General features: G+C 49.6%; 2 protein-coding genes and 2 long non-coding RNA genes across 6 annotated transcripts in view; 2 read left to right on the top strand and 2 right to left on the bottom strand.

Moving 5' to 3' along the window:
• The window catches only part of LOC109274299 (uncharacterized), a 13,253-nt gene extending 3,182 nt beyond the window's left edge, over positions 1-10,071 (bottom strand). Inside the window, exons 1-4 of one of the 3 annotated variants that reach the window (XR_008420849.1) lie at positions 7,206-10,071; positions 6,122-6,538; positions 5,596-5,796; positions 4,110-4,713 (exon numbers count right to left, since the gene is read on the bottom strand). This is a non-coding gene — a long non-coding RNA (uncharacterized LOC109274299). Of the gene's footprint in view, positions 1-4,109; positions 4,714-5,595; positions 5,797-6,121 lie in introns of those variants that run through there. The other 2 variants (XR_008420850.1, XR_002083532.2) reach the window with 2 other exon arrangements.
• A 34,426-nt stretch (positions 10,072-44,497) lies between these two features.
• On the top strand, positions 44,498-55,733 carry LOC109274301 (elongation factor 1-alpha, somatic form-like). The gene is made up of 7 exons (XM_019461770.2): positions 44,498-44,772; positions 47,780-47,959; positions 48,058-48,354; positions 51,733-51,883; positions 51,970-52,226; positions 53,739-53,973; positions 55,523-55,733. Exons 1-7 carry the CDS (start codon positions 44,629-44,631, stop codon positions 55,642-55,644), a joined length of 1,386 nt encoding a protein of 461 aa, XP_019317315.2. The 5' UTR covers positions 44,498-44,628; the 3' UTR covers positions 55,645-55,733.
• LOC109274302 (uncharacterized) lies at positions 46,568-58,228 on the bottom strand. Its single transcript, XR_008420848.1, has 5 exons — positions 58,026-58,228; positions 55,447-55,576; positions 53,785-53,867; positions 53,492-53,548; positions 46,568-47,590 (listed from the first exon to the last, which is right to left on the bottom strand). It is a non-coding gene; the product is annotated as an uncharacterized LOC109274302 (long non-coding RNA).
• An 836-nt stretch (positions 58,229-59,064) lies between these two features.
• Positions 59,065-63,115, top strand: RPL11 (ribosomal protein L11). The gene is made up of 5 exons (XM_019461768.2): positions 59,065-59,305; positions 60,976-61,082; positions 61,315-61,446; positions 62,496-62,606; positions 63,037-63,115. The coding sequence occupies exons 1-5, from the start codon at positions 59,080-59,082 to the stop codon at positions 63,064-63,066; spliced, it is 606 nt and encodes a 201-aa protein (XP_019317313.2). The 5' UTR covers positions 59,065-59,079; the 3' UTR covers positions 63,067-63,115.
• The last annotated feature ends 6,644 nt before the right edge of the window (positions 63,116-69,759 follow it).

Here is a 69,759-nt window from a genome sequence, read left to right as displayed (position 1 = left end):
TCGGACTTGGGCTCAGGTCATGATCTCGCGGGCTGTGAGTTCGAGCCCCGCATCCGGCTCTCTGCTGACAGCTCGGAGCCTGGAGCCTGCTTCCGATTCTGTGTCTCCCTCTGTCTCTGCCCCACCCCCGCTCATGCTCTGTCTCTCTCTCTGTCGAAAATAAATAAACATTAAAAAAATTTTTTTAAAGAGACAAATTATCATATTAAAAAGAGTCCTTATTAGTGGTGCTGCCGAAGTCAACACAGAGTGGGGAGAAGGTGGCCTGAGGGACCTGCAGCCTAGCCAGCAGCGGAGCTGAGGAAGACGGGAAGAAGAGCTGAGCCTTAAATGATGAGTGTGAACAAAGTAGCAATAGGAACCTCCTCCCGCCCCCCGCCAGGAGAGGACGCATCGTGAGCAGCAGCGCTGGATGCTCCAGGGACCTGCAAGGGAAGGGAAGATTCAGCCGGAGGCACAGTGGCAGATGAGGCAGGGATGGAACTCGGGTCCTGCCAGCCACGCTAAGCTGTCGGGTCACGATGCTGTAGACAAGCAGAGGGTTGTAAGCAGCGGAGGGACAGAGCAGATGTTGAGTTTTGCAAACCGCCCTGGTTGAGGTATGGCAGATGGATTGGAAGGGTGGAGCCTGAAGACGGGGAGATCACACAGGAGGCTGTTGCAGTGCTGCTGTGGGTAGTGAAAGGGAGGAAAGGTTTCCTGCGCCTTGGGGGTGTTAAGTAAGAAAAATACTCCTAAAGGGCCTAGCACAGCGCCCGGCGCATAGTAGGTGCTCACAGCTCGCAGTAAATGTAGCTAAACGCTGAGGGTCTGGACTAGGGCAGCGGTGGTAGGAATGGAGTAGGGGATTGGCTTGAGAAACACTGAGAAAGGCAAAGCTGCAGGAATCATCGACTGGCTGGCTGCAGGGGTGAGAAAAGAGGGGTCCGAGAATCCCTTCAATATTTACGAAGCACCCACCATGCCTGGGAGGCTGCTTTTAGCTGATGATCCAGCTTCCCGCATCCACCAACTTTTTGTGGAGCACCTACTATGTGCAAGGCACCTTCCTAGGTGCTGATGCTATAAAACCAAGCAGAGCTGGCCCCTGGTCCCCTGGAGCTCACCGATAAGACTTCATTAACAGTGGAAGGACCCGAGGCCTCTAGGGCCTCTGGAGCTGCCTTCTGGCAGATTCTCTTGGTGATCGCCAGGCTTTTCAAACCTCACACCCCCCAAACCGGAGTCCCACACCTGCCCTTCCCGCCTGCGCGTTTCCCCACCCCAGGAAGTGACACTACCACCCACCAGGTGCTCAGGCCAGATGCCTGGGTGGCCCTCCTAGTGCCTTCTCTCTCTCTCCCCTCTACCCCACCTCCAGCCCAACCCATCTGTAGCTCCCGTGAAATGGATTTCCAAAACCCACTTTGAGTCCCTTGAGTTCTCTCCCCATCTTAGTCCAGGCCACCGGGACTGCCATGGGATGCCATTTCCACTGCGTGGCCGGTCTCCTTGCTGCTTGAGCCTCCCCTCATTATTCCCCACAACAGGCAAGAGCAAGCTTCCTTCTTTTTTCAAGTAATCTCTGCGCCCAATGTGGGGCTCGAACTCACAGCCCCAAGATCAAGAGTTGCGTGCTCTACCGACTGAGCCAACCAGCTGCCCCAAGTACAAGCTTCTTAAAAGGCAAACCACATCTCCTGATGCCACTGCTGAAAACTTCGCTTTAGTAGCTTCCCACTGACCTGGAATCAAATCCATGAACCTAAGAAGCCCCCCAAGCCAGCACAGGCCTGGCCCTGCCCTCTTCCCAGCCCCTCCTACAAGTCCACACCCCTTCCCTCTCTGCCCAGCACTGGTCTTCCAGCTTCCAGATCCACCAAGCTCCTTTCTACCTCTGGGCCTTTGCACATGCTGGTCTCTCTCCTGGAGATGCCCTTCCCCCCATTCTTTGCTGTGCTCATTCCTGCTCACTGTCCAGTCCCAGCTTCAGGGCCCCCTCCTTCCAGAGGTCTCCCTGACCATTTCAGTCTCGCCCGTTCCTCCTCATCTCTGTACTGTTTGTTTCTCTTGGAGCACTTTTCCCGGTTTGCAATTATTTTATTTGTCAACTTTTGTTATCTGTCTCCCTGCTCCTTGGACTAGGATCCTTGAAGGCAGTGTCCTCTGTCCTGGCCCTGGTGTTCCGAGGGGCACCTGCCCACCCCCCTAACTAACTTTCACTGAACACTGAGTTCCAAGGGTCCAGCCATCTCGCCAATCCCCCACAGCACCCCCCAAACTCCCCTTTTGTTCAAACAGGTGGAACTCTCTCCTCTCCCCCGCCTCAGCGGAATAACTTGTGGGTTATCTTGTCATCTATCAATCTCTAATAAACCGAGTTATTTTTAGAACAGGTGAAAGCAACGATCTCACATCTCTGAGAAGATTTTCCACTCCCATCTGACTTTCTACTACAATTTGGTTTCCTGTGGTGGTTGCGGAGGCTGTTAAGCTAGCAGGCTTTGTTATTCTGGGGTGCAGAGAAGGGCCTACAGAGAAAACCTAGCCTCCCCTCACACCCCTCGACCCTGCACCCTGCATGGAGAGAGGAACCCGGTGCCTGGGGCAATCCCCTGGCAGAGGACTCTGGGAAGCCTGAAGGAAGCCTGACACTCACTGTGTGTCATTTGCCTCGTCACTTTCCCTTTCTGAGCCTCAGTTACTCCTCTGAAAAAGGAGGGTGTGGGAGGGTTAATCACTAAAGACCTCTGACTGGTAAGATTTGGATAGAACCATGAGCCAGTGGGGTTTTTTTTTCCGTCCCTGGACATCAATTAGATGACATCAGTTCTTTCTATGAATGAAATGTAGTCAGTGCCTCTTACAGCACATATGCAAATATATGTAAATTAATACAAAATAAAGGACCCCCAAAAGCTTCTGTTCATAGAACTGAGGTCTGGTCAGACCTGGGGTGGAGGGGGAAACTTAGCTCATGCTTTCACCCTCCTTGAATGCCTCCCCCCATCCCCCACCCTACAGAGAAGGACCTGAGAAGGACCCCGGGAAGGAAGGTGACTGGCCTAGAGTCATGCAGCCAAACACTGACAAAGTGTTTCAGCAGCCAGGTCTCTACCCTGGCATTTTTCTCACCGGCCCTTCCTTCTGTTCAGCCCAGGCCTGGGGCTAGAACCTAGCTCTAAGGGAAGGGAGGTGCAACCTGTGGCCAGGACAAGGTGCACTGGAATAAACTTCATAATGAAGTTCTACCAAAACACCCTGTATGCAGATCGGGGAGAAGTCCTTTTGGTTATGTGATCAGGGTGAAGAGGTCCTTTGAGTCACATGTTGAAAAACTGGGATGTAGGGAGATGATTCCCTGTAGAGGGGACCGTGTACCCCAAGGAGCAGATGCCGAAAACAGGAAAGCACCGTCATGCTCCGGCGTTCCTGCTTATAAAGACAAGCCTCCATGGTGTCCCCTGCCAACCAGAATGCGACCCCCCCCCCCCCGTCTCTTTTAGATGGAAATTCTGGAACCTCCCCTGCCTGTAGGATAGTGCACATGTAGGGAGATAGTGAGGAACGAGCCTGGATAGCTACCTGGGGACCAACATGTCCAAAGTCTGAAATGGTAAGCTAGGGAATCATCTGGACTTTGTTCTGAGAGCAATAGGGAGCCACTGAAGGTTTTAGAGCAGTGAGAGAAGTCATCAGATTCATATTTAGGATGACCCGATTGGTGCTGGCAGCAGAGAAATCAGTTCGAAGACTGGGGACAATAGTCCCAGTGGTAAAGGGAAAGGCCTGAACCGGGCCAGGGAAGCAAGAGTAATGCAGGGATACTTGTCTGAATGGTGTAGTCTGAGCCTGTTTTGGATAGGGAGGCAAGGGAGAGGACTGAGAACAGTGAGTCTGCTTAATCCGGAGAGGAAGGGAGCTGAGGCCTCTCCTTTCCATCCTTCTCATGACTGGCTATTTCCCCAAGCTGGTGCCCAGGCAGGCAGGGAAGGGGGTGCCCAGGTCAGTGGGGCTGCTGCCTGCCAGGAATCCAGGACAGAGGGCAGCTTGACTTTGTTCTCTGGGGACTTTTATTCTATTTCTCTAACTTGTTAAGGAAAGACCTGGGAGCCTTAGGGGACCACAAGTCAAGTATTTCCCAAACATTTATTTAGTACTCACTAGGGCAAAGTATTAGTGTGGGGGACAGACATGCCGAGGCCAGATTTCCTAAATCTCAAACTGTGACGTGAGATGTGCATAGGATTTTTTTTTCCCCCAGATTTGACATTTATCTATATGACAAGCACTTTAAGGACATCTGTTATAGGCTGGGTTAGGTCCCCACAAAAGTTATGTTGAAGCCTCGACTCTCAGCACCCCAGAATGTGACCTTATTTGGGAAGAAGGTTGCTGCAGATGTAATTACTTAAGATGAGGTCGTATTGGAGCGGGGTTGGCCCTTAGTCCAATCTGACCGGTGTCCTCCTAAGAAGAGGAGAGAACCACACAAGGGGAACACTGTTGTTGACAGAGGCAGAGATGGGAGTGATAGAGCTGACCACCACGGAATGCCACAGACTCATGGCCACCAGAAGCTAGTGGAGGCAAGGAAGGTTTCTACCCAGAGTCTTCGACAAGGTGACCCTGATGGTACCTCGATTTCAATCCTCGAACCTCCAGAACAGAGAGTGAATAAGTCCGCGTTGTCTTAACCCCGGCTTTGCTTTGTGGTACCTTGTCACAATGGCCCTAGGAAACGAATAACACACTGAAATCAATCACATTTAACTTCGGCCACTGCCCCCACTGATCACCACTTGAAAGGTGGGGGCCTTTCTAGAACAGACACGCCCATGCCACTCCTTTGTTCAAAACGTGTCCACAGCTCCCCAGTGCCCTGGGCAACGCTTGGAGGGACTCCTTGCCTGGGCCCCACATGCTCCCAGCCTCTCATCTCTGCCCTTTGTCCTCTGCTATCAGCATTTCCTCGGGCCCTTCCTCTTATTACCCCCCCCCACCCCCGCCGCCACCACCACCTGTTCCCCCTTCCCTGTCTTCGGTAGAGCGGTTAAGAGCAGAGTGCCTGGGGGCGCCTGGGTGGCTCGGTCGGTTAAGCGTCCGACTTCAGCCAGGTCACGATCTCGCGGTCTGTGAGTTCGAGCCCCGCGTCAGGCTCTGGGCTGATGGCTCGGAGCCTGGAGCCTGTTTCCGATTCTGTGTCTCCCTCTCTCTCTGCCCCTCCCCCGTTCATGCTCTGTCTCTCTCTGTCCCAAAAATAAAATAAAAAACGTTGAAAAAAAAAAAATTTAAAAAAAAAAAAAAAAAAAAAAAAGAGCAGAGTGCCTGGTTTTGAATCCCGGCTCCCCCACCGCCCAGCGTCCAGCAGTGGCACCTTGGGCAACTTTTTGTCTCAACGCCTCAACTTTCTCACGTGTAAAACGGGAATACTAGCCGTTCCTATTTCAGAGAATGGAAAGGCACCTTGAAAGGGCTTAGTCTTTTGATCTGGCACACGGAGGAGCAGTCATATTACCTCCCTCATGCTTGGTGTGCTGTCTCCCAGAAGGCCTCTCTGCCCACCGCCCCCCCCCACCCCCCACCCCAGGGGATTGTGTCACCCACGTATTGTACCTGTCTCGTCATATTTCTGTTTTCACCAGGTTGTGCACTTCTCTGGGCAGGGAAGAGGCCATCCTGCATCCCTGCATCTGAGCATGCAGCAGGAGCGCAATAAATGCTTGCTGCGGTAACTACCGAGCAGAGCGAATTGGCCAAGGGGATCTGGGAGGTAGGGCGTGGGGACAGCTTTCATAGGACAGTCGGCCCATCTGTCTGGAAGTGAAAGTTGTATTGTTAGTTCTGAGAGCATGAGAAAGAAAGCGAGAACCAGAGAGAAAAAGGCAGTGGGCAGAGGGCAGAGCCCGCGCCCCGCTCCGGCACCCCGACCTTGCCCACCAACCCCAGCACATCCTGCCCCTCCCCCGTTGTGCCCCTCCAAATGCTCACCCACGCACACCTACCCCATCCCCAGCCAGCGGCTTCCTCTGACACACATTTTCCATTGCTGGGCGGGGCGGAGCCCTTCCAGGTGAAAACAATCTCCGGGGTTTCCTTTTCAGGGTCCTTCCCCCAACGTTCCCGTCCCTGCCGAACCTACCTGTCAGCAGCCCCTGACTTCAATGGCACAACATCGGCCTGGGGCCAGAACATCCAAGGCTACGTGAGGTGCCGCCTGGTGTCTCAGATCGGGTTCAGAATGGTGACTCAGGATGCTGGCTCCGCTGCACTCGAGCTGTGTGACTCCAGGCAGGCCCCTTCCCCCCTCCGAGCCCCCTTTTCTGTAAAAAGGGGTGGTGATGGCAGTCCTCCGGAACTGTGGTGGGTTTTCCGTGGGACGATGGGAAGAGCACGAGAAAGCTCTACCAATCTGATTGTCCGTGGGGACAGCGCAGGCGTGCCGTGGCAACAGGGAAGGTCCCCTTCCCCAGGCCCAGGGCCGTGCCAGGCACTAAGGGGTTGAGAGCGTCTGGCTTCCAGTGTTGCTGAGTATGGATGGGGAAGTGGGGCCTAGAGTCTGGCGGAAAGAACGGGGAAATGGGAGTGAGACCTGAGCTCACCCCCGCCCCCCATGACTCTGTGACTTGGCATGTCCTCTCTAGACCTCGGTTTCCCAGACTTAGCATCGCGGGACTAACTCTGATGCCTGTCTAGGTCTTCCAGATCTGAAATCTCAGACCTCCTAGAACCCTCCACCACCACATTCACCTCCCTCGCGTAGACGAAGCGTCTGCCTGCCTCCCTGGGTTTGAAGGAAGATCGCAGTCTTACTCGTTGCACACTGAGCATCCAGCACAGGACCAGGTGCAGAGTCAGTGGTGAGGGATGGGGGGGGGCGGGGGGGGACAGGACTGGAGGGAAGTGAGTGAATGGGGAGAGGGGGGAATGAGGGAATTGGGAGATGGATGCTGGAGGAGTGGACAGTGGACGGATGGATGGTTGGATGATGATTCTACCGGCAGGTGGACAGCTGATGAAAGTGAATTGGTGGGTGTTGAATACTCAGCTACTGATCATGGTTTTTAGCATCACACACACCCCGGGCTTGCCAGGGACCTCCCCTACTCGCAGCCAACGTTCCATGGCTCTGGTTTCTCCTCCAAAGCACGGACGTGGGTCTAAGAATCCTCCCAGGACTCTCTCCACACGAGAGCCTGGATAAGCTGCCCATCACAAGGCCTTACCGGGCTGCCCGGGTGGCTCAGTCGGTTAAGCATCTGACTTGGGCTCAGGTCATGATCTCACAGTTCGTGGGTTCGAGTCCCGCGTCGGGCCCTGTGCTGACAGCTCGGAGCCTGGAGCCTGCTTCGGATTCTGTGTCTCCCTCTCTCTCTGCCTCTCCCCGACTCACGCTCTGTCTCTGTCTCTCAAAAATAAATAAATATTAAAAAAAAAAAAAAAAGAAGAAGAAGGCCTTACCTTTATCATCCCATCGAAATTTCCCCCGCATCGGTGTGAAAATGACAGTGACTTATTCACTGTGACCCTACATACGCAGGAGTGGGTGTTTCTGGATGATACAGCGTTTTGCCTAGGGAGGAACCGCTGAGTGTGGTAGAGGCGAAGACGCCGAGTTGACCTGCTGGCTACCGTCTGGTGAGCCTAGTCTGTTACCTCTGCAGACCTCCCGTCCAACGCAGGCCGTGCCTTCCAGCCATTAACGGCTCCCCCGGCAAGAGACTCTTACAACTCCCCAGTCGTCCCCAGTTCTCTCCTGCCAGCCTATCTTCACGCCCTCCCAGGCACCCTAGACCCAACAGGGGTCAGAACCCAGTTTGGTGGGTTACCCTCCCCCACTCTGTCCCATGGATTCAACCGATGTAGAAACATTACGGGATTTGGGGTCAGAGGTGAAGTTCACCTCAGGTGAAGTTTTAACTTTTTAGCCCTCGGCCAGGTCTTCACTCTGGGGAGCAGGGGTCGGCCCAGAGACGGAACAGGGCAGCGGGAAGAGACAAGCTTTGGAGCTACGGAGACGTGGGTTCACATCATGCCCCCATCGGGGAGTGGGACCTCGGACAAGTGACTTAACTCCTGAGTCTCTGCTTCCTCATCTGTACAGTGGGGGGAAACAGCCCCCTGTGGCTCCTGAGCACCTGAAACGGGGACCGGCCGAGCGGAGACGTGCCGTGCATGTAAAACACGCACTGGACTGTTTAAGACTTAGGGGAAAAAATGTTACAATTCTTAAGGACTTTTGTATCACTTTTAAGTGATATTATACATTGATAATACCTTGAAATATTGGGTTAGATAAAATATGTTATTAAGAATTTTTTTTTACCTTTGAGGAGGTCCCTCTGCTATGCAGCCTTCCCAGCCTCCCTCAGAGTTTGAGGGTTTCTCTTGCCTCAGGGTTTGAACACGCTTCTATAACGGCTTCTTAGCAAATATTGTGGTTGTCTGTTTAGGCGTCTGTCTCCCCATCTAGTCCATGAACTCCTTGGGGTCAGGAGCTCTAGCTCGGTTATCTCTGCTCCCGGCTGCCCGTACGGGGCCTGGCACACAGCAGATACTCAGCCAAAGTTACTCAAGTGGATACGTATGTACATGTGAAAGCAGGGTGAAGTTTTGCTATTCTACCTGGAGTCCTTGACGAATACAACAGGATACAGGTCACACTGAAACCATGAGCAGGGCCTTGGCAGGAAACAGACGGTACACTCAAGTTGAGAAGTTTGAAGAGGGTTTAATCAAGAGACTATTACCAAAGTCGCAGGCAGGATTCAGGGAGACCGGGAGGGATGGTGCAGTATCCCAGGGCTGGCCACAGCGGGGGGCCGTTACCACCCATGGCCTGAAGGGTGAAGAGGGAGAAGCGACCCGGACTCAGGGCCAGAGATGTATGCACGGGGTCGCCTACCAGGAGCCAGAGCCTTTGGGTGAGGGACACAGCCAACCCGTGCGACCCTGTAGCAAGGGGCTGGGGGAATCACTATGCCCCATTCTCCACCTGCCCTCTGCCTTCCTGCCCCACCCAACCAGAACCAGAGGGCAAAAGAGGCCATTGATGGCACCCCAGAGTTCACCTGCCAGGGCACAGAACAGGATGGAGAAGGGCAGAGGGGAGTTCTAGAGGGGCAAACAGAGAAACGCAGCACTGTGGAGAACATTATACCCCTGGGATCTTTGAGGGCCTCTGGACATCTTTATAGAGGGCAAGACACGGTCACCACCAACCACAATCGTTAGGTAAACAACTAACGTGTGCCGGGTGCTGTGCTAACCCATTTTCCAGGCTCAGAGAGTGCAAGGAACTTGCCCGAGGGTACACAATAGGAAATGGTGTAGCCGGGAATGGAACGCGGGTCGGCCCCCAAACTCAGGTTCTCATCACCTCTTCTCAACTACACATCAGGCACTGTGCTGAGTACTCTGTCTGCATTATCTCTAATCCATCAAAATTCTGCAGGGTCATGTCCTTTTCCTGTCTCAGAGAGGTCGAGTGATTTCTCCAGGGCCACACAGCTCGTGGGGGATGGGAGTGAGGCAGAGAGGCAGGGTTGGTGAGTTTGCCATTAATTAGAGCAGGTGAGTGGCAGATTGCATGGTGGCAGCCTCAGGGATTATTTTAGCCCCAACGGGTAGAGCCACCTCTCACCAGGTGCCTCCTAGAGTCACTCCCCAGCTGCAACCACAGGATTTAGATTTGCAGAGCTGGGCAGGGCCCTCAGCATCCTCTAGGCTGACTCTCGCCTGTGACTCTAAAACTAATAATAATTACGGCAGCGGCAGCCATGGCTTCCAGAGCCCCTGATATGTTCATTCGTTGTCTTTCTCTACACGGTCACTAAATCTGACCATGACTTTCCCTGCGGGCTGTATGCTGTCTGGAGGCAGGTACCGTGGGCTGTTCAGCTTGCAGAGCAAGAACTGAGGCTGAGAAGGAAAGGGCTTGTCCACGGCGACGCAGCAAAGCAGACCCTATGCAGCCAGACCTGCCCCCGGGGCAGCGTATGCCCCTAAGAAGAGCGCCGGTTTTGGAGCGGGACAGGCTGGGTTCGGCCTGGCTCTGCACCTGCCGGATGCACTGACCTTGGGCAAATCACTCTTGGGTGTCTTCATCTCATCTGTAACACAGGGGTGGCAGTATGCACGCACGCGGCGTGGTGAGGATGAAGTGAGTTGTTGTACATAAAGCCCTGACAACGGAGGCTAGAACACAACAGGCGTTATCACCCCCTCCTAGTTCACCGAGTTTTCCCACCCCGTCTGGGGAGGCTCTTAAAGTCGTGCTCTTGGGTGACCCTGGCTTTGGTAACCGACTGAGCAGCGGCCGTGCCCTGCGTGGTACGCACTCTTGCTTGCCTCCTCCGGCGCTCACCATGCCCCCATTCCCACTTTGCAGGCAAGGAAACTGAGGCCCAGAGAGAGCTAATGACCTGCGCAGGCCTTCACACCTCAGAAATCGCAGCCAGGACGGCCACACCCAAGTCGAAGCCCGTAACCCCCCCTCTGCCAACTGCAGGAAACCCAGATTGTTATGATTATTGGTATTGTTGTCCAAAACAATACTCTAGACGGGCGACAATACAACAATCATGGAGGGTGCTTATTTCCATGGGCTCCACAGTCATCCCGCCGCCCCCGTGGAGGGGGCCTGGAGCTTTAAGAAGAGGCTCCTCGAGCAGGATGAACAAACAAGCAGTGAAAAGCTCACAGCTGGGCCCCAGGTGCTGGGAGAGAGAGTGGGGCAGGAAGCGGGCAGGCCATTTCTTTCTTTCCTCTTCTTTCTTATTTGTTTGAGAAGCAACTTTACTTTCTAAATCGGTCATTGTCACCCGTTGGCCCCCGCCCCACCTGGGCCAGGGCCTCTGGTGACAGGGGCTCAAGAGGAAGCTCTAGGGGGCAGGAGGGACGAGGGCATTAGGTGTGGCAGAGCCAGGGGGGCCCAGCTGGACTTGGGGGGGACGGGGAGCTCTTCCCCGGCAGGGGCCTCGTGGATTCCCTGCAAGTGACCTGGCAGGCAGTGCCTGGCTGCGGTGTGACCCGAGTCCTTCAGGTTCAGCTGCCAGGCGCCCCTCATAAACAGGGAGGTATCAGGGCAATAGTTAAGGGGCATGGCCCTGGCATCAGACCCGTGTGGCTTCCAAGCTCTGTGACCTCACCTCTCCGAGCCTCTGTTTTCTCACCTGTAAAATGGGAGGGGTTGTTGTGACAATTAAGCATAATTAAATAACATGACCAATGTAAACCACGAAGCACATTTACTAGCATTTAGCATATTCACTAGCTGGAGATTTACTTGAGAAGCCGACAGCTATCGGGGACTTAACAACGTGCCAGGCACTTGTCAAGCATCCTAAACGTTTCATTCACTTCATCAGCACCGTAACACTCTTTCCACTTAACAGATGAGAAAACTGAGGCACCGGAGAGGCCGAGCGTGTTGCGCACACAGGGGCGGATCCACATTTTGCAGGATGTGAGTAGAGCGTATACCACACTGGGGAACCCCGGTAAGAAAAATAATAGGAAATTATGAATACAAAATGATGCACAAGGCCTCGCAAGGGAGCGACCCAAGGCTTAAACTTCATGAGCCTGACCTTCAGTCTCCCTCTAAGCTCTAGACCACACAGCTAGCAAGTGGCGGAGCCCAGGTGGCCAGGCTCCGGAACACGCAGTGCTATAAAGGCAGTATTAATAGTAGACGAGACAGGAGGCCTCTACCAAATGTCATACAAGGTGCCAGCAAATAAGAGGCAAGACTTTCACTGTGCTTGCTGTGTGCCACACGCTTCTAATTTAACCCTCCAACAACACAGCGAGGTGGGCAACATTATTACCATCCCCATTTTACAGACGAGGAAACTGAGGCTCAGGGAGGACCAGTGCCTTGCCTGAGGGCACAGATCTAAGAAGGGACAGGACAAGACTCGAACCCAGGCAGCCGGACTGCAAGGGCTCTTTGTTTAGCCACTGTGAGAACTGTTACCTCGCTCATCATTGGGGATCAGCCCCTCCAGCCGTCACCTTTCAGCTCCCTCGGCAAGTCCTGCCATCTTTTACCTGACAGCAGATTGGGGCGGGGACAAGACACCCTGGCTTTGGAGTCAGAAGTGCCCGCACACTAGTCCTCACCCTGTTGCTTCCTAGCCGGGAGCCCCTGAGGCAGACTTTTCCCATCTCTGAACCTCAGTTCTCTCTTCTGTGAAATGGGATTGTATGATTTATAGGGCGGGAGAGTCTGGATGCACGATTACTTGGTACGCTTTGTAATGTGCTATCAGTAAACCAGGTCTTATCTGTGCGTACTTCTAGGTCTCCTGGCTGCCGTGGATAATACTTCACAGGGTAGTCTGGAAGACCAGAGACAGGCAGATGAAGGGCCTGGTCCGCACTAGGTGTTCGGCACTGGGAGAGATTGCCGCCCTGTAGGCAGAGGAGAGGTCATTTGTGACGAGAGGACTTTGGAATGGAGAAAGAGCACAGGACCAGGTGTCGGGCAACCTGCGTTCTAGATGGCTCTCCGCGACCAGCTCGTTGTGTGGCCTTGGACCAGTCACTTCCCTCTTTCTGGGCTGTTTCCCTATTTGTAAGTTACATGCGTCATCCCCCCAATGCATGAATGAAATAGTCTCTAAGGGCCTTAAGAGATCGGATTTCTGCATAAGAGCACAGGACTGTCTTCTGGGGTCCTCTGAGGGCTCTTCCTGTGGAGGCTCCCCACTTCCCTTGGGGTGCTCTTCATGACTACCCTTGAGGCAGAGAGGAGGGTTTGCAGTGAACTCTCACAGCTCATCGGCTCCAACAGAACCACGGTGTTGTGGCTTAGCATGTGGGCCCTGCAGCCAGACGGTCTCGATCTAACAATCAGTTTCCTCATCTGTAAAATGGGGATGAAGATAACAGACTTCCTTGTCCCCATTTTACAAATAAGGAGAGGTAGGTTCCAGGAGGCGCCACACTTGCTGGAGGTCACGGCTCCCACCTCATGTTTGTTCTACTGTCCCTGCCCCACACTCTCAGAGGCGTGACGTTCCCTGTGCGGGAATCCTGGCTCCCTCTCTCCCTCCCGGACGGTTGGGTCACACTTTTTCCCCTCTGCCTGACCCCCTATCTCTCCTCTCTCCTCCATCCAGTGGGGTCAGGCCCCTGGGCCAGGCCCGGTGCCCCCACTTACAAGCAAGTGACTCTGAGCAAGCCTGGGCCCCCCCGCCCCCATCCACGTAACAGGGACAACGCCCCCTACCTCATGCGTGGAAATAGATACCCGGCCTAGTACCCGACCCACTATGAGCACTCGTGAAATGTCAGCTGTTTCCATCCTTCACCAGCGTCCTTCAGACCCAGGTCAAATTCTGCCTTCTTGGGGCACTGCCCTCGTGCCTCCACAGGACCGAGTTTCTCTGGGCTCCCACAGCCCAGTCCCTATGGTGCTTATGATCTTACAGCCTAACTATTAGCTGTGTCTGTCCCACACTACCTCAGACTCTTGCGTTCTAGCCTTCTTGCCATCTGCTGTGTCTGGCATAGGGACCGGTATACAGCAGGTGTTCCATTAAAGACTGACTGACTGAATGAACGGTATCTCAGTGATGCTGAATTTATCAGCTGTACTTTCCGCCCTCCCAGGACGGCAGGAATCTGCGTGCCATTATTACCACCGTATCTTCCACCAGCACCTTACGTGGCTCCCATTTATTGAGCCCTTACCAGGTGCCAGGCACCGAGGTAAGCATTTCTCAGCGCCAGTTCACTCATGCCCCTCAGCCACGGCTGGGGGGAGTGTTCTGTTGGAATCCTCATTTCCCAAATAGGGAAACAGGCTCTGCTGGGGGCAGGGGGTAGCACCTGTATTGGCTGAATGGGGGGGGGAGGGCCTTTCCGCTTGGGTGGGTGGAGCCCAGAACAGTAGGAGCCTGTCGCCCCTTCCAGAATTTGCCTCTGCCCGTTCCTTCCTTGCAGAACTTCTCTCCTGCCTTGAAGACCCAGAACCCCTCTCATACACCTCAGTCTCCTTCCCAAGTTCTGTTCAACATCGGTGTTCCCCAGGGTTCTGCCCTCAAGCTTCAGGCTGAACGGAGGCAGGGATGTAGTTCGTCGTGCCCATCTGGCGTATCCCCAGTCCTTCTCATTTCCTGTCCATGGGGGCCGGCGGGATGTCCATCACAGGGCCCTACAAGCTGGGAAGGGCAAGGAGGCCAACCACAGTGCCACATTCTCCTTGGTACAGTGACTGGGCGGGGGCTGGACGGGTGATGCCCACTGGGTCAATCAGAGCCCTTCCTGGGACTGTCGGTCCACACAGCCAGTAGGGCCACTGGCCTTTCCTTCTGAAGTGTGAGCTGACAGTGTGTGGACATGTGAGCATCCTTCCTGGGACTGGAGAGGGCCCGTCTGCCGTGGGCTAGAAAGAGGCCCATTCTTAAAGACAGGTGGAAACAAACAGAACTGACTGATGGGGTGGAGGGGAGATAACACAAGGAGCCCCCTGAGGGTAGAACCTTCCTCTCCACCCTATTAGGAACCCTGGATCCAGCAATGCCTGAAGTTGACATGCCCTTGTAACTCCAAGGTAAAGGAGCCACTAAATTCTCAATCTCTCCTTTTCCTTTTCAATTCCCCCCCCCCCCCCTTAGCCTGGTTTGAACTGAGTTTCTGTCACTTACAACCGAAGCTTCCTAATACAATATTCTCTCTTCTCTCTCCCTCTAGCCTCCTGTGGATGAGGTTGGGTCTTATCTACTCCCACATCCGGGGGCTAGTACAGAGAGCTCTTGAAGAAATGGATGTCTGACAGGTACCCTGAAGGTGACCTCACCCTGCTCCTTTCCTGGGTCCCCCATCCCAGTTAATGCTGTCACTGTCTACCTCAGGTTCCAGAGCCAGAAAATTCAGTTGTCCTTACCTTCTCTCCCCCAAACTGTTCTACTGTAAGTATTGCTGTTCTGTTTCAGAAAGCTCTCTCCCATCTGTCCCCCTGTCCTGCTCCCTTGCCATTGTCTTCGTTTAGACCACCTTCAACTCACTGCGACAACTTCAATCAGTCCTCTCTTTTTCCTTCCTTTTATCTGTCCTCTCTACCTACTGCCACAGCGATCTCTCTAGAACCCACACCTGATGACATCGCTCCCCTGCTTCGAACCCTGCAGGGTTCCCCATCAACCTCAGGAGAAGTCACACTCCCTATGGTGGCACCGAAAGCCCTGCCCTGTTTCCTCCCTCCTGCACCCCTCTCTTCCCACCCTGCATCTCAGACACATTTCATGCCCTTTCCCTGAACACACTACATACTTTCTTGTCCCCAGACTCTTCTGCTAGAACTGTCTCTGCCCGGAATGTGTGTCCGCTTCTCCCCACCTGAACTCCAACCATTCCTCAAAGAAGTCCTCCTCCCTGTATCCTCCTACCCTACCCCTAGGGAGTGCACTCCCCAACCCCTCAGTGCTCCCACCACACCGTTGCCTCTTGGCTAACTGGACGGTGAACCCCCCTGAGGGTAGGATCGATCTCTCCACCCTTATGCCAACGAGGCCGGATGTGGTGGGCTTCTCCAGAGAAAGTGAATGCCAAGTGGTCCTTCTCATGGGGCTCGGAAACTCACCGGCTAAATCTAGTTCGGTTCTTGACTAATCCTTGACCCTTGAGGACAAAGAGGCACCTGGAAAAAAAAGAATCATAATTTCGGTTCTCTGCACGTGGACAGCACTGCATAGCTGACAAAGCGTTTCTGGGTTCCTCGTTTGGTCCTTGCATCTATCTCTATGGATTGTCAGGGAAGGTGTTATCAACCCCACATCACAAGTGGAAAACTCGCATCAGGTAGGAATGCAACCAAACCCCGGTCTTGGGAAAGCCCCTGACTCTCTCAGCCCCTCAGACTTTTCTGATCCAAGCCCTCCCCACCCTCCGCATTTCCCAGATGGGGGCTGCCAGGCACAGAAGGCCAGCGTACCTGGATGAGAAGGGACAACGCGGCTTCCGGGCCGGGCTAATAGCAGCCACCATGACCACCGTGACAGCGCCTGCCCTTACTGTGCACGAGCGTTCGGGGCACTTCGCTAGCATTAACGGGCTCACGAGGAAGAGTTAATCGTTCTCATTTTACAAAGGAGGAAACTGAGGCACGCACCGGTTGAGAGCCTTGCCTCTCTTAGGTCTTCCTGAGCACCCCCCCGCCCCATTGGCCCAGCGCTTTGGAGCGTATACCGTTCACACCTCTTTCCCGGTCTCACCAGCCCGGCCGAGCCGGGAGAGGGCACCACGCCCGCGGCCCCGCAGCCAAACTCCGCGGGGCGCGGGGGGGCGCCGGGCCCGCGAGTGCGCGTGCGCGCCACCTCCGCGCGCGCCGCCCCGCGCGGAGCCCCGCTTCCCGCAGCGCAGCGCGCCAGGTGCGCCCCGGTGGCCGCGGCGCGGCGGCTGTGCCCGCGTGGGCGCGGGCGAGGGGACCCGGGCGGGTGGCGCCCCACGCCCATCCTCCCGCCCGCCCTTTCTCCCGTGGCTGGTGGCAGGTGAGTGGGTGTCGAGGAACCGCCAGGCAGCGGAGAAAACAGGACGCCGCAGAAATCAGATTACTCACCTGCAGCTGCGACTACCCAGCGCTAATAAAAGCTGAGCTTCCTGTTGTTTCTTTATTACCACCCTCTGCCTCCCCCAGCCCCGGCCCAGCTCCCAGCTGCAGCCAGAGCCCTAACTGATGGCCAGAAACCGGCCGCTTCAGGGTCCAGGGCCACGCTGCTGCCTGCAATCACGCCATGTGTGCAGCGCACGATGAGGTTCATGTTTCTCCATCACCTGCATGCGAATCACCTGGGGTGCTGGTTAACCAGGCGGGTCCCCAGACGCTGCTTTGCACCTGCTGAATCAGAATCTCTACGGTTAGGACCCAAGAGTCTGTGAATTCATACCAGTCTCTGGTGATTTGTAAGTAGGCGGCAGTCCGAGAGCCACAGAGTTCAGATGTTGTAGTTTCACATGATGGGGGTTTGTCGGTCTTGACTACCACCCACAAGTCAGGGATGGATCCTATCCCCAGTATGCGCCAAGTGAGTCCCTGACCTCTGGGCCTCTGCTCATCTGTTGAGTGGGTACGAAAATAATATGGACGGGGTTGCCTGGGTGGCTCAGTTGGTTAAGTGCTGGGCTCTTGATTTCGGCCCAGATCATGACCTCAAGGTTGGTGAGTCGGGGCCCCACCTCAGGCTCCTCTTAGGCGCTGCAGAGCCTGCTTGGGATTCTCTGTCTCTCCCTTGCTCTGTGCCCCTCCCCAGATCATGTGCATGCACGTTCTCTCTCTCTCAAAATAAGTAAATAAACAAACAAACAAACAAAAAACTTTTAAAAAAAGAAAATAATACAGACCTCTGGGACGGAAACAGGCTCAAATGCAATAATACGCTCAGCAGGATTTCTGGTGGTTTTTCCTGAAGTTTACAGTCCCACCAGGAATAAACACTGAACCAACATGATGAGTAGGACCGAGGGGGTGGGTGTAGGGTGAATCGGAGCTAGAGAGGAGACATCGGAAGGCCACAATTCACTCTAGGTACACTGGGAAAGAAAAGCCCTTCACTGTGGACCTTCTCCAAAGTTGAGTCCTACCAGGCCGGGAAAATGATCCTGCCCGGGGCACTGACAACCCCTCATGGCTAGATCTGGTGGCTTCTTCTGTGCCTCTCTGACTTGTGACTCTGGGGTGTGCCACACCCTTCTTCACGCTGTCACCTCCCTCAACTTCAGGAAGACCCCACATTCCTCTTGTGCTCCCGCCTCAGCATCAGCTCTGGTGCAGCTCCCTCCCCAGCTCCTCCTCCTCCTGCCTCTGGGATCACGGGCACCTTGCACTCTACTCACACCCTCCATCCCTTCCCGGACAACTTCACCCCCTCCCGGTTACCTGGGAGCTCTGCCTGAGCTCCCGAGGTGTGAAGGCAGCACTTCCTGGCATCTCTTAGTGGCCCCTGTGCACCCCAAACCAACTCAACCAACTCTGAACTCCTCATCTTGCTCCCCGACCCAGCCTGCTTCTCCTGGGTTCCTGTCTCAGGGCATCACACCTGGATATTGTCCCAGGTGGTTTCTGCTCCTTTGTCCCCACAAATGGTCTTGTAGTCCAATCAGTTTTATCTTCCCAACTGTCCTAGAGTCTGTCTTGTCCACTCACTCCCCCTGTCCCTGTGCACTCCAGACCTGCTAGTTCAGGACTCCATAATCTCTCACCTGGATTATTTAAATAGCCTGTTACACAGACTTCCTGGCTCCGGTCTTGCCCCTCACTTCAGCCAGATGGATCTGAGACACGAATCCTGTCTTCAAATCTTCAAACCTTGTTTCAAACCTTCAGTGACCCCTCAGAGCCCTCAATACACAATCCAAACTTCTCCCATTCAACACTCACCCGGGCAGAGCCACACCCTCCTCTCCACCCCACCTCCTCAGCGCTTTGTACAAACGGCGACATTTACTGAGCTCTTGCTCAATGCTTAGTATGATGGCGACCTAGCTATCTCTATTATTTTTTTAATTTTTTAATGTTTATTTATTTTTGAGAGCGAGAGCACACGCGTGGACACATGAGTACGGGAGAGGCAGAGAGAGGGCGGGTCAAAGGATCTGAAGTGGGTTCTGTGCTGACAGCAACGAGCCCAATGACGCGGGGCTCGAACTCACCAACCTCGAGATCATGCCCTGAGCTGAAGTCGGACACTCAACCCACTGAGCCACCCAGGAGCTCCGCCCAGCTATCTTTAGAGCTTTGTCCCAGCCTCATAGCATTGCCAAGGGTGTCATTCCTGATTTACAGATGAGAAGATCGAGGGAGAGAGAGGTTGGGTAGCTTGTCCAAGGCCACACAACTAGTAGCTGGGATCCATACCCGGGTGTCCCTGGCTCCAAAGAGCTGGTGCCCTTCGCGGCTCTGTCTTGAGCCACCTCCTCCCAAATGCATCCTGTTCTCTTTTTTTCCATCTTCCCACGTGTCTAAGAGGGTAGCTGGCATATGGCGGGTGCTTGTTGAATGAATGAACAACTCTATCCACACTCCCAGTTGATCCTTAGAACAAGCCTGGGAACTACAGAAGTTCTCAATTCTGTAAATGATGTAATATTTGATGACTACAAAGAATGTGTGATGAGTGTCTGGCTTATGACTACCAGCATCTGTGGACCCGCTGCCCCAACTCAGGAACTAGAACTTCGCCAGCACCACTGAAGCCCCCTGGGGGCCTCCTAATTCTGTTCCCTGCCTCCCTCCACAGGTGGACACAGTATGGAATTTTGTGGTCACCACTCATTTGCTTTGGGAAAAAAATAGTGTCACCATATGGGGATGGACCCTACACAACATATTTGCTGTGTTTGCTTTGATACCTTTATGTAAATAGTATAATGGATGGGCGTTTCTCTTCGGCTTGATTTTTTTCATGTATCACCGTGTTTCTAAATATATGTCTGGGGGCACCTGGGTGGCTCAGTGGGTTAAGCGGCCGACTTCGGCTCAGGTCATGATCTCACGGTCCATGAGTTCGAGCCCCGCGTCAGGCTCTGTGCTGACAGCTCAGAGCCTGGAGCCTGTTTCAGATTCTGTGTCTCCCTCTCTCTGACCCTCCCCCATTCATGCTCTGTTTCTCTCTGTCTCAAAAATAAATAAACGTTAAAAAAAATTAAAAAAAATATATGTCTGCATTGTAGCCGGCATGCATTCATTTTTCTCAGCCGTCTAGTGCTCCGTGGTCTGTGTAGACCTCGGTGACTTTATCCGTTCGCTAGTCAAAGGGGATGTAGGCTGTTTCTCATTTTTGCTGCCATGATTGCTCTTGTGCATGTCTCTTGGTGGAGACACGCATGGGTTTCTGTAAGCGACATATCTGAGATTTAAATCACGGGTCATCGGGGCTCCTGGGTGGCTCAGTCGGTGAGTGTCTGGTTCAGCTCAGGTCATGACCCCAGTGTCATGGGATCGAGCCCCACGTCAGGCTCCACGCTGAGCACGGAGCCTGCTTGAGAGTCTCTGTCCCTCTGCCCCGCTCCTTGCTCACGTGCTCGCTCTCTCAAATCAGCAAATAGGTAGGTGGATAAGTAAATCGTGGGTCATCAAGCATGCACATAACCAGCCTTACAACTGCTGGCGAACTGTTCTCCCAAGGCCCTGTGAGCACTTGCCCTTCCTCTGCCGCAGGGAGGAAAGTTCCAGTTGGTGCACATCCTCACTAGTACTTAGACTCCTCTAAGTTCCTAACGTCAGTCTTCACTTGCACTTCCCTAATCAGATGAAGCATCTTTTTCTTTGTTCATTTTGCATTCTGGTTTCTTTTTCGGGAAATTGCTCATTCAAGCCTTTTGTCCCTTTTTCTGTCAGGTTGTTAGTTTTTTCTTATTACTTTGAGGCATTCTCAGGGAGGTTTTTTGTTTCTCTTTCTCTCTCTCTCTCTCTTTTTTTTTTTAATTTTTTTTTTAACGTTTATTTATTTTTGAGACAGAGAGAGACAGAGCATGAACGGGGGAGGGTCAGAGAGAGGGAGACACAGAATCTGAAACAGGCTCCAGGCTCTGAGCTGTCAGCACAGAGCCTGACGCGGGGCTCGAACTCACGGACCGCGAGATCATGACCTGAGCCGAAGTCGGACGCTTAACCGACTGAGCCACCCAGGTGCCCCGTCTCTCTCTCTTTTTTAAGTAATCTCCATGCCTAATGTGGGGCTCAAACTCACGGCCCTGCGATCAAGAGTTGCATGCTCTACCGACTGGGCCAGCCGGGCACCCGTGCTTTTGTTTCGTAATAGAGTGAGGATCCGTGACCCAAGTTCACAGAGGACAGAGCTGGGTCCCACACCCACATCTCCCTGATTGCAGGGCCCTGTGTACCAATCTCTTTGCCTCTCGTTCATTCGTTCATTCATGAAATGTCTACTGGTGATCTTCTCAATAAATATTGGAGAGGGAGCAGAGAGTTGTATAGTTTCTGGAGCCCCTCTGCCTGAATTTGAATCTTTTCTCTGCCACTCACTAGCTGTGACCTTGGGTAAATTTCTAACCAATCTGTTCCTTAATTTCTTCACCTATAAAATAAGGATAATGCTAACAGTACCTCTCCTACAGGGTTGATGTGTGGGGACTGACTGAGTGAACTTAAATAAAAGGTTTAGGACTGTGTCCAGCACAGTCAATCCCAAATAAATAACTAGCACATGCCAAGCACCCTGCCCGAAAGGTACTTGGTCTGGAGACATGGGGATATTGCCCTCATGGAACTCACCGTTCCATTGAAGGAAATGGGCACAAAACAAGTAAATAAAGAAATAATAGAATGTGTCTCATGATGAGGGCAAAGAGGAAAACCACCAGGTAACAAGACAGAGTGAGCAGGCACTGACTCAGTGGGATGGTCATGCAGGGAAAGCCCCCTGGAGGAGGTGACACTTAGAGGCCTGGGGGATGAGAAGGAGCCGCCCAGGCAAAGAGCCTAGAGGAGAGTAGTCCAGGGAGGGAAGGGCATGTGCAAACAAACGCCCTGACGCAGGATGCACTTGGCCTGCCCAAGAGACCACAAGGAGAACAGCTTGAACGGAGCCAAGTAAGCAGGGAGCTGGGGGGCAGGAGAGGAAGGTGGGGAAGCCACCCCGGGGTGGGAGGAAGAGTCTGGATTTTGCTCGAAGCGCAACGGGAGGTTTTGAACAGCAAAGTGTTGTGATATGATTTATGTTGTTAAAAGGTCACTCCAACTGCTGTGTGAAGATCAACTATCTATGAATTCATCTAAATACTTCTTGTAGCCACTAGTATTTTTAGCCAGCACCCCCTCTGTGCAAAGCAAAACTTCCTTTTACTGGTCTTAAGTTTACTACTCTCAGGTTTCAAGGGGAGCCCCCTTCCGCCTTGTATCGTGGGGTTAGCGGCCCCCGTCAGGTCTCCGGCCAAGATTTTTACAGAGGGGGTGGGAGGACGGTCCCCCGGTTGCAGGCTCACCTGCTCTGTGATGTTTGCCCACCTGTGAAATGAGAGGGGCCACCTCAGAGAGGCTGTGAGGGTGAAGAGAGAGGCAGCTTGGTGGCACGGAGTAGCCAGTGCAGGCCAGCTGCTTTGAAGATGAAGATAGGAGGGGGACGACGGGGGTTCTGCTGCGTGACCTTGGGCGAGTCACTGCACTTCTCTACCCTGAGCTGAAAAATAAAATGAAATAATATTTAAAAAGTCATGATAAGTAAAATAAGGGACGCCTGGGAGGCTCAGTGGGTTAAGCGGCCAACTTTGGCTCGGGTCACGATCTCAGGGTTTGTGAGTTCGAGCCCCGCGTTGGGCTCTGTGCTGACAGCTCGGAGCCCGGAGGCCGCTTCGGATTCTGGGTCTCCCTCTCTGTCTGCCCCTCCCCCACTCACGCTCTCTCTCTTTCTCAAAAATAAACATTAAAAGTTTTGGTTTTAGTTTTTTAATTATAAAAAAATAATAAATGAAATAAAATAATAGTGTTGTAAAATAAACTTGTACGATAAGGGCGTTGTGCCAGACGACCTGTGGAGAACTGCCAGGCTCTGAGGTCCTAGAATTCTGTGATTTAGACTCTCTCTTCCTCCTTTCAGCCTCGGTTACTCTCTTCCCTGCAATTTTGGTGTTCCCTACTGACTCGGGATGAGAGAGAGAGAGCGGGAGACAGAAAAGTGGCCTGGAGCCAGGAGGCCTGAGGGTCCAGCTGTGACATTTACAGCGGAGTCCTCATTATGGTGCATTTAACGTTTTTTTAAAAATTTTTTTAAATGTTTATTTATTTTTCAGAGAGAGAGAGAGAGAGACAGAGATAAAGACAGAGTATGAACAGGCGAAGGGCAGAGACAGAGTGAGACAGAATCCGAAGCAGGCTCCAGGCTCTGAGCTGTCAGCAGAGCCTGACATGGGGCTCGAACTCACAAACCATGAGATCATGCCCTGAGCCAAAGTCGGAGACTTAATGGACTGAGCCACCCAGGCGCCCCTGTGGTGCATTTAACTTACATTTAAACACACACACACACACACACACACACACACACACACACAGCAGGAGAGAAGAGAGAGCGCCATGTGCACAAATCATTGCTACAGAGTTACGCTCCCATCCCGCCCTGCGAGCACTCACACCTTGATGGGGACATGACCTAATGGGGCCTGCTCCCAATCGATCCCAGTTCCCCCACACCCAGCAGCGCGCGGGCTTTCACCATGCCTAGTGTGATCCTGGCGTTCAAGCGTGTTTTCTACTGGGTGGCCTTAAATGCAAGCCAACCTTTCCATCGGGTGGTCAGCGGAAGCCACAGCTGTGTGTAACAATCCCAGACAAAGAACCCCGGGCGACCCACTGTTGCAATGGTCAATGCCTGGTCCTCATCATCAGCGTGTGATCAGGTGACTGAGTCCTCCTACTTGAATACATCCTCCCTGAATCTTCCTGGACTTTACTCTTTGGGTTCCCCTCACACCTCCAGGGACCTCCCTTTTTTTTTAAAGTAGGTTCCACGCCCAGCATGGAGCCCAATGAGGGGCTTGAACTCACAACCCTGAGATCAAGACCTGAGGTGACATCAAGAGTTGGATGCTTAACTGACTGAGCCACCCAGGCACCCAAGGGACCCCTTTACTCCCCAGCTCACTCTGGGGTGCTCCCCTCGGGTCCCAAGGCTTTACTTCCATCTTACATGCTGCTGACTATAGATTTGCTTCCCCAACCTAGACCTTCCCACTCAACTCTAGAATCATACATCTCTGCTCAGCTGTTCGGCAAGAAACTCCACCGAAGTCTTCACTTTTATCCCCAAACCTGATCCTCCCTTGGTCTTCCCATCTTCGCAAATGGCTCAGGCTACGACTGGGGTCATCCCTGACTCCTCTCTTTTATACTCACACCTGACCCAGCACAGATACCTCCGGCCCCACCCCCAAAAGGTGTCCAGAATCTGACCCCCACCATCTCCACACTACTCCTGAGGCACCATGTTTTCTTGCCTCGATTTCCATGGAGACCTCTTGGTAGGGCTCCCTTCTTCTGCCCTGGCTCCTCCCTCTACCTTCTATTCTCCACGTAGGAGCCAGCAGGATCTTTTAAAAACATGAATCAACCTTAAATATAGAGGACAAACGGAGCGTTGCTGGAGGGGCCGTGGGAGGGGGGATGGGCTAAACGGGCAAGGGGCAGTAAGGAAGACACTTGTTGGGATGAGCGCTGGGGGTTGTACAGAGGGGATGAATCGCTGGAAATCATTGTTGCACTATATGCTCACTAATGTGGATGTAAATTTTAAAAATAAGTAAATAAAAATTATTTTTTAAAAAAATGAGTCAAATCACTTCCTTCCTCTTTTCAAACACTCCAGGGGCTCCCTTGTCTCTTGGAGCACATCTTAACACCTTTCCACGCCCTCACCTGGTCTCCGCTTGCCTGCCCCCCTGCCTCACTTCAGCTGCTCTGGCTTCCCTACTGATCTTGGAGCACCCACGGGCAATCATACCACAGGGCTTTTGCACTTGCTGTCCTCTCCGCCTAAAGGAGACTACTCTGCATCCGTCTACAGGGTTCACTTCTGCTCATCATTAAGGAGACTCTCCCTGGCCACCCCACGTAGAATTGCACCCCATCCTCACTCCCTCACCTCTGCCACTCGCTAGCCCCCTCTCCTGCTTTACTTTTCTTCCTGGCCTTCCTCACCACCAAAGGGACATTCCAAGCATGGTGTTTATTTGTTTATCGTATGTCTCCCCCACTAGAATGTCAGCTCCACAAAGGCAGGGACTTTATTTCATCCTCTGTTGTGTTATCCAGAACAGGGCCTGGTTCATCGTAGGTGCTGGGTGAATGTACACTAAATGCATGAAAGTGTTTGAATAACTGACAAGTTATCTGTTGGTGTCCACTGTGGCATCTTCCCTAAAGGATTTTCAACATTTGCTCATTCAACAAACATTTTATGGAGTATTTTTCTGTGTGTGTGTGTGTGTCTCTCTCTCTGCCCCTCCCCCACTCGCACTCTGTCTCTGTCTCTCTCTCTCTGTTAAAAATAAGTAAATATTTAAAAAAAATTTTTTAAAAGGGGGGGGCACCTGGGTGGCTAAGTCGGTTAAGCTCCGACTTCGGCTCAGGTCATGATCTCACGGTTCGTGGGTTCAAGCCCCACGTCAGGCTCTGTGCCGACAGCTCAGAGCCTGGAGTCTGCTTTGGATTCTGTGTCTCCCTCCCTCTCTCTCTCTCTGCCCACCCCCAACTTGTGAGCAGGCGCTCTCTCTCTCTCAAAAATAAACAAACATTAAAAAAAAAAAAAGCTCATCTCTGGAGAGAGACAGAGATGAAAAAAAATAACTGAAATGTGGTCACTGGAGGTATAAGTTGGCACAGCCTTTCTGGAAGATTTGTCCTTTTGCTCCTGAATCTTCAGACTAGGAATTTACCCCCCAGGAGATTACCACCCAAAGGCAAAAAGCCACAGGGATACTCACTGACCCTTTTTTTTTCTTTCGTGATAGTGAAAGATTCGAAACCCCAATGGGGTTTCGAACCAGAGGAGATTGGTTATGGAACGTGTAATAGATCCACATAACTGATACTAAGGGGCCATTAAACAAGATGTTGTGCAAGAATATTTAGTGGAACTTGAAAAGATATTTGCAATCTATTATTAAAAATGAAAAACTTTTCAAAAAACCAGATGGCAGAACAATGTGGCAAGTGTAATGAGATTCTTATATAGACACATTTATATGTGTTTAGATCCAGAAAGATGTTCGGAAATAGGGCCCCAACATGTTTAAAGTGGGGTGGTGGTTTCGATTGCTGAATTGAGGTGATGGGCGTCTGGGTGTTTACTATGCTACTCTTTCAACCTTTCTGTATGTTTGAAAAAAATCTTACAATATAAAGTTGAAAGAAAATGTGGTTATTTTGAGTAGAGTGATTTGGGGAATTTTTCCCCCTCCTTTGTATATCATGTATTTAATTTAATTGCTTATAATGAACCCCTACCACTTTTACAAAAATAATTAAGTGACTTCAAAATAAAATATAGCTCTTTGTACACAAAATGTTTAAGTAAGTTGTTGTTGTAGTAATCTTTCTCCCCAACGTGGGGCTTGCACTCACAATCCTGATGTCAAGAGTGGCACACTCTTTGGGCAGAGCCACCCGGGTGTCCCTAAATAACTTAAAAAAAAAAAAAAAAAAGAATAGTGGCTCTGATAGATTAAAAAAAAAAAAAGGACAAGGAGAGACTGTGCAGGCACCTGGGAATAGAGAATTGGGCAAATTAATTATGGTAGTCATTCAAATATTGTGCTACTGTTTAAAAAGGTGTTATAGAAAAGATGTTTGTAGTACTTTGATAAGTAAAAATAAAATAAAAAACAGGCCATAAAACAGTTTGTACAACATTAGCCCCTTTTTGGAAAAAAGAAAAAACAACAATATATATAATGCCCGCCCATGGGAAAAACTGGAAATATCCACGCCAAAATGTTAGCAGTAGTTTTCTTTGGGAAATGGAATTGCAGGTGTTTTCCCCCTTCCTTTTGCTTATTTGTGTGTCATAAATCAGTTTTGTCCAATAGAACATTCTGCAGTGATGGAAATGCTCTGGATCTATACTGTCCAGTATAGTAGCCATGAGCCCCATAAGGCTATTGAGCACTTTAAATGTGGCTAGTGAGGGGCGCCTGGGTGGCTCAGTGTCCGACTTCTTTGGCTCAGGTCTGATCTCACTGTTCCTGAGTTGGAGCCCCACGTCGGGCTCCGTGCTGACGACTCAGAGCCTGGACCTGGTTCGGATTCTGTGTCTCCCTCGTTCTCTGCCCCTCCCCCACTCCCACTCTGCCTGTGTGTGTGTGTGTGTGTGTGTGTGTGAAAAATAAATAAACATTAATAAAATTAAAAAAATAAAATCAATGTGGCTAGTGAGCCTGAGGAATCGAATTTTACATTTTACTTAATTGTATTTAATATAGATTTGAATGGCCATATGTACCGAGTGGTTACTTACCGCATTGGGCAGTGCAGTTCTAAATTATTTACAGAGAACACACTGGCTTTGCAAAAAGGAAAAAAACAACAACGAGCTTTTCTTTCTCTTTTTCTTGTTTGTTTATTTGTCCTGCTACTTGCACAGCTCCTTTGAGATCTCAGTAAGAGGCAGCGAGTGTGAGGGCTTTTTGCAAGTGCTGTACTCAGGAGGTGCTGCTGTGTGTGACTCTTCTTCCTCTTATCCAGGCCCTTTTTCGCCCTTCCCTCCTGGGTTCTGAGCTAGAGCTCCGACTGGAGGAAGCATCCCTGGGTGGCCTCTGGAAGTGGGGAGGGTGTCCTGGGGTCTGGCCCCGGTAGCTAAGGAAGCATTCGTTTCTCATTCATTCATTCATTCAAAAGCCATTGCGAGCCCTCCCCCCTCCACTAGCACCGGGGACAGTGGGACAAGGACTCGTGTATCTGCCCTCCAGGAGATGGGGCGGGGACAGGCTAGGGAGTTACCGAGTGGAAATTAACAGGGCTGGAACATGGAGGCCTGGGTTTGAGCCCCAGCTCAGCCTCCTCTGGGCACGCCGTTTAATCTCCCTAAACCTCCACTTTCTCTTCTAAATGCCAGAAGAGATTGACGCTGCCCTGCGGAAGCACAGGGTTGACCAGGGTTGGGAAAGCTCATGACACAAAGGCCTGCGGAGATGCTCACAGTCAGAGAATGTGCTCCCCCGGGGGGGAATAATTGGGTAGTGACAGCCAGTTCCGATACGCACTGTAGATATTATTATTAATATTTTATTGCAACGCATCATAGCCTTTTTAAGCGTAGTTAAAATACCAACCTTAGGAAGACCAGAAGAAGGTGTAATCATTCACCCATGTGATGCCAAGGGGGAGTGAGGGGTCTGTCTGGAAATACAGACCTGGATGACCGTCCTCCCCCTCGGGAACCTGACAAGGGAGCAGAGGGGACGCATAAAGAAACAGGCAAACTCCATTCAGCCGTCCCCCTGGTACTTACGGGGCCACTAGGGACACGATGGAACAAGACAGCCTCTGCTCTCAGGAAGCTTCCAAAGGAAGCGGGGAGGCAGATGTTCATCCAACAGGCACTCAAATATGTAATTACAAACTGTGGTAAGGGTTAAGAGGAGGAAGCAGAGTGCTATGGAGGCATGTCATGGGAGATCTTGATTTAATGGTGGTGGGAGGGTCAGGGATGATGTCTCTGAGTCGGGCAAGATCTGAAGCGGTTTAATAAGGGGTGATGGGGTGGGGACAGAGGGCCCGAGGAGAGGAGGGGGAAGAGTGCTCCTAAGGCAGTGTGGCTGGAACCCAGTGGGCAGAAGGGATGGGGTCCCTTACTGGCTGGGGGAGGGGCAGAGCCCGCTGGGTCTGCCGGACGGTGGAAACAGGGACCGGTTGCAGGGGAGGGGCAGTGAGAACGGTTGTTCATTCTGGAATGAATGCCGATGGGGCAGCGTGGAAGAAGGGTGGGCATAATGTGGCCGATGGAAGGGGCTGGCAGGAGGATGCGGAGATGGGGGGAGATTGGGGAGCTCTTTGGAGACCTGGCGTTGCATTCGCCCAAACGGAGGTGGCTTCAGAAGGGGTCCTTGTGTGATAAGCTCTGTGAGGGAGGAAGGTCTGACCAAAGCTGACTTGAGGGGCTTTGGGGCAGTCCTCCCAGAGGGAGCCCATCTCTCCGGGGCTGTGGAATGGGTTGCAGCACCCCCTGGTGGAGACGAAAGGGGAAAGAGTCTCGGCCGCTGAACTCTGGGAGTTTCCGTGTGCTTGCGGAGCCCTCAGAGAAATGAAACTAAGGTATGTTGAGTCCTGGCCTGTGCCAGGCCCTATTCCAAGTGCTTTACCTTCAGCGCCTCCTTTAATCTCCACAACAACCCTAGGACGTCGGTGCTGTTACAACTCCCATTTTACAGAGGAGAAAACTGAGGCTCAAAGAGGCATCGCCCCTGGCCTGCGAACTCCAGCCAGGCTGACTCCAGTCCCACCTTCTCACCACGGTGTCATTACTGCTCTTGTGGTTTGCGGTGACTAGAGCCTGGGAGAGTCAGAGAAGGGGGAGGGATGAGACCGAGGCTAGAGAGTTGGGCTCACCAAACACTGACGCGCTGCCCGTGACAGGTTAGGGGATCTGGACTCGGCTGTGGCGGAATGGGTAGCACACTCTTAGGGAAGAGGTGATGAGGTCAGATGTGCTTTTTGGAGAAATCTCTCTGTGTGACCACATAGGGGGAACCGATGGGGGGGGAGGATTCCAGAGGGGGAGACACTTGGAGCAGAAGGGCGCTGGGCGGCAGGAGTGGACTCCAGACAGACAGTTCCAAGATAGAGTCAACAGGGTGGTTGGCAGGTGGGGTGAGGGGTGAGCAATCAAACTTGGGTAACAGGATGATGCTATTTTATTCATGCGCAGAGCAAACATTTACTGAGCACCTACTAAGTGCCAGGTTCTGAGCAAAGTGCTGAGAACATAGAGGGAAACAAATGAAATTGGTAACCAAGGAAGCCAAGGAGGGAGGTGGGAAAGGCAGGGAGAGGAAGGGAGAGGAGACAATGATGAGTTTGGTCCGGGATGTACTGAGTGAGTGAGGTGGGGATAGCTTTGTGGCAATGTCCAAGGGGCATCGGATAAAGGGCCTGGGACTCGGGAGAGAGGCACATTTGAGATATAGGATTTTGAAAATCGAGGCTTGAGCACAACTTCGTAAATTTGCTGAAAATCATTGAACTGTACACTTAACCTGAGTAAATTTTTAGGACATAAATTAGATCTCAATAAAGTTCAAAAATGCAATTAGAAAAAAAAAGTCTCAAAAAGTCATGAAACAGGGAGGGGGCGAACATCCCAGAGGGAAGGCAGAGGACAGGAGGGAGGGAAGGTCTGGTAACAGGACTGGATGGTGGGTGTGTGTGTGGGGGGGGGGGGGTAACATGGTGTGGCTGAATTTGGGCAACTTGTGAGGGAACAGAAGGACATGTGCCTTGCTCACAGGCCAGTTGCACGAATAACCAGGCTATTGAGCACTGACCCCCTGCATCCTAGGTTGAATCAATCCTCCTGACAACCCCAGAAGTGAGATGCCATCCACATTTTCTATTTGGGGAAACTGAGGTTCCGAGAGGTTAAGTAAGTTACCCAAAGAGACATTGCCTTTATTAAAGGAGTAGAATCAGTTCAGTCCAGGTCTGTTGGTCCCAAAATTTTGTGTTTTAATTAACACTCTGGACCAAGTTTGGCCACATACAACAAATGTCCCCATCCAAGAAGAGGCAGGAAGTGGTGCTGGAACGTGGAACCAATGCAGGGAGACCTGGGGCTGAGACCCTGGCGCTACAATGGCGCCATCTGCTGGCCCATATGGGCAGGTGCTCATTCCCCAACTTCGCGCGATTCTGTCAACACAGTTTCCTTCCACCAGCCCTGAGAGGCTAGTAGGCAGGGATTATTGTCTGGCCTCAGTTTACCAGTGAGGAGACCAGGGCTTAGAGAGGAGAAAGTGACTGAGTAGCAGAGGACCCAGGATTCAAATCCATCCATGTTCATGAGAAGCTCTCCACATCCTGTCTGCCCCCAGGGTGGACTTGATCCCCACAGTATCCCCTGAGGGCATCCAGGGACCTCAAGGTCAATCCCCTCCCTTGCGGCCTTACTTATGGGAAAACAGCTTCAGGTCCTGGCCTGACCTACCAAGGTGTGTCTTTTTGTGGGCGGGCGTTTCCGCTGGCAGAGTTACTCCAGGATCTGCCGGAATGATGCTGGGTTTTCAGGCTGGGCAGAGGAAGTCCCATCCCCTCTCCACTAGGGAACCTAAGCCAGGCAGCGTTTCTCTTAGGAGAAATGACTGCCCTTTCTCCTTCCCGAACCCGTCAGATATTGAGTCTCGGGTTCAGAAAGGAGGGAGGGGAAGAAAAGAAAGGAGGTCCAGGTAGCAGGGGCGACAAGGAGCTGGGAGAGAGGCAAGGCACCTGCAGAGGGCAGAGGATGGGGCCAGAGAAAGGCCAAGATGGTGCATAATGACAGCCAAGATCCTAAGCTGAGCTGCCACTATTAAGGGACAGGCACTGCGGTAGGTGCTTTATGGGGAGATGACCCTTAACCCCCTCAATGACCCCGACAGACAGGAAGGATTATTACCCTCATGTACAATTGAGGGACAATATCAGGGAGTTTGAATAATGTGCTCAAGGTCACACGCAAGCAGATATGAAGCTGGAGTCTAAACCCAGGAAGCAAGACTCCCAAGAGAAAGGGAATGACGGAAAGTGGAGAGAAAGGGGCAAAACAAGTTATTGGGACAGAGATCATTCTGGGTGTGGGGAGGAAGCAAAGGGGTCCTGCTGCTGGGGGGTCTTGTCACCGAGCGTATGGATGTGCATGTGTCACGGGGAGGGAGAGGGTCTGAGAGTCTCTTGCCATGTCTTGGCGACAGCCATGAGAAGCCTGACAGGTTTCTTGTCCCCCACATTTCTGGGTTGACTCCTAGTCACCCTTCTTGACTCAGCTGAGGAGTCACCTGCCCTGGGAAGCTGACCCCAGAGAGGATGATCGAGGTGGCTTCTCCCCCAGCTGCTCTGGCCCAGCCAGAAATCAGGTAAGTCTGGTTCTCTGACCCCTTCTCCTGGTTGTCCTGGGAGGTGGGCACTGAGGCCAGGCCCAGGGGACAGGAAGGAAGGAGGACAAGGCTGGAGAAGACCGGCGGCGTGTCCCCTGCCCTCCCCAACCACTGCCCCAGGTGGTTGGGTTCCTCTTTGCCCATACCCTCCTTCTCCAGGAATCAAGGGGGCTAGGTAAACCATCCTGGGGCAGCCGAGCCCGACCACCCCGCCAGGCACCTGGCCAGGTACAACCCCCCCCTCGAGACTGTTCCCTCAGCATCCCTGGGAACAGCGGTAACAGTAACAGAAATAGGAAACTCCTCTGCGTTTGCAAGCCTCATCCAGAAGCAGGGCTTGGAATAGTGACAGTGGGGGAAGAGGGCGAGGGAGGGTGTTAGACAGACCCTGCTGTTTACCTCTAAGAGGCACGTGAGCCTCAACCTCCTCATACGGAAAGGGGGGTAGTAACAGTACCGATTTCAGAGTCTGCTGTGAAGATTACATAAAGTTCTGGAACATCGTTAGGTGTCCAATAAACACTAGGTGCCGCCCCTACTGACACTAAATAGGGAAGCATCGTCCTTCGTATTCCATCCCTCGCTGCCATTAACATCTCACATTCACTGAGCACTTACTAGAAGCCAGATACCATTGTTAGCACCTTACCTGTACCCAGTCACCTAATCCTCACCGTGTCCTTGCGTTTGTTTTACAACAAAGACAGGGAGTCTGAGGCACGGCAGGGTGCCCAGCGAGTAAGGGGTGGAGCTGGGAGTCGAGCTGGACGTCCCTAACCGCTCTGCCGCACGCTTGTATGGTCGAGTTGTAAGCAGTTTCCGTGTCCCTCTGTCATTGGGAAGGGTCACCATATTTGCCTCGCTGCAGTTTGTGCCGTTCAGCATTTTCTGATCACTCGTTGCTGCCAGGCCCTGTGCTGGGATAGAAAAGGGGGCAACAAAGGGCTCCCAGTCTGGTTGGGGATAGACGCCTTAAGAAAATCCACACTGAAAAAAAAAAAAAAAGAGAGAGAGAGAGAGAGAAAATCCACACTAGCAGGCGATAGGTTCCATGGCAGTGCTTCTGCCAGGCACAGAGGAGGGAAAAACAAACCTTGGAATAGATGACCAAAAGCAGAATGTTTGGCTGAAAGAGAATGAGTATTTGTCAGCTGAGCAGGGTCTTGAAGGATGAATAGGAGTTTGACAGGCAAAGAGGGAGAAAGAAGATTCCAGAGAGAAGGAGCAGCAGGTTCAAAGGCAAGGTGCCACAGTAGGTTCAGGGAAGCGATCATTTGATCAAACTGGAGGGTAAAGACGAGGAGGCGGTGTGGCTGTTTCCGGGAACCAGGGTTTTTTCACGGGGGGAGCTAATGGTGGCACTCCAGGGCAATGTTTTTTTGGTTTTGTTTCTGTTTCTCTGGTTTGGCGACCTGTACTTTCTTTTTTGCACAGTTCTGTATCCCCCAAATTCTCGTGTTATAATTTCTTTAATCATAAAAATGTAGATAAATGTGGTTTGTACTTTTTTCGAATTACCTCGTTATCGACATATAGCCGACACACAATGTTACATAGTTTCAAGTGCACAACACAGTGATTCCAGGAGTCTATAGCTTATGCTACGCTCACCACAAACGTAGCTACCGTCTGTCACCATGCGACACTATTGCAATTCGGCTGACTATATTCCCCAGGCTGCACCTTTCATCCCCACGACTCCTTCATTCTACAGGGCAACGTTTGAAAAACTGGCTGTGTGGACTTAGGTGAATCCCTTAACCTCTCTGAACCGCCACTTTCTTTTCTGTAAACTGGAGTGTAATTAATATAAACTACCTCGGAGGACTCTAGTGAGGGTTAGACGAAATAATTTCTGTTAAGTGGCTGAAGCAAAGTAAGTGCTTGCTAAATGCTGGCTGCTGTTACTGTTACTGCTGTCACTATTATGAATATGTATAAAGCGGTGACTTTAAAAATAAAAAAAACGAGCCAATTTCCTTTTCTCAGATGGACTCCCAGAAGTGGACAAGGAATTTAATGGATTAGCCAGCACATACTGAATTAATAACGCTGAATTCTTTGCACAGAATCTCCCTCCTTCAGACTTAAAGGCAAAGTTCACAGTTTTATATTAACCCCCAGGAGCATCCAGACAGAAGCAGGAAACATGGGAAGAGACCCAATGTCTCCAATAACCCTGGGTTTTGTTTCAAAGTGTTTCAAAGCACTTATTACAAGCTATCATTATGTATCTGTGCACTTTATCTTTTTAACCTTTTCTCGAGATAGAACACACATACAAGCACACAAAGCGCCTGGGTGGCTCAGTTGGCGTCGGACTCTTGATTTTGGCTCAGGTCGTGATCTCACCGTTGGAGGGGGATTCTCTCTCTCTCCCCCTCTCTCTGCCCCTCCTGTGTGCTCTCTCTCTCTCTCTCAAAATAATTTTTTTTTTTAATGGGGAAAAACCCGACAAATCCTAAGCGTACAGCTCAATACGTTGTCACAAACTGAACACGTCTGCATAACCTGATCGAGAAACGAACATGACCAGTCCCCGGAAGCCCCCTTCTCTGGCCTCCCAGTCATCTCTTCCCCCAGAGGTAGCTGCTGTTTGAGAATTCTCTGTTTATCAATGTCCTAGCACCTGTATCCTCTATGTGTTACTTTCTTTGGGCTGCAGTAACAAATTGCTACAAACTTGGTGGCTTTAAAACAACAGAAATTTATATTCTTACAGTTCTGGAGGCCGGAAGTCTGAAATCAAAATGCCGGCATGGGTTGGTTCCTTCTGAAGGCTCAAAGGGAGAATCCATTCCATGCCTTTCTCCTTTTTCTGGTGGCCATGGGCAAAATCCTTGGCGTTCTTGGGGTGTGACAGCCCTCCAGTCTCTTCTGCCTCCACAAGGCCTTTCCCTTGATGTCCCTCTGTGTCCTGTCTCCTATAACGACATTCTCTTTGGATTTAGGGCCCACCGTCACCCAGTATGATCCCATCTCCATCCTTAATTACAACTGCAAAGACCCAAATAAGGTCATATTCTGAGTGGATATGAATTTCGGGGAGGACCCTATGCAACCCACCACGGCCTGTATGACCGCAAGCCCCAGAAAGGCAAGCAGTGTCACTTATCTGTGGGTCCCTGGAACCTGGCCCAGGGCCTGGCCCAGATGAGCTGCTCACGACACGTTGGCTGAATAGGTGAATGGCCGTCCATCTTTATCAGGGCCACCAACGCTGGGCACCTGACACGCGCTGGGTGTCAGTGATTGACTGGTGGGTGACCGAGATTCAGACATGGGTCGAGGGTGAATGCAGAGGGTATTCACGGCAATAGGCGCTGTCCCCCGAGCACTTCCTTTGTGCCCCCTGCTTTCTGTGTGTGGTTCCACTTAATCCGACTTTATGGATAAGTCGGGGAGCTGTATGTCCCGATTTACCAGGGACGGTCTCAGTTTGTGCCCACTGTCCCAGTATAATGAGTGTGTATGTCATGCTCACGCTCCCCTTTATTTCTTAGAAGCGTTAATGAAGAATGTGGTCACCCCACAGATAAGGCAGCTGAGGCCTTAAAAAGTCCTGAAGGGAATACATTCAGCACCTGATTTGTACCCACCTGAGGATCTAAAGCCCTTGCCCTCAACTGCTGCTTTGGTGGTTGTGAAATAGGAAAGGTTTCTTGGCAGGGATCAGCTGGTGTCACCCAGCCATCTCCAGAGAGAGGGTGCAGGCTGGACATCCTCCTGGGACCACCAGAGGCCAGCTCCTCCCTGCTCTGGCCCAGGGATCTTGGAGAAGCGGGTGTTCGTGAGGAAGAATGGAGAGCCTGGAGGACCCTGGATTGGAGGGTAACAGCCCTCAGAGATGGAGGGTGAGAAGAAGGGGCCCTCCTGGTCAGGCAACCCCTCAGGAGAAAGGTCTCTAAGGGAGAAAGCCCCCGGGGGGCGTGGCCCCTTTTCCCTGCTGCCCAAGAAGAAGAGGCCTATAAAAAGCTTCTGAACGTTGGCACAACAGGGGGCTCGCTCTGAACGCTGCATCTTTCTCTTCAAGCTTCTTCCTTCTCCAGATTCGCCTTCTTGATCAATGAACTCCCAACCACACGGACCGGCTACATAATTCCCAGGGCCCGGTGCAAAATGGAAATGCAGGGCTTGGAGCTTCTTTAAAAGTTATTAATAACTTCACGACAGTGACAGCAGGGCCTGAAACAAGAACCGGGCCCTTCTGAGTGTGGGATGGTCACACGCCTCTGAAGCCAGCCTTGCAATCACCCAACACCCACGCTGGAGACCTGGCTGCCATTTTGCAACCTCTCCCTCCCCCGAGTCGCCTACATCGAGTCCTGTGAATTCGAACTCGTAAACGGCTGCCCTTTCTCTGCCCCTTCTCTGCCCCGAACGCCATGCCTCTGGTTTAGGCAGCATTTCTCACCCCTGGACAACAGCAGCCATTCAAACAGCTTCCAGTCTTGCCTGCTCCGGCCCATCCTTCCCTTTGCAGCCAGAGAGAGCGCTCCCTACAGGCCACCTTGACCGTCCCAGTCACCTCCCAACGGCACCTGCAATGGAATGAACTGTGTCCTCCCCCCCCCCCCCCCCCCCCCCCCGAATTCGTGTGGTAATGCCCTAAGCCCCGATGTGACTGTATTGGGAAATAGGGCCTCTAAGAGGTAATGCAGATGAAATGAGGTCATAGGGTGGGGCCCTGATCTGATTGGACGGGTGTCCTGATGAGAAGAGACACCAGTGAGTTTGCCCCCACCCCCTGCCCAGCTAGAGCATAGAGGAAACAATGCCACGTGAGGACCCAGGAAGAAGGTGGCCATCCGCAAGCCAGGAAGAGGCCATCACCAGAAACGGAATCGGTTGCCACCTTGATCTTGGTCTTGGGCTGCTGGCCTCCAGAACTATAAGAAAATAGACTTCTGTCGTGTAAGCCGTGGAGCCTGTGGTGCTGCCATGGCAGGCCTGTGCTGACGAACACAGCTCCCCACTGCCGAGGTTCCGTTCATGGGCTTTGTGGCCCTGTGTGGTTGGGACATACCTTCTCCAGCTACCGGAGAACATCTTTCCTGTCCCTCGCTTCTCGTTCCTGGCAGCCCTTCCAGGAGGCTGGAGGCCAAAGAGCAGGGCCAAGGGTGCAAGGAGAGGTTAACTTTGCACTACCTCCTTCCCAGGGAGAATTTCAACGGTGTCTTCTGGGAATGGGTCATTCATTTACTCAGTCAACAAACATCCATTGCTCTCCCAGTGAGGGCGGGGCCCTAGGCCAGGTGCTAGGACACTCACAGCAGTTGCCTGCGTGTCCCCACCAGGGGACACACAGACACCAGCCATCACACTGTATTGAAAGAGAGTGTCTCCCTGGCAAGTAGTGGGAAAGGGAGGACTCAGATCAGACGAGCCTGGATGCAAATTCAGCCTCACTCTTCATTAGTGGATGATCCTGGGCAATCCACACGCCCCACTTTTTTTTTTTTTTTTTATCTTGAAAATGGTCCTGATGTCTGTCTGTTTGGATTAGCAGTTCTCAAATTTTTTGGTCTCAGGAAACCTGTACACTCTTTTTCCCTTCCTTCCTTCCTTTCAAATTGATTGCGTTATTTTTAGAGACAGAGAGAGAACAAGCAAGGGAGGGGTAGAGAGAGAGGAAAAGAGAGAATCCCAAGGAGGCTCCGCACCATCACCACAGAGCCCAATGCGGGCCTGAAACTCATGAACTGTGAGATCATGACCTGCGTGGAAATCAAGAGTCAGATGTTCAACCGACTGAGCCACCCAGGCGCTCCTAGGACCCTGTACGCTCTTTATCATTCTTGAAGACCCTACGGGTCTTTTTTTAATGTGAGTTATTTCTTTCAGTATTTACCGTGTTGGAAACTAAAACTGAGAAATCCTTAACACCCAAGAACACATGTATATTCCATTTCCCATTAGAGTAATGACATAAACCTGCCCCAAGACCTGTGCCCAACCAGAAAAGTGAGAAACAAAATCCCAGCTCCCAGCTCCAACTTTATGAGGAAGCAGAAGCCACCTTTAAACATTTAACCTAAAAAACAATTTTTTAGGTTAACAACTCAGACAACAACAGATATTGGCGAGGATGCGGAGAAAGGATCTCTTTCGCATTGTTGGTGGGAATGCAAACTGGTGCAGCCACTCTGGAAAACAGTATGGAGGTTCCTCAAAAAACTAAAAACAGAACTACCCTACGACCCAGCAATTGCACTACTAGGCACTGATCCACGGGATACGGGTGTGCTGTTTCGAAGGGACACATGCACCCCCATGTTTATAGCCGCACTATCAACAATAGCCAAAGTATGGAAAGAGCCCAAATGTCCGTCGATGGATGAATGGATAAAGAAGATGTGGGATATATAGACAATGGAGTATTACTCGGCAACAAAAAAGAATGAAATCTTGCCATTTGCAACTTCATGGATGGAACTAGAGGGTATTATGCTAAGCGAAATTAGTCAGAGAAAGACAAATGACTTCACTCATATGAGGACTTTAAGAGACAAAACAGATGAGCATAAGGGAAGGGAAGCAAAAATAATACAAAAACGGGGAGGGGGACAAAACATAAGAGACTCTCAAATAGAGAGAACAAACAGAGGGCTGCTGGAGGGGTTGTGGGAGGGGAGATGGGCTAAATGGGTAAGGGGCTTAAGGAATCTACTCCTGAAATCATTGTTGCAGTATATGCTAACTAACTTGGATGGGAATTATAAAAAAATAATAAATTATTAGATTAAGAAAAACCACACAATATTTTAGGGGCACCCCGCTGGCTCAGTCTGTAGAACATGTGACTCTTGATCTTGGGGTCATGACCTCAAGCCTCATGGTGGGCACAGAGATTACTTGAATTTTTGTGCATGTGTGTGCTTAAAACCAGCAGTACAGGGGCGCCTGGGTGTCTCAGTCGGTTAAGCGGCCGACTTCGGCTCAGGTCATGATCTCGCGGTCCGTGAGTTCAAGCCCCGCGTCGGGCTCTGTGCTGACCACTCAGAGCCTGGAGCCTGTTTCAGATTCTGTGTCTCCCTCTCTCTGACCCTCCCCTGTTCATGCTCTGTCTCTCTCTGTCTCAAAAAAATAAATAAATGTTAAAAAAATTTTTTTTTTTAAAAACCCAGCAGTATAGATATGCAGAATGGTGATACCAGCTGCTAATCTGTGGAACTATTTCTCCTTCAGTTGAACAGCAGCAGCTGCCCTAAACCCTGTGAGGGTCCTCAGCACTGTGGCAGCCTCAGCCCACCCCAGAGGCCCTCACTGTCATAAATAATTCTAGAAAGAATGCTCCCAAAATTGTACCTCCTTTTGATAAATCCCTAGAATCAAATTGAGCAAAAAGGATACACATTTCAACGCTTTAGATTCAGATTTCCAAAATGCCCTGGAGAAAGTTTATATTGACTGAAATGCCCACCAACAAAGTATGAAAAGTGCCCATTTTGGGGCACCTGGCTGGCTTAGCTGGGGGAACACGTGACTCTTGATCTCAGGGCCATGAGTTCATGCCCCACGTTGGGGGTAGAGATTTTAAAAATTATTACAATTAAAACATTTTTTTAAATTTAAAATTTATTAAAATTATTTAAAATATAAAACTTAAAAAAAAAAGAAAGTGCCCATGTTCCCACATCTCCCCAACGTTTTTTATAGTTTTTTCATGCATGAAAACCTCGAAGGTAAAAAACGGTACGTTACTTCAATTTGATTTTCTTTGATTCCTCAAAATGTTTAATATTCTTTCTTGGTTTATTGGCAATTTGCCTATATGCATGTTGGTAGGGCCTCTTCTTATGGATCTGTAACAAATCTTTGTATATGAATGTGATGGAATTCCAAAGTAAACTCAATTCCGGAACGGATTTGGGGATTGATTCTCCCTCTCCTACCCCCTCTAACGTTTTCCACAGAATCAAGAATAATTTTTACCCAATCTGGGAAGGCTTTTTATAAAAGAAATCTTAACAAGATGGAAAATAAGAGATACTGAGACTACAAGTGCTTTTTGTTTGGGAGGATTTTGCTCTCCGATCTACCCTTCCCTACTTCCAACTGTGGAAAGGTTGCTGTGTTCTTTGTAGCCAGAAAAACTGAGTCATACCTCGTGTGATCTTTCTGGCTTGCTTTACTCTCTGGGCCAAGTGGGTCCCCACCCAGGAAACGTCCTCACTCACAAGCTGTGCTTATGCAGGTAAGACACGACCTATTGTCATTTCGCCAAACCCTGATGCACCGTGTCTCTGCCATTGACCGGCTGTGTGTCCTTGCATGAGTCCCTTAACCTCGCTGTGTCTCAACTCCCTTTGAAATGGGGAAAGCGTTACCTCTCAAGGATTTTTGTGAAGATTAGATAAAGTATTTAAGGCGCTGGACACAGCATAGGCGCTTAAGAAACACCTGTCAAACTAACAACTGATGAGTGTTTTCCTTTTAGTTGTTCTTGGCCTGCGTGTGGGTGTATTTTTGTTTAGCTTTCCCTTTTTTTCAGCTGAAAACTCTTTCAACTTTTCGGAACAATAATATACCAAACCCCTTTGCCTTCACCTCCAGGGGATAGGAACCTTTGGCGACAAGCAATAGAAATTAACTGGAGCTTAATTAGCAAAGAAGGAAGTGGGGGAAATTTATGACAAAGACTCAGGAGTGTCTCAAAGATTCTAAGAGCTTGAGGGCGCCTGGGTGGCTCAGTCGGTTGGACGTCCGGCTTCAGCTCAGGTCATGATCTCGCGGTCTGTGGGTTCGAGCCCCGTGTCAGGCTCTGTGCTGACAGCTCGGAGCCTGGAGCCTGTTTCCAATCCTGTGTCTCCCCCTCTCTCTGCCCCACCCCCACTCATGCTCTGTCTCTCTCTGTCTCAAAAATAAAAATAAACATTAAAAAAAAAAAGATTCTAAGAGCTTGAAATGGGGATTCTTCTCCCTGTTTCTCCCTGAAGGTGTGCTGTGTTTCTGTCTCTCTCTCATTCTGTCTCCCTGATTCTCTCTCTCTCTCTCTCTCTCTCTCTCTCTCTCTCTCTCGACTGGCTTTCTCCACCATTGTAGCCACCACCAACTGCCTCAAGTTACAGTCTTTACCATGTGCAGAGACTCACTAACTGACCCTAAATCCCTAAGCCAGGATCCGGATAGAGAGATTTTGATTGGCCCAGATTTGGCCACATCCAAGCAGATGCTGTCCCTTCAGAAATACTCAGTAGGTAACTGCCAGAGGGCCAATGAGTTCATCAAAGTTCTTCTGTTGCAGGGAAAGACTGGGCCAACTGAGAAGTTTGAGTTCTCAAAGGGATTAGTGTAGAAATGACCAGAAATTGAATCCAGAGCTCCCAGAATTGAGCCCAGAAGGTCAGAGCTTAAAAGACATTCATGCAGGGATACCTGCGGGGGCTCAGTCAGTTGAGCATCCAGCTCTTGATTTCGACTCAGGTCATGATCCCAGGGTCATGGGATCGAGCCCCAGGTCAGGCTCCATGCTGAGTGTGGAGCCTGCTTAGGATTCTCTCTCCTTCTCTCTCTTTCTCTCTCTCTCTCTCTCTCTCTCTCTCCACCCCCCCCCCGCCCCTATCCCCCACTAGTGTTTTCTCTCTCTCTCTCTCTCTCAAAAAAAAAAAAAAAGACATTCATATATTACTTAGTCTAACCTCTTCCCACATTTTATAGGGAAGGAATGGGGTCCAGAGGTATGTGTTTTTCTGAGAGGCACTCCAGCCAATCAGTGACTGCCCTGGAACCAGAGCTCCTGGCTTCATGGTTCAATCTCAAGGTTTCAGAAGGCCAGACTTGATTTCTCTGAGAGCAGTGCTCTCCGATAGAACTTTTTGTGATGATGGAAATGTTTCACATCCATGCTGTTCAATATGGAGGCTCTTAAGCGCTTCACATATGGCCATTATAGTTGAGAAACTGAATTTTAAATTTTACTTAATTTTAATTAATCTAAATTTAAGTCACCACATATGGATAGTGACTACCATATTGAACAGGACAGTCCTACAGCTTGAAGCCTTCTGATCACTCAGGAAAGGAGTAGACAACAAATCCCCAGTAGATGAAGAATCAGAAGATAAAAATAGATAATCCATGCAAGCAAATATATAGAGAAAACCATTACTTTGTAAAAGTATTTGGTAATTATGGAAATGTAAAACAAAATTGCTTTAAGCTCTCTCCTTTTTGCCTATAAAATTGGTGAAAATAATTAACAAATGTAAATTATACCATTTAATCTCCCAATAACCTTGTGAAATAATAATTTCAAGTGTTCTCAGAATGCCTGTCTCCACCCTTTGTGACTTCATCCCCTGATCCGTTATTAATATTACTCCCTACCTCAGAGGGTGTTTTCTAGGGGCAAGTGGAAAAATGCATGTAAAGGGCTCAGCACAGACCTGGATGTGATAGGTGCTCAATATATGTGAGCTGGGATTATTATCTGCATTTCACACGAGGCTCAGAGAGGCAACCAACTTGGTCCACATTGCCCACCGAGTAAGGGCTGGAGCCAGGATTCCCACTCAGGTCTCTCTGGCTCCAAAGCCTTCTTCTGAGTTGTCTCTTTATATGGCTCAGGGTCCCTTAGAACCCTCCCTTCTCCCCCGACTCATCCCTTCCTTATACCTTTACCACTAGAACCCTGGTGACTCTGTGGGGTGTCTAGACCGGATAGTCCCTCAGACCTGGCTCCTGAGCGCCCCTCCACACATTGAGAGCTGCCCGGGCTATGCACTGGTGGGGCTGCTGAGGGACCTGCTGGTCTCCTGGCAAGTCCTGCTGCCGCCCATGGGGAGGAAGCTCCCCTCCGTCCTGCAAGAAGAGAGGGAGAGTAAGGTCGCCCCGGTGAAAATGAAGAGGAGGTGGAGGAAGGGTGAGCAAACCACCAAGTGGCAGAGCTGAGACTTGCCTGGTCTTTGGATTCCAAAGCCAGTTTCCTTCCCAATGCTCCACAGATCCTCAGAAGCAGGAACTGAGAGTCCCGGAAGGGGTGATACACAGAACCATCCCACGGGCTTCACTTTGCCTTTTACGAACTCATGGGACTTACGGCTAAGAAACTGCTAACACACCAAGATGCCACATAACTAGCGAAAAGCCAGGCTTAGATGGAGGCGAAATTAGCTACACGATCCAACCACTCGCAAATCATTTCTCTACCACCACCTGTATCCAAAGATGAGGGGCCAGGAAAATACCCTCCAGCTGTCCCCAGGCTCCCAGCTGCCCCGGTTGTAAGACCAGGTTAATCTGTGGCGTGTGGTTAGAGCGTCCCCATGTGTTTTTACTTTGTCATAAGTTTTTTTAAAGGACCAGTCATCAGCATCATCAGGTTTTATGAGTGTGGGAGCTGATCTTGAAAGACCACAACACTCAGAGGTAAGTGGACACCCAGGCTCAGAGGGACTAAGGGACCACTGGGGGAGAGGGGCAGAGCCAAGACTCTAATCCTATTAGGCTGGCCTTCTCGGGAGCCTGTTCTTTCTGCCACCTTTCCCTGCATCTAACTGGTCTCCAGGCACAGAGCCTACTCCTCAGGAACTGATGTACGGGTGGCTCCAGAAGTTCTGGAGGATGCCAGCACTGTCCCGGCCTCAGACTACAGTCTGGTAGCTTGATCTTCAATGCTGGGGCCAGCCCTTCTGTGTGGGAGACTGGCCCCTCTCGCTCATCTTCTTCCCATGTCCTGCCCTAAATATTCATTCAACGACCCAGTGCTGGGACCACAGAAATGAGCAGGGAGTGATTCAGGCACGAGTTCGCTGAGCGGCAGTGCTGGACTCTGGCTGAGATTCTGGGGTCAAGTTGAGTTCTGCTACTTTCTCCCAAGGGATCCGGCTCCTGAGCCTCATTTTCCTCATGTCCCAGGTAGAAATAGCAGTAGCATAAGAGTGATGGTGCGTACAGGGCTCAGGGCCTAAAGGTAGTGGCCATTCTGCGTTCGTTCACCACACTCAGGGTTTGCCACAAGTCAGGCTGTGTGCAGGCTGCCGGAGGCAGGGATGAATCCATGTGGTTTGTCCTAAGAGGGGCACCTGGCTGGCTCAGTTCGTCGGACCTGTGACTCTTTTTAAAAATGTTTTTAAGTTTATTTATTTGAGAGAGAGAGAGAGAGAGAATGTGAGAGTGGGGGGAACGGCAGAGAGAGAGAGAGAGAGAGGGAGATGGGGAATCCCAAGCAGGCTCCACGCCATCAGCGCAGAGCCTGACACGGGGCTCAAACTCACGAACCTCGAGATCATGACCGGAGCCAAAGTCGGATGCTTAACCCACTGAGCCACCCAGGTGCCCTGAACATACGACTCTTAATCTCAGGGTCATGAGTTCAAGCCCCACATTGGGTGCGCAGCCTACTTAAAATTTAAAAAAAAAAATTTTTTTTTAATCCATGTGGTTCTTGAGGCCCAAGAAGATCCAGGAGGCAGACAGGTAAAACATTAGAGCTCCAGCCACTTGATCCTTCTCTTCCCCACCCTTTCCTATGCACGCTCCCCTGCCCCCCAAACACACAGGCCTGATTACCCACGGACCACCTCCCACCCCAGGCCTGCCTTTGACCCTTGGCCCACTTTTAGGGTCCTAGAGGTGGTGGGAAGGGGGTATCAATCAGCATCTCAAAGCCCAGAGGAGCTTCCTTTGGGTGCGCAGCAGGCTCATCCTCCTCCCAACCTGGAGAGGGAGAGCCCACCCCCTGTGAGATGGGTGTGTGTTTTGCCACACATCCCAGCCAGCCAATAGGGACACGGGATTTCAGGGGCGGGCCTGAGAAGTCCTCCGTAAAAGGAGGTGGGGACCAGTGCCCGTTGGTCTGTTCTAGGTGTGAGGAGGTACCAGGGGCTCCTCCGGGCTCTGGAGGTAGGCATGTCCTCCTTGGGGCTGGGGGAGAGACCAGAGCATCCTCAGGTGTGAGGTGTGGGGAAAGCCCCTTCTCTGCCCCCTCGGCGAACTGATTTCCTCTTCTACCTCACCCTCGGCCGGCTGAGCTGGCCCGGTCCCAAGGAAGATGAGTTTGGGGCAGGAGGCAGTCAGTTCATGCACTGAGCACACCTCTCCTCTCTCTGAGCAGCTCCCAGCATGGGCAAAGAGAAGACCCACATCAACATTGTGGTCATCGGCCACGTGGATTCGGGCAAGTCCACCACAACGGGGCATCTCATCTACAAATGTGGGGGCATCGACAAGAGGACCATCGACAGGTTTGAGAAGGAGGCCGCGGAGGTGAGGCTGCTCTATCTGAGCCTCCCTGCCCTCCTTTCCAGCCTTGGTTTCCCTGGGAGGGATGCCTCTTGTGGGCTGGTAGGCGCTTTCCTGCTCAATCATGCCAGGCAGGTGGTGTGGCTGCCATTTTCCAGGTGAGACAAATGAGGCTCCAAAGGGGGACAGCGCTTGCCTGAGGATGGCACCAAGGTTTAAATGTCAGTGTGACACAGATGCCATGCTGTCTCTCCGAAGGTAAAGCTGCCATTTAAGAGGGGAAAGGATTTATTTGCCATGCTTCTGCCATGGACCTTAGGGCCCTGGATACAATGCTGAACTTGGCAGGCACTGCCCCCTAGAAACTCCTGGTCACACACCCTCCCGTTACACGATAAGCTCAGCAACAGCGTGGGTGCTGTAGGAAGCCCAGTCAGGAACAATGAATGCGTCCTGAGAGGCCCTGAAGGCTTCCCCGAGGAAGAAACCTCCTCTGAGCCTTGAGGAAATGGGGCAGGTGTCCGTGAGCCACCAGGAGATTGGAACAGCAGGTGTAGTAGGCCTTGAGTGCCCTGTTAAAGAGCCTGGCCACTTTCCCTGCAGCCACTAAAGGGTTTCCAGCATGCGAGTGACAAGAATCAGACAGTATCTTTTCAGAAAAAGCACACTGGCTGCAACACGGGGACAACAGGCCCAAGGGCCCAACGGTGGGGGCTGGGAAGCCAGTTGGGAGGTTGTTGCTCCTGACCCACAGGAGCAAAGATGGTGGCCTGGGCTCAGGCGGCAGCAGTGGCCATGGCATGGAGAGTAATGGATGGAGTCCAGGGACTTGGAGTTGGGGAGTCCACAGAACTTAGGAGTTAGCTGTAGGGAAGGGGGTAAGGGAGGAAGAAGAGCTGAGGGTGAGCCCCAAGTTTCTCATTTTGGAAACTGGAAGATCGGTGAATATCAGGAGCAGAGCTGGTCTGGAGTCTGCTCTAGATGTGTGAAATTTGAGGTGTCCACAGGGCTTTCTGTGCTGATGTCCAGGAGGGCAGCTGAGTATTGGAGTCCAGAGCTCAAGACAGAAACCAAGGTTGGAGACCAAACCACGGGAGTGAGCTGGGTACACGCCGTGGGAAAGGATGTGGGACAGAGTCCCGGGATGGGTGGAGAAAGAGCCCATGCAGGGGAATGAGAAGGGAGACCCAGGGAGGTGGGTGGAAAACCTTAGAGTTGAAAAAGCATCAAACAAGATGGGAATAGTCTGTAGAACCAGCTGCTGTAAAGGTATAAACAGATGGAAAAGAGAAAGCAATAGGTCATAAATCAGTGCCATCAGCTATTTTGCTAATCTTGGCTTCCTCGGGTACAGTTGGAATTGTGGGAGCGCTTATGTGCCAGGGGCTGCTAAGGAAAGTTTTAGAACTTTGAGAAAGAGACTGGTCCACAGTCAATATGACAGAAGCATAACCAGAGTTATAGAAAAAACCAAATGGTCTGATGCAGTGTTTCTCAAACTTTCTGGTCTCAAGAACTCTTTACATTCTTAAAGCCACCCAAAGGAGTTTATGTGAATTATATATTTATGATATTCAAATTTGAAAGTGAGGTTTTAAAAATGCTTAATTCATTGGGGTGCCCGGGGTGGCTCAGTCGGTTGAGTGTCTGACTCTTAATTTCCACTCAGGTCACGATTCCAGGGTTGTGGGATCGAGTCCTGTGTAGGGCTCCAAGCTGAGTGTGGAGCCTGCTTGGGATTCTCTCTCCCTCTGCTCCTCTCCCCCATTTGCGTGCATGTGCGCTCTCTCTCTCAAAAAATGCTTAATTCACTTAAAAATAATAGTAATAAACTCTTTAATGTTAACATATTTTTCATACAGAGAAAGTGTGATACTTAACTATTTTCCAAGACAAAAAATGTTGGGAGGGTGGCACTGTTTTACATTTTTGCTGATAGCTTTAACGCCTGGCTTAATAGAAGACAGCTGGATTCTCACCTTCTGCCATCAGTCTGTTGTGATTTCACATGTCATGTAACCCCTAGAAAAGACTACACAATGGTGAGAGAGTGAGGGCGGGGAGGCAAATAATGTCTTCATATTATAAATAACAGTTTTGACCTTGCAAACTCTAAAAGGTATCAGGGTCTCCGGACCGCTCTTTGATAGCTGCTTATCTGATAAATATTCTAAACTACAATGGATTTTATAGACGTTCCTACAGCGACAAAAGTTAGGACACCTGGGTTCTAATTCTATCTTTTAATAACCTAATTAGTTTGCTTGGGGGGTGCCACCTGGTCTCTGGTCTTTCTTGTTCTCCACTCCGCCCCTTAATTAGAGCTAAAATGAACAGATGCCCAGGTCCCGTGAGCCGGCAAGTGGTAGAGTGTTCCCTGAACAAGCATGCTAACTTGAATATGCTACCACCTTTAGGTAGTGTCATTTTTACCAGTGCTGAAAGAAGCTCAACTTTTCCAGGGTGTCACGAGTAATTATCAGCCATAGATACTGGTTTAACATTTAACATAAGGTAGTGGTTGAGAGTTTGAACTGGAGTCTGATGCTTTGGGTTCAAATCCTGACTCTGCTGTTTATTAATTATATGATCTTGAGCCAGTCAGTTAATTTCTCTGTTACTTTATCTGCAAGATGAAGATAATAAAACTTCACTGGGTTGTTGGGAGATTAAATGAGATACCCCATGTTAAATGCTTAAAACAGCACTGAGCCCATGGTCAGAATTACTTATGTGTTTGCTACTACTGGTTGAGGGCTTGCTGACCATGTGCCAGTGGTCCACATGCCTGCCTAGGTGCTCTGTCATTTGGCCCTGCATCACTCTGACTTTAAAACATGCTCTGAAATAAAAAATTAATTATATAAGTAATAAATTCTATTGTTTGAAAGATTCAAAGGCATCTCCATACACTGACTGCCCTGTTACCATCCCTCTCACTCTCAACTCATTTGGGAACTTCTTTCTTGGTTCATGGGCAGCTTTGGATACAGGGGTGACCCTGGGGTCTTCCCTCCTATTTCTGGACCAGGTAGGCAAAGGTTCCTTCAAGTACGCCTGGGTACTGGACAAGCTGAAGGCAGAGCGGGAACGTGGCATCACCATTGACATCTCCCTGTGGAAGTTTGAGACCAAAAAATACTACATCACCATCATCGATGCCCCAGGTCACCGTGACTTCATCAAGAACATGATCACAGGCACCTCACAGGTACCACTAGAGTTGTCTTGGCTCTGCTTTGGGGGTGGGCAGTGGGTGTCCCAGGCCAAATTTGAGCTGGGCCTTCTTGCCCCTGTCACTTGGGCCAGGCAGACTGCGCTGTGCTGATTGTGGCAAGTGGTGTAGGTGAGTTTGAGTCTGGCATCTCTAAGAATGGGCAGACCCGTGAGCATGTACTGCTGGCCTATACGCTGGGTGTGAAGCAGCTCATCGTGGCAGTCAATAAGATGGACATCACGGAGCCTCCTTACAGTAGTGCACGCTTTGAGGAGATCAGCAAGGAGGTGAAGGCCTATATCAAGAAGATCGGTTACAACTCTGAGGCTGTTGCCTTTGTGCCCATCTCCGGCTGGCATGGAGACAACATGATAGAACCCAGCAACAAGGTGAGAGCTGACTGGGACAGGGCCAATTCAATGCAACATTCCCACTCAAATCTTTGAGCTTCTCCTGGAATTACCAGCATTTTTAGCACACTTATGGGCCAATCACTGTGCAGGGTCTCCTTCCCCAAGGGTTACATAATTTGATCCGCATTTTACAGATAAACAGAGATTACTCAAGACTATACAACTAGTAAGCACAGAGTTGCATTGTACAATGTAGTAGTTACATGTGGCTATTAAATTATTAAAGTTAAGCCAAATGCAATCATTTCAGTACCTTAGTTGTATTGGCTACATGTCAAGTGCCCAACAAACATATGGGGCTACCATATTGGACAGGGAAGTCACAGAATATTTCCACCTTTGCAGAAAGTTCTGTTAAGCAGTGCCAGCAGAGTCTAGAATTCTAGTCCATGCCTATAGCATCTAAGCTACCTCTCAAGGCAGATTAGGGAGTGTGGGGGCAATATAAATGTGTCTAAGATATGGTCACTGTGTTCATGGATCCTGGAACCTAACAGAGTTTAAAATTCTTAAATGAGTGTCTCCCTACAAAGGAAGTCTAGCTCTGGCATCAGACCTGGGTTCAAGCCCCAGCTTTCTCCCTCATCCAGAGTAAAGGGGTAAGAGAGGAATTAATACTCCCTGCCTAAGGACTCCTTTTGAGCATTTTGGTGCTCAAATGCTAACTCAAATGCTAACTGCTATCTATCACTAACTACTGCCTAAAGCCTACCTTTTCTATAACTGACTTGAGGATTCTTAGCCGTTTCCTCCACATGTACATATCAGAACCTTTTTCTGATTGTAAAAGTAATGTCTAACATTTTTACAATGAGCCTTTCATGTAGATATGAAGCATAAACTGCAATCCCATAGCTTATAGATAACCTGGTTTTCTTGCAATTCTCTAGATATTCACAGCTGGACTTAAACTGTGTGTGATTTTTTAGAAACTCTTTGTTTAGAATCTTCTTTGCCATTTAAACCTGTTTAATACTTAATGGGTGTTTTATATTGCAGAGATCACAGAGGTACAGTGTAGCCATATCCTTATTAAATGAAAATGGTATTTGAGAAATTACCATGTGCCAGACACCAGACTAAACACTTTACATGGACACGACCCCATGAAGAACGCATTTTATTCCCATGTAAAATAAGAAAACTGGGACACAGTGTAGTTAAATAATAGCCCAAGGTCACCAGCTTCCAAGAATATGGTTTCTTGTTTTGTTAAAAACCACCATAATCATCTTGGTAAATAAATCTTTGCATGTGTCCTCGATAATTTAATTAGAATAAATTGCTACTGAAACAAAGGGTGGGCATTATTTTAGAGTCTTCTGACACATATTGCCCAACTGTCCTTAGGAAAGATTAGAACTACCATTGGCAGTGTGTTCAGTTGGATGGTACTTCAACATTTGCATGCTGGGCACTGTCCTTGGTGCTGAGGGTGTGGTGGGGAATGAGACCCAGCCCTGCTCGTGGCACTGCGGTCTTGGGTCTCGGGTGGGAGAGACAGGGGGGTGGTAATATAGTGGATGATGACAAATGCTAAGAAAAACTTAAGGATGAGGGGGGCATGGTAATGAGAGAGTTCTTCTATATTGGGTGGTGAAGGCGGGCTCTTCTCAAATGACCATAGAACAGAAACCTAAAGCTTTGATGCCCATTCCCCAAGTATTAGCACATAGTTCAGCTAGTGAAATAAGGGGATTTTATCTTCTTGTCCCTTCGGGCATTTATTGGGCATCTAGTATGTTCTAGATGCTAAAAGAACAAAACATGCAGTCAGTGGACTAGACAGTAGATTTAGGATTTAGCCTCCACTCTCAAGAAATACCTGTGACACTGGAGACATCAGTTTCCCCATTTTTATGATGGGGGTGATGCTGACCTCCTAGGCTTATTATGCAGGCCTCTGAGTTGGCATAGAGCCAAGTTAGTGTCCAAGTTCATCAAACTAATAGAAGAGATTATCCTCACAATGAGGTTCTGTTTGAGTGGGGCGTTGGCCTCCTTATCAACTTCTTGTTTGGGCATTGGGCAACCTACTTTTGATCCTCAATTATTCCTCTGTAAAAAGAGGAAATGTTCTTTTTTTTTATGTTTGAATTATTTATATAAAAATGCTTATTACAGTTCTTCAAAGCCTCCTGCTTCCCTTCCACCCCACGCCCCCTGCTTACTAGAGTTGAGTATTAACAGAAATTATAGCTTTATTCCTTGAGTCACCCATTTTTTAGTCCATTAGGCAAGACGTGTTCTGTGTGGCTTCTGTGCTGCATAGCTCTGCTTCTCCCTCACAGAAGAGGGCTTACTTGACTGGAGCCTTCTTCCCTACCCACCAAAGCCATCCCTGATCCCCCTTACCGACCCTTTCACCCACGGCAGTCCCTGCTCCTCTCTCTTCTGAGAGTCTCACTAAGGACTGAGAGATTGTTGTGTGTGATTCCAAGGCCAGGGCACCTCTCCCATGTCCTGCCTTTAATCAATAGGTAAGGGCTGCTATTGCTTTGACACTGATGGTAGACTGAGATTTCAAAGCCTAGGGATTTTCTCAAGGGTCTATGACTGGAAAGGAGAAATGTGACTGGGATTCCACCAGTTTGCCTTACGCCTGAGCTAAGGCCACATGCTGATCAGCTCTGCCGCTTGATGGCTGGCTGCTCACTTGGCCTTTCACATCAACCTCCTTGGCTCTTTCTGTACCTCCTCTGTCCTGGATTTCCAGTTAACTGATACATCTCTGAAGGCAAAGATGACGTTTCTGATGAGCTTTGGCGAGGGTTTTTAGAGAAGTAAATAAAGTGTCTGCTTAAAAGGCATGCATACGATGTACTGTCATACTTAGTTATCCTTTTAGAAGGCCTCACACTCAATAACGCTCTCCTGGCCTAAGATGTTGGGGAACATCTAGTGTTCAGAAGGTGTAAGTGTTAGAGTATTTGAGTCGTATCTTCATTCTCGCTCCTGATGCTTACTTAATTCTGCTGTATGTTTTTTCTGCTCCTTTGTTTCCCCATCTGTGGAATGACAAGATGGAATGAGACCCAAGAGCTAATCAGACTCTAGGAATCTCTGCTTCCTAAAAATATTGGCTCAAGTTGGGCAACAACTACAAGATTTAGAGGAATGGCCACCACTTAGTGGGTGTTTAGTGCATGTCAAACATTGTGCTTGGTGCATTGCATGTGGCCTTTTGTGTTTTACTTGAGCCTGCAAGGTAGGTGGGGATATGTTTCATAGATGAGGAAGCTGAGGCTCAAAATGCATTAAAAAATTGCTTGAAGTCTCATGTTAAAACCAGTTTGGCACCTGGGACAGGCTCCCTCAAGCCTAAGTGAGATGCACATTTGGTGGCTTTTCCAGATGTCCTGGTTCAGAGGCTGGAAGATCACCAGGAAGGAAGGAAACATGGTGGGCATGACCCTGCTAGAAGCGCTAGACTCCATCATGCCCCCTGCCCGCCCTGTGAACAAGCCCCTGCGGCTGCCTCTGCAGGACGTATATAAGATTGGGGGTGAGTGCATGCTGTGTTGGGGGTGCTTGGGGTTGGGGGCTCGTGGAGGTCCGGCTGCTGACAGCTGTGGTTGCTCTGTCCCCCAGGCATCGGCACTGTGCCCGTGGGCCGGGTAGAAACAGGCTTCCTCAGGCCCGGCATGGTGGTGACCTTTGCCCCCTGCAATATCACCACGGAGGTCAAGTCTGTAGAGATGCACCACGAGGCCCTGGCTGAGGCCCTGCCCGGCGACAATGTGGGCTTCAATGTGAAGAACGTGTCGGTGAAGGACATCAGGCGGGGCTATGTGGCAGGAGACAGCAAGAATGACCCGCCCTCAGAGGTGGGGAGCTTCGTCTCCCAGGTGAGGAGGACCATTTAAGGGGTGTCCTCCTGAGACAGCCACACTGTCCTAGGAGAAGAATGGCCCACTGGGTCATTCAGGAAGTGGGCTCTGAGCATATGCTCCATGCTAGGCTCTTGGCCTGCAGTGTAGGTACAGTCCAACTGTCCAGGTTAGGATCCTGATTGCAGCTTATTTGCTACTTTGCCCTTTAACTAAACAATGTACTCTGCTGATCTTAGCTTCCACAGTATGGTCTTGATGTCTTAAAGCAGTTTTCAAATCAGGTGGATTAGAATCACCTGGGGAGTGTTACAAAAATGCTGACTCCTGGGGCGCTTGGGTGGCTGGGACTTAGCGCCTGGTGCTTAGGACTTGAGCTCAAGTCATGATCTTCATCGGCTGGCTATCAGTGCCCGCTTCAGATCCTCTGTCCTCTCTCTCTGCTCTTCTCCTGCTTGCGTTTGCACGCGCACTTGGTGCACACTCTCTCTCAAAAATAAACATTAAAAATGCAGATTCCAGGGGTGCCTGGGTGGCTCAGTCAGTTGAGGGTCCAACTTTGTTTCAGGTCATGATCTCATGGTTCATGAGTTTGAGCCCCGCCTCCGGCTCTGTGCTGACAGCTCAGAGCCTGGAGCCTGCTTCAGATTCTGTGTCTCCCTCTCTCTGCCCCTCCCCAACTCACTCTCGGTCTGTCTCTCAAAAATAAACATTAAAAATTTTTTTTTATTACTTATTTTTGAGAGACAGAGCACAAGTGAGGGAGGGGCAAACAGAATCTGAAGCAGGCTACAGGCCCCAAGCTACCAGCACCGAGCCCGACGCAGGGCTCAAACTCACGAACCCACGAACCGTGAGATCATGACCTGAGCCAAAGTCAGAAGCTTAACTAACTGAACCATCAGGCACCTCCCCCCACCCTCATAATTTAATGCAGATTCCTAACACTCTTCTCAGTGGTTCTGGGAAGTGATGCAGTAGACATGGGTGGAACCTGGGAATCTGTACGTTAGAGCTCTCAGGTGTTTCCTTGGCCCACTTAGAATGTGAAGGCTGTTCTAGATGCAAAGTCTGGCACATTCTTACTTGTGCATGTGGAGGCTGGTGCTACCTTGTAGTGAGCTTGGGAACATTAAATGAGGCGGTGATATGTAAAACAGCTGACCTGGGGCCAACAGGTCACCTAACAAGTTAGCTAGCTGCTATTATAATCCATCTTCTGAATGGTGGGGAAAAGTAGTACGTAAATAACGTACAAGTGTGTTGGTTTTAGTGTCACTCACCCCCAGCTCTGCCACTTGCCTGCTGTTCCATCATGGGTAAGTTACTCAGGCTCTCTGCTGTGAAAATTAAATCGGAATGCATGAGATCTACTTAGCACAGAACTTGGTACACTCAATAAACGTTCAAATGCTCAGTATGACTTAAAATGTGTCCAAGGGGCCTAACCCCTTGGCTGGTCAGGGCCGCCTCCTTTGGTGGATGCTTGGCTAATCCCCTCCCCGGCTCCCATCCCACCCTGGGTTCCAGGTGATCATTCTCAACCACCCTGGCAGTATTGCAGCTGGCTACTCACCAGTTCTGGACTGCCACACGGCCCACATCGCCTGTAAGTTTGCAGAGCTCAGGGAGAAGATTGACCGGCGCTCAGGCAAGAAGCTGGAAGATAATCCCAAAGCCCTAAAGTCTGGGGACTCGGCCATTGTTCAGATGATCCCACGAAAGCCCATGTGTGTGGAAAGCTTCTCAGAGTACCCACCCCTTGGTAAGTCCTGACAGCACCTGGCTAGTGGGGCTGCCCCATCCTCCTCCTGGCTCCAGGGAGCCAGTTAGCCAATGTGTCACATCCAAGCCAGGTTGCAGAACCTGGTTAGAAGGACCCGAGTTCCAGGTTAGGGGGGCTCAACAACAAAAAAAAGGAAAATGGTTTTTGTCTAGTGTCATACAGCAAGGCAGGGGCCACTTTAGAGCCTTAGTTACTCAAAGTAGGGTCCGTGGACTAGCAGCATGGGCATCCCCTGGGAGGTGGTTAGACATGCAGAGCCTCAGGCCCCACCCAGACCTGCTGAACTCAAGTCTGCGGTTTAACAATATCCGCAGGTAATCGGGATGCATATCGATTTAAGACACTCTGATCCAGAGGAGGTGAATAAAGCAGAGATTATTAGGGATCTTCTTTTTCCATCTTCTTCTCTAGTGCAGTGGTTTTCAAACCTGGCGGATAATCAGAACCACTGATGGACCCTATTAAACTCAGCGGCTCAGACCCTGATAGATTCACCTGGTCAGGGCTGCAGCCTAGGAGTCTGTTTCTTAGATTCCCCAAGTATATTATACATGGCTAGGTTTGAACAATTAACCTAGAATGTTCTGAACTCTAATGTATAGGGGGTAGGCACTTTTGTACAGTGCCTATTCTGTGCTAGATGACAGAGATTTTTAAAAAAAATTTTTAACGTTTATTTTTGAGAGAGGGAGAGTGTAAGCAGGGGGTGGGGCAGAGAGAGAGAGGGAGACACAGAATCGGAAGCAGGCTCCAGGCTCTGAGCTGTCAGCACAGAGCCCGATGCGGGGCTCGAATTCACGAGCTGTGAGATCATGATCTGAGCCGAAGTCAGAAGCTCAACTGTTCAACCGACTGAGCCACCCAGGCACCCCACAGATGATAGAGATTTATAAACAAACAAGTCCCAGCCTTCAGGGTCTCCCAGGGTGTGAATTTCAAAAGGCTAATTTTAGAGGTGGGCCACAGAGGCTGCCACATGAATCTTACAAAGCTGGTTTAGTACTTCCTATCTCTGCCAAAAATACTATGAGGTTGAAGCCAGATGCCATGAGCCTTTCCCTCTACCACTTGAAGTCAGAGAGCATTCAAGAACTCCCCTCCCCTAGGAGAAGCATCTGCCAGATTCACAGCTGAATGTAAATGAGATCCATCCTGTGGGTTGTTGTGGTGGGCACAGAGAAAGAGCTAGTTGGTTGGCAGCTGGAGCATCGGCAGGGTAGGTTGGTGAGTTGCACCAAAAGCAAAGTTTTTCCCTGTGACCTTTACTTATGGAAATGGGATGACAGTCCAGGGGCTAAGAATGTAAGTGTTGGTTTGAGACTTTCTGGGTTTTCAACCATCACAGAGTGACCTCCTTCTTTCCCCCAGCTTTCCCAACTATAAAGTAGATAGGAGATCTATGAGACACGAAAATTAAATGCACTCACATGTATAATTTAGGGTACTACTTACTTGGCCTCCCGTACAAGTGTCCTAGCTCGTGCCTTGGTAGCATTCCCCATTTGTTTCTTCATGTCCTGTGTCCTAGGTCGCTTCGCTGTCCGTGACATGAGGCAGACGGTGGCGGTTGGGGTCATCAAGGCTGTGGAGAAAAAAGCAGCAACTGGTGGCAAAGTCACCAAATCTGCCATGAAAGCGGCCAGGAAGTGAGTGGTGACAGCTACTTCAGGCCTTTCCAGGCCAGGAGCAGCCCAGGAGGAGCCACAGCTGGAAAAGAATGGGCTCAAGGAGAAGCCTTGGACTTAACTCTTCTCTTGCCTTAACTGTCTTAAACCTGCCCCCTGCTAATGCAGTTTTCTTTTTGCTGAGGAGCTTGAGGCATGGGAATAAAGCACACCAAGACTTTTTGCCCCTGCCTCTATTGGCCTTGATGTTGCAAGCAAGGAGGAAGTAGGTGGGGTGCTCAGTCTAATTCTACCCCTTGCTTTCCTTCTGGTGCCTGACTGGTGCAAGAACCAGAGAGCTGGGGTCACAGGGAGGAAAAGGTGTAAAGAGAAAAGTCCAGGGCAGCTTTTGGCCCCGGCCAAATTCATCAGTTCCTAGAACAGGACTCTAGTGTTAAACAGCCTGACTTTAGTGTCTATAAAAGTTACTAAACTTCTGTGTGCCTTGCTCATCTGTAAAATGGGAAAACAATGTCTGCCTCCACAGGGATGTTGAAGTTTGAGCAAGCTGGTACTTGCTGGGCATGGTAATTAGCTACTCTCATTAACATGGTGTGGGCACTGGAGGCAAGTGAGCACTATCCTGGGATAGCACTATCCAGAACTGGAGAAGTTCTGTTGGAAAAAAGTTGGCAGGGGGAGAGTGAGCCCTGAGATTTGTAGGGCAAGCTCTGTTTTAGATCTGCAGGGTACAGGTCTTCCTCAGGTTATTTTAACTTCAGCTTGACAATTTTAGAGTTACGAAGCTGCAAGAAACCCCAGGTTTTTTTCACCCAGAATCCCCAAATCCTATTTACCACATTTTTTCCCTGAATTATTCGAGAGTGATCTGCAGACATGATGGCCATTTACAGCAAATGCTGCAGGCGTATTTCTTAAATCCAAAAGAATATTCTGATATAACCAAGGTAAAGTGATCAGAATGAGGGTGTTTTATTTCTTTTATTTTTAATGTTTTATTTTTTGAGACAGAGAGAGACACAGCATGAATGGGGGAGGGGCAGAGAGAGAGGGAGACACAGAATCGGAAGCAGGCTCCAGGCTCTGAGCCATCAGCCCAGAGCCTGATGCGGGGCTCGAACTCACAAACCGTGAGATCGTGACCCGAGCTGAAGTCGGACGCTCAACTGACTGAGCCACCCAGGCGCCCCGAGGGTGTTTTAAACTAACATGGGTCCACTTCTGAAATCTGCAGGTCTAATTCAGATTTCACCAGTTACTCCAAAAACATGCTTCACGGCAAAAGAAAATCCAGGATCGTGTGTTGCATTAAAGCATCTTGTCTCTTTACTCCAAGTTTTGGAGCTGCCCCTCCCTTGGTTTGGTTTCTGCGAGAGGTTTGACTGAGGCCTCAGCTCTGAGCTAGCTAGTGGGTGCTTGGAGGAAGCTCAAGGGTGCAGGGGTGACTGATGGGGGGGGAGGGGGATGAGGGGTCTTTTTTACTCTCCTCCCTCAACCCAGCTTCCCAGAAGTCCCCTTTGTCCCTACTGGATGAAACAAGGAGAGCCTGGGGGATTTTACCTCCCCTGTAGCGGTGGGAGAAGGGAATTATGGCAGCAGAAATAGGCTTGTCTCTTTTGCCACCAAAGCCTTCTGTCCATTTATTCCGGTTAAAGAAACTGACCGATTCGAGATTCTACCTCCGTTGTGGATCCTGGCAGCCCCTTGAGTCCCGATGTTGAGGATTTAGTGTAAACCAGGAAGCTCTATTACTGTTTGCGATTGGAGCCTTCGTCAGAGACCGATCTTGCAAGCCCTTTTTGTGACTGCAGGTTGACTCTTGACTATACACCGTGTCTAACACATTTTGGGGTGGGGGGGCGGGGTGTGTAAGTTTGCTTGGCTACAGTGGGTTTATATTAAGAGCAACCTCGTATTGCAAGCTTACTGCGTGCCCTACGCAATTACTTTTGATTTTCACAACAACCACATATGATCTAGGTACCCATTTTATCTTTTAATTTTTTTTAACGTTTGTTTTTGAAGGAGAAAGAGAGAGAGAGGAAGGGGGGGAGGAGTAGAGCAAGGGAGACACAGAACCGGAAGCAGGCTCCAGGCTCTGAGCTGTCAGCCCAGAGCCCGACGCGGGGCTCGAACCCACGAACCTCGAGATCATGACCTGAGCTGAAGTCGGACGCTCAACCGACTGAGCCACCCAGGCGCCCCTAGGTACCCATTTTAAAGCCGAGGGAAACTGAGGCTGAAAGGGGTCTAATTGGTAACCTGCCCTCGGTCGCAGAGCGATGATCTAGCCGAGATAGGAGCACAGCTGCCTGTCTCCACAGCTCAGGACTCTTAAGCCACCACTGTTCTAATTGTATACATTCCATTTGTTTACATTTTTACCGAATAAAATAAATTTTTTACGTCACAGTTGGCATAATTGCTTTCATGTAGTTCTGGAAGTCTCATCACGCAAGAACCACCAGGTCCGGAGACTGGGGGGAGGGAAGAGCGTCAACGGAGACCGGAAGCTCAATGAAAAGTCCGTTCGGGAGTTTTAAAGACCGCTTTTGGAAAACCCAGGTCCCGGGGGTCTGCCGGCGTCGCCCGCGGCTGCCGGCAGCGCCCATCAGGCCTCGCCGGACGCTGCGTCGCGTCGCTCGGGCCCCTCCCGCTCCTCCTCAGCTCTCCCTTTAGCCTGGGAAAAGAGCCCGCCTCCTGACCCATAAGGCCCTGGGCCGGAAGCTCCACTTTCTCTTCCTGTCCTCCACCATGGCGGTGAGTAGCTGAGCCCTCGGTTTGCTTCCCTTCATCCGCCTTCATCCACGGCCGGCCGAGCCCGCGGGAGCTGCCTCGTCCGCGGCCGGAGGAGAAGGGAGCCCGCAGTGCTGGCCGTGCCGAAACTGGCAGAGCCATGCGGGCGCAGGGCGCGGAGCTGAACCCTGTCGCCTCCCCTCCGCTCTCTCAGGAGCGGGCTCGGAGCAGGCGCCGGGAGGGCTCAGAAGCATAGCCCGTAGGCTGCAGGGAGGGCGAGCGGAGCGAACGGAGGGGCTGGCACGCGGTGTCAGGACCTGTTGCCCGTTCTGAGGACTTGAGACCTCCCCGGCGCTGGGGAACCTCAGCCTGTTTGTCCGCTTGGGGAAGGCGCTCGCCTTCTGCCGCAGCCGCTGGGCTGCTTCGGAAGGGAACGGGGACGTCGCACAACCACGTGTTTCCCGTTTCCCCAGCTTTTCGATTCAATTTTCTCCCCCATTAGCTTTATAATGGGGACGCGCTCCGACACCTTACGCGTTGAGTCCCTTGGGCTTCATCCACTGCCTGTAATTTTAACTCCCGATACCCGTCCTCTTAAGTTTCCATTCACCCGTTCCGTGCGTCGAGGAAGAGACCAGATCCCGCGCTGCCTGCCTTGGTGCCTCCCAGACTTTTTTGAACCCTTAGGGCCTTCGTTAGGAATGGGGATGAGCAGAGATCGGAAATGCTGTGTATCCAAATGCTGGACTCGCAGCTGTGGCGGGGTTGTGCGTTGACTGCTGCGCTTCCCGTGTTGCAGCAGGATCAAGGTGAAAAGGAGAACCCCATGCGGGAACTTCGCATCCGCAAGCTCTGCCTCAACATCTGTGTGGGGGAGAGTGGAGACAGACTGACCAGGGCAGCCAAGGTGCTGGAGCAGCTCACAGGCCAGACCCCTGTGTTCTCCAAAGGTGAGCAGTGGCAGTCAGGGGAGAGGGCCGGTGGCCGAGTATGCCTGGGTGTTTCCTAATTTACCTGGTTTCCAGCCTGTTGAGGGCCCGTTTTGCAAGTGACAGTTGGTATCCCTCAAAAGCATTGGCTTCCTACAGTACCCCAGACATATCCTCGTTTCAAAATTGGCTTGGGTGTTGGGATACCAGGTTTTTAAGTTAGGAGGGATGAAGCTAGGACTGGTCCAGGGAGAGATTTTACAGACAGAGTGGAAATGTGGGGAATACGGTAAATGGTATTTGGCTTGATTCACATTTAGAATTTAGGGGCTGCATTAAGAACAGAGTTGTGTGGGGCACCTGGGTGGCTCAGGGGGTTAAGGGGTAGACTCTTGATTTCTGCCCAGGTCATGATCTCGTGAAATTGAGCCCTGCGTCGCGCTCCATGTGCTGCTTGGGATTCTCTCCCTCTCTCTGCCCCTCCCCTGCTATGCGTGTGCTCACTTGCACTGTCTCTCAAAATAATAAGCTTTGTTTGTTTTTAATGTTTATTTTTGAGAGAGAGAGAGTGCAAGCGGGATTGGGGCAGAGAGAGAGGGAGACACAGAATCCGAAGCAGGCTCCAGGCTCTGAGCTGTCGGCACAGCCCGACACTGGGCTAGAACCAACAGACCGTGAGATGACCTGAGCTGAAGTCAGACGCTTAACCGACTGAGCCACCCAGGCGCCCCTCAAAATAAATAAACTTTTTTTTTTTTTTTTTAATTTTTTTTTCAACATTTTTTATTTTATTTTTTTTGGGACAGAGAGAGACAGAGCATGAACGGGGGAGGGGCAGAGAGAGAGGGAGACACAGAATCGGAAACAGGCTCCAGGCTCCGAGCCATCAGCCCAGAGCCTGACGTGGGGCTCGAACTCACAGACCGCGAGATCGTGACCTGGCTGAAGTCGGACGCTTAACCGACTGCGCCACCCAGGCGCCCCAAATAAACTTTTAAAAAAATAATGTAAAACACAGGGTTGTGTACCTAGGCTAATGGGGTTCAGCTCGTAGCTCCATCACTTGCTGGTCTGACTTTGGCCTTTTTGGGTCTCAGTTTCCTCATTGGCCTGAAGGGGATGTTAATAAGCTTGTGATAGATAGAGTGAATGAATTGTGTGAAATGCCTGCTGCCTGCCAAGCCCAGTGTAGATACTACCACTGTGTTGATTTTTTTTTTTTTTTTTTGAAGTTTCATTGCTTTAGGATACTGGAATATGGCAAGTTCATGGGTTCAGAGCCTGCCTCTTATTTGGGGCACATTAACCTCCCAGAACTTCATCTGTGATAGGAGGATATTACAATAAGACTTTAGAGAATGTTAGCTACTATCAATAATGTTTTGTTTAGAACACAATGGTCATACTCCTTTCTAGTGGCCTATTCTGGCCGTGTACTTGGCCCCTGCTGAGACTTCGACATTATGACTTGGAAGCTCTTAGTTGCTGAAGTTACGACTGAGTGACTTGGAATTGGAAGATCTATTTTCTGTGTTAAGGATGAAACAGATGTGGGTGACACCGGTTAGAATGCCACCACTTAGGATGTGGATGGATGCTTCATGTCTCTTAGACCTGGAGATGATGTTCTGGGGAAGAGGTGAGTGGGGTGGACGTGTGATACCTGACTCCCTGTTTCTCCCTACCTGCAGCTAGATACACCGTTAGATCCTTTGGTATCAGGAGAAATGAAAAGATTGCTGTCCACTGCACGGTCCGTGGGGCCAAGGCAGAAGAAATCCTGGAGAAAGGTCTAAAGGTGAGGCTGATGTCTGTGAATGATTTCTCTGGGTTTTCCTGTGCCCTTTACATGTTGGGAAAGTTCTACGAAATCTACAGTTGTGACGTGATTTGTGTTGTGGGAAAATAAGATTTTATCCATGATCAAGTTAATTGAATCGTATCTCTGGGGTGCTGAGTGTTGTGGACTAAGCTAGTAATTTTGGGAGAATTTGAGTTGACACGGGGTGTAATTGCATTTTTCTCCTTAGGTGCGAGAGTATGAGTTAAGAAAAAATAACTTCTCCGATACTGGAAACTTTGGTTTTGGGATCCAGGAGCACATCGATCTGGGGATCAAATATGACCCAAGCATTGGTATCTATGGCCTGGACTTCTATGTGGTATGGATATTTAATCTTTTCCACTCCTGGTCTGTGAGGAGAGTAGACTCTGCCTACTCCTTTATTTCGTATGTGCTATCTTGATGTTACGATGTTGGATTGAAGCTTTGAGTGTTGTCTGCTTTGTGTTGTCCCCCTCGGGAAGATGTGCCTCATCTGTGGCAGGTGTAGGAATACAACACTGAACTAGATAGACAGGATGCTGCTATTGTGAAGATTATAGTCTAGGATCTAACAAGCACCATTACGACTTAAGAGGGTGGTGAAGGAACTATTCCACCCACTGAATTGAAAATTTGAGTGAGTTCTGGTGCTGTATTTGGCGTGTGGGTTGGCTGTACTAAGGCCGCTCTTTCCCAGCTCCTTCCCTTAGGGAAGGTAGGGTGGCTTCCATCCAGAGGATGTAGATACATGTTTGGTGGTGTGGCTGTTTGCTCAGTCAGGATAGGGATTTCAATGTACAAATGACCATTTGTGTGTTTGTCCAACCATGAAACTAAATAGCAAAAACCAGAAGTCCTGACTAGTGTGGAACCCGAGTAATGGCAGCACCCGCATTAGATTTGAATATCCAAATGCTAAGGAGAATCAGGTGATCACAGGAAGTTTGGGAGAAGCAAGACTTTAAGAAGCACTTTTGAACTGAAGCAGAAAAAACGAATAACTATTTCTTTGTGCTTCTCAGAATCTGAAATTTTCTATAATGTATATATTATAGTAAGATTTTTTTTTTTTAATTTAATGTTCTTTTAAAAATGTGCTTTGGAGACTAGGGAGCGATGGTGGAGAATCCTTAGCTACCATTGGAAGTCAGGCAGGGAGGGTGGGAGGTGCTTGCAAGTTCCAGCCTCCAAAGCAGATTTAAAGTGTGGTATGTTGTCCTGGATGCTGCTAACAGTTTTATCAGACCCTGAGATCGTGGGTCTCTTGCTCCAGAATTCGCTGGGGCCACCAAATGACTCTTGATGATCAGTCTCAAATGTGTGAGTCTTGTCCGTGTACTCTTGACTCTGAGCTGGCTAGGTGACTGTTGGTTATTCCTGGGACAGGTGCTGGGTAGGCCAGGTTTCAGCATCGCAGACAAGAAGCGCAGGACAGGCTGCATTGGGGCCAAACACAGAATCAGCAAAGAGGAGGCCATGCGCTGGTTCCAACAGAAGGTAAAGCTGATTTATCTCAGGTGAAGTGGTGGAATGTGGTGTTGGAGTTGGGATTTGGGGGTGCAAAATCCAGCACCATTTGGTGGGTAGTTTCTTTAAAGGTAGTATATTTGGGCAACTTGGCAAACGTGGGCTTCCAGGGTTGGTGGTTTGAACACCCAGAATCAGGCTTTCTCCCCACCCCTGTAAATGCAGGTCGTTGGAAGGGGAGGAATATGGCTTTAATAGGAGCCCCCTTTTCTCAGGGTAAAGCACGGTTTGAGCACAATGTAGTACTTGTTAAAACTGGCCAGCTTCCTGTTCAGTCTAGAAGGGATGTGGGATTCAGAGCTGAATTCATGTGTCAGATTTGGAGTCTCAAGCGTTAGCCATTGCTGCAATCTTTGCTGTTGCCTCCTGTTGTGAAAAAATAAAATCTCTTCTCTTTCAGTATGATGGGATCATCCTTCCTGGCAAATAAATTCCCGTTTCTATCCAAAAGGCCAATAAAAACTTTTCAGTGAAATGTATATATTACTGTTGTGTGTTCTGTGAAAGGAGCCTGGCCATATTCAAGTCCCTGGACCTCAAGCCACTTAAAGCTTCAATGGGAATAGCTGGTAACAACCCTGTCGTCCTCTGGATGCCAGTGTTTCCTGGCAGATCGAAGCCTGAGTTCCGCAGCATTGCCTGTGCTCACCATACCCTTGTTATTAGGCTGTGGTGGTGGTACGGTAGTCACGTGGAAACTGATGTTAGAGGGGAGGGTATGATTGGGGCTGGGGTTTGAATATAGAGCCTTGGTTAAAGGTGGGATGCAGGGCTCCCATGTTTCAGGAAGCTCCCTCTATTCAGTAATTCTGCTCTTCACTAGAGATTATACCAGCACTTGCATCTGTTGAAGGAAATCACAGGTTTTGGCATGTGATGCTTGGGATTAAATTTTGGTTTAACTGTTCAGATTCAGTTTTCCTTTAAAATGAGGATGTATAGGGTTGCTAAGGCAATAAAAGCAGAGAAGAGAATGGTCTTTGAGCCAAATTGGATGTGATTCCCTGTCCTCCTTTTTATCCACTATGTTACCTTAAACTAGTTAATCTCTGCCTCAGTTTCTCAATTGTATCATGGTGGCAAGTGATAGCCCTCAGAGGTTAAAGATTAAAGTTTAATACGTCTAGAATACTCAGACTTGTACCAGGCACACAGTGCTCAAAAAGGGTTAATTTTGTGTTTTGGTATATGAGAAATGTTACCTTTTATCAAAGTTTGCTCTTCCTTTGGTGTGAAAGTAGAATTTCCTTATCTTTTCCATGTCACTGAAGCAGTGGCATTCAAAAGCCACCATTTCTCTGACCATTAGACACAGTACTTGGTTGATGGTTCATAATTTTCAATTTAGGGTTTACATTTTGAGCATGTTAATTTAGTTCAATAACTTATTTGTGACTATTGAGTTCAGTTGTTCTCAGGCCACCTTTTCACTACCATTAAATGGTTCTAATTTGTTAGCTGCGTTTGTAGTTATTTTAAAACCCAGAGATTATTTGGTGTTTTTAAATTGTTATGAAAACATTATTTTTGTATTCCTGATAATAAAATCTTAGTGAGATCAGATACAGTTGCTTAAAGTGGAGAATCATGAAACGTGTTACCATATACTTTTTGTTTCACTTAAAATTTATCAGTATGCTTTCACTTTTCAGTCTGACTCTAGGGCTAGGGCTATCACCTTGTAAACAGTGAAACTTGTGTAGGAGTGATTCTTGTGGTTCAGCTTCATTTTTATAGGGGAGGACTTGATTTGTCCTAACTTCTATAATGAGAATAACAACTACAACTGGAATACACATGTGAGAACAAACTGTTGGTGAATATGTAGCTAACTAGTGCTCGTGGGTGCTAGCTGCCATGGCAAGTCAGTAATATGGTACAGAGATGGAGAGCATAATGCTTGTTTCATTTAAATAAAACAATTCAGAGGGGCACCTGGCTGGCTCAGTCATAGAGCAACCACGCCTTGATCTCAGGGTCGTGAGTTCAAGCCCCATGTCGGGCATGGAGCCTACTTTAAAAAGATAGATGGTTCCAGAAATACAGAATGTAGAAAATGAAAGGCCCTCTAATGCCACCACCGTCCTTGTGCACTTTACTGTTAGCCATTTGCCGTGTATCTGTATGTTTTTATGTTTATGTTCCTGTTTAGCAGTAAAACCTGCCTATCCTTGATTTGGTCCTGCCATGTTGTGTATTCAGTTGAGTTGAATCCCCATTTTATTTTGTTGTTATTATTATTATTATTATTTTTTTTTTTTTTACTTTTTGAAAGAGAGAATCCTGCGAGGGGCAGTCAGAGAGTGCAGAACCTGAGCTCAAGAACTGTGAGATCATGACCTGAGCCAAAGTTAGATGCTTAACCAACTGAGCGACCCGCATGCCCCATGACTTCCCGTTTTAAAATGAAACTGCCTGGGCTCCTGGCCTAGTAGAAAAAGGACTCTTGGGAGTTTAGTGATCTGACCGGATTTTAGTCCCAGCTCTCAGTGGTATTCTGGGTGAGTCCTGGAACATGTGCCCTGGAGCAAGTAGGGAGATTTTTCTAACCAGTTTAGAGCTTCGGTGTTCAGAAAGCTTGCCCCCTGTCCTGGTTAGAAGCTTGGCTTCCAAACGGATGTCAGACTGTTGTCAGATTCACAACAGTTTGAGTTGGCATCTATTCACTTGTTGTTAAGTGGTACTGTTCCCTTGGGGTTTGTTAAAACTCTTGGGCCTCACCTCAGACCTACTGAATTAGAATCTGCTTTTTAACAAGATCTGTAGGTGATTTGTATGTGCACACTAAAGCCTAGGAACTACCCACATGCTAATGCCAAAACAGGGAGGGAGGACATAATACCTAAGGAAATTTCTTTAATAAATTTAGTTTTGTGAAGTTCTTGCTGTGTGGTTGTTTTTCTGATTTCTTCAGCTGCTGTCCATGAAAACATGGACTGACATTAGGTTGCCCTCTGCCCCATGTTACATTGTGGTTGTCTTCAGAATAAGGTTGTGTTCTAGCAGGCATCTGTTTGTATCCCAGTACCAGGCCAAGAAATACTGGATGCTACTTTGCTGAGTCAATGTTCTCTTCCTGCAACTATTGTTTACGACAGAGTTCTCAATCCAGGACAGTAATCTGTCCCCATTCTGGGTATTTGAAAATTTATGAGGGAGGCCTTTCAATTATCCCTGTAAATATGGCTGCTCTTGGTATTAGTGCCTATAGGTCAGGGGTGTCCAACATTCTACCATTCAAGATAATTGTACAGGTAGCTATGTGGATGGATACAGGGTGGTCACTGATACTTGAGCAGGTGATGGGGCCAGCCAGCTGTGCAAAGGCTTGAAGGTACGAGCGTGGTTGAGAAGCAACAAGGAGACTAATTAGAGAGCAAAAGTGGCAGTGAGTAGTAAGTAGATGAGATCAGGCTAGTGAAGGGCCAGATCACAGCCTACCATTGAAGATTATAATTGCTGCAGCAAGACAGATTTTTAAAAGGAATCGGGGCAGAAACGGGGAAACTGCTTAAGTTGTACCAGAGTGCTTGGCATTTTCTTCCACTTTGGTTGACCAAAGGGGAGAGATCAAAATCCAGATAAGAGTAGTCTAGGGTTCTTTTTAAAGATGTGATCAACATTTTTCAGAATGGTGTATGTATATAGATATGTTATGGTTTTTGAGCTGGTTGGTAGAAAATACCAATCCCCACAGGACTGTGTTTATGCCAGATAACTTAAAAACACGTGATGATCACAGGACTAAGGGCAGTAGGTTTTCTTCCCCCATTGGAAACTAGCAAACATAACTAATGTTAACTTTCAACACAATTGAGAGGAAATGAGGTACAATTTTAATTTGTGCTTTTTTTTCTCAAGTGTATTCTCATATGATTATGCTGGCTTTGTAATATGCTGTCTTTATTTTTTTATCAAAAAAAGTTTTCATGTTTATTTTTGAGTGTCCGTTGGGCAGAGAGAGAGGGAGACCATCCGAAGCAGGCCTCAGTCTCCAGGCTGTCAGCACAGAGCCTGATGTGGGGCTCAAACCCACAAACCGCAAGATCAAGACCTGAGCCAAACTCGAATGTTTAACCTACTGAGCTACCCAGGTGCCCCCCCTTTTAAATTTTATTTTAATGTAATATGCCATCTTTTAGAGGTCTAGGATATGTTGCCTTATCTGTACAGCCAATGCTAAATAATTGGAATGTTAGTTCCATAAGACTGCTCCATGCCCCAGTACAGGCTCTCTCTTGTTTTGGCTGACTGTGTGGTATCTGTAAGGTCCTTGCATATTATCTGATGCAAGTTATCTGATAGTGTGGTATAGTTGAGAAATGTGATCTGTTTTCTGCTCTGCTTCCCCTGCTAGCATCATGACCATAGGCAGGTGACACAAGGCAAATTGCAAGCTCTCTGGCCCTCTAGAACAGAGTGGCCTGCTAGATTTTGTGTATGACCCCTTATCTTCTCATTTTGTGCTTTTGCCTTTTTGTGCAGTTTAACCACCTGCTAGTCCCAGTCTGTTCAACTTCACATGTAGGTTGTGCTCTGGACAACTGGTAGGTAAAGACCACAGTGAGTAGGCTGCTAGTGGCTGAGTCCGGGCTTTCTAGGGGAGTGGCAAGTTCAGGGCCTTGGAACCACCACAGGTAGTTTAAGCTGCCAGTCACTAGGGACCTCACTGGTGCCTGGGGGTACAGAACCACTTGCAGAGCAGCTTGTTATGGAAACGGCAGTGTGTGGTTGTCAGAGGGGAATCCAGCTTAAGGCACCCGGGGGGCACCAGGACAGAGCTTCACTCTGCTCAAGGTGCAGGAAGGCTAATGTTTTCACAAACCTGAACAAAAGTGATCAGTTGTGATTGTATCAGTTGAGGACCTTATATAACATGAGTTTCAGGTGTTATGTAATTACATTTATCATTACTGACTTAATTTGCTTTTGGATTAATATGTCAGTAGTTACTTAGAGTTTGAAGTAGCTTGGAAGGCAAAGGCATTCAACAACTTAAAGAAGAAATGCTGTTCTAGACTCCCCTCAGTTACCCTGCTGAATGTACTGCTCTGATAACAAGAATTCTAACCCTTTTTAATGCCATGGTAACTGCCTCTGAAAGTGTTTTCCTACAACAGATTTCTGTTTTTTGCTTTTAAAGATTGGTTCTGTTCAAACATTACATGGTATATCATAGTGGATAAGAGCACAGAATTTGGGGGCGTGGGGAGATGCCTGAGTGGCTCAGTCAGTTAAGCATCTGACTTGATTTTGGCTCAGGTCATGATCTCACTGTTCATGAGGTCGACACATCAGGCTCTGTGCTCACAGCAAGGAGCCTGCTTGGGATTCGTTCTCTCTTTCTCTCTGTCCTTCCTCCTGCTCTTTCTCAAACATTAAACACACACACACACAATTTAGAATTTAAGCATCTCCAGTATGTTGCAGGTCCCTGGCAGATAGCATAGGCTCAATTCCATGGAGAGTCCCACTAACTGCCAAAGCAGATAGTCATACGATGGTGGTTGCTCTGGGAGTGGTCATCCAAGCAAACTCCAGGGGAGAGGCATGCTTTCATGGAAGTTGGTCAGGATTCTCTGACAAGCACCTATTAGTGCATTTCATTTTCATAGTTCTGTGAGTTGTTACAGTGATTAAGACAGAGAAGCACAGGGAAGTGGATCACAGTAGTGGTGATGGAGCCAGTCTTCAGACAAGAGGGTCCAGATTCTAGCTCCTCCAGACATACCTTTTTGTACAGTTTAGCTCTTAAGTAATAAGGCTAAACCACACATCTGCCCCTTGAAATATACTTCCATCAGTTTTTCCCTGAAATTCAGGTGACCGACTACAAAATGCTGTTCATCATTCTAGCTTGTGTCCCCCAAGTCCCCCAAGGAGGGTCAGCACTCAGAATTGGAGTTGGTCTTTACTTGTCAACAGTTGAGTCTATAGGGACAAACACCCAGGTGCCCCCAAGTTACAATTAAAGGAAGACAGTTCCTCAAAATGGGGAGTGTGGACATGTTGTGACTGATGTTCTGTAATCTCTCAGGAGACTGTGTCTCACTGTTTGCGGTGTCTAACCTTCCAGACCAGCTGGTTGCTCGGATTGGGCACAGATAGCAACACGGCCACTTACTACCTGGGTGAGACCTTAGGCCAGTCAGCCAGCCTTTCTGGGCCTTGGGTCTTGTGTAAAATAAGTCAATACCTGCCTCGTAGGGTTATTTTCAAGAGTTAAGGTAGTATGTATAAATCAGTTGGCATATAGCAGGAGCTGTTGTGAGTATGTAAATGTCCTGCATAGAACCATTTGTGTGCTATGGTAGGCTTAAATGTAAGTTTTACTCTGGGGTTTGAGTGCTACTCTTTCCTGGTACCAAAAAAAAAAAAAGATGAGGATGGGGGTATTTCCTCCAAAGTTACTGAGTAGGCTTGGGTTCAGGGGATTGTTTGCTGGACTCCCCTTCTTTCAAGAAGTCCCTAAAATCTGAAGAACCGGGCTTTGAGGGGATGCCTGGCTGGCCCAGTCAGTAGAGCGGGTGACTCTTGATCTCAGTTGTGGGTTTGAGCCCCACGTTGGGTGCAGAGATTACTTTAAAAAGTAAAATCTTTAAAAAAAAAAAAAAAAACCGGGCTTTGGAAGTGACAGCAACTTGGAGAGGGACCACTTACAGCTTCCTGTCTGCTCAGTTCAGGAGTTTTCTCTCTCGTCATTCATTCAACGTGCCTGAGTGCTTACCTAGGTAAAGCACAACCTTGAACCAAACAGATACTGTCTTTGCTGCTAAGTGAGCAAAAGGTACGTGTTCCTTCTCCTTCCCCCACTTTTCAGGTAGAAAAAAATCCAGTGCCCTCTCTAATGTTATAAATAGGAAAATAGATTTCTGCCCAATATGACAGTAGAGTGATATTAACTGTGCCTTTCCAAATCATTCCTTATGGCCACTACAAAAATGATGAGGCCGAGATTTGTTCCCCCTGAGGGAATTCTACCCCCTGACCCCACTCCCCAGTATTGAAGAGCACTGGATAAGTTCACAGAGCACAGTGCTCTATGTGTGGGCTAGGGCCGTCTGCATTAGTTACCTGTTAAAAATGCAGATTCCTGGGGCGCCTGGGTGGCGCAGTCGGTTAA

The sequence above is a fragment of the Panthera pardus genome, unplaced genomic scaffold (assembly GCF_024362965.1).
Source record: "Panthera pardus isolate Hobbes unplaced genomic scaffold, ASM2436296v1 HiC_scaffold_11, whole genome shotgun sequence".
Taxonomy (NCBI): domain Eukaryota; kingdom Metazoa; phylum Chordata; class Mammalia; order Carnivora; family Felidae; genus Panthera; species Panthera pardus.
This window is presented reverse-complemented; position numbering and strand designations above follow the sequence as displayed.

What these genes read in the sequence shown, in the direction of transcription:
- LOC109274301 (XM_019461770.2), top strand. Translation starts at nt 44,629, where the DNA reads ATGGGCAAAGAGAAGACCCACATCAACATTGTGGTCATCGGCCACGTG. An exon ending in TTGAGAAGGAGGCCGCGGAG is followed by an intron (nt 44,773 to 47,779) that starts GTGAGGCTGCTC and finishes TTTCTGGACCAG; the next exon opens with GTAGGCAAAGGTTCCTTCAA. An exon ending in TGATCACAGGCACCTCACAG is followed by an intron (nt 47,960 to 48,057) that starts GTACCACTAGAG and finishes CACTTGGGCCAG; the next exon opens with GCAGACTGCGCTGTGCTGAT.
- RPL11 (XM_019461768.2), top strand. Translation starts at nt 59,080, where the DNA reads ATGCTGTGTATCCAAATGCTGGACTCGCAGCTGTGGCGGGGTTGTGCG. An exon ending in ATGGCCTGGACTTCTATGTG is followed by an intron (nt 61,447 to 62,495) that starts GTATGGATATTT and finishes TTCCTGGGACAG; the next exon opens with GTGCTGGGTAGGCCAGGTTT. An exon ending in TGCGCTGGTTCCAACAGAAG is followed by an intron (nt 62,607 to 63,036) that starts GTAAAGCTGATT and finishes CTTCTCTTTCAG; the next exon opens with TATGATGGGATCATCCTTCC.